This window comes from Vulpes vulpes, chromosome X (assembly GCF_048418805.1).
Source record: "Vulpes vulpes isolate BD-2025 chromosome X, VulVul3, whole genome shotgun sequence".
NCBI classification, from domain to species: domain Eukaryota; kingdom Metazoa; phylum Chordata; class Mammalia; order Carnivora; family Canidae; genus Vulpes; species Vulpes vulpes.
Window position 1 is genome coordinate 74,290,242 of NC_132796.1, and position 72,089 is coordinate 74,362,330.

Genomic DNA, 72,089 nt, shown 5'->3' on the forward strand with positions numbered 1-72,089 from the left:
TAGGACACAGTGGGGTATAGTTCAAACTAGCATAGGTTTTTTTTCTTTCTTTTTAGTCTTTTATTTTTGAGAGAGGGAGCATGCACACATGTACAAGTGAGGGGAGGAGGGGCAGAGGGAGAGAATCTGAATCAAGCTCTATGCCCAACAATAAGATCATAGCCTGAGCCAAAATCAAGAGTGGGATGCTTAACTGACTGAGCCATCCAGGCACCCCTTCACTTCATAGAAAATTATACTCTCTGTAAGATTAGGTGCAGATTAGGTAGAGAGGAGAACAGGGGTGGAGAGGCAGAATCAGTGCACAAATATAATAAGTGAGAGTCTCAATGACCATCTGCAAAATTTGATTAATAAAGAGTCACGTATATAAGTGTTGACGGACACACTATCCCAAAATACAGCACCTTGGCATACTGAGTGCTTTAAACTAAAGGGTTTTGAAAAAATGGCAGAAGCAGAAAGTTCATTTTGACCCCCTCTCCTCTGAAACAAGTCATAAAACCCTCATGTTAGAGCTGGCCTACCCTACAGCATGAAAGAAGGAGTATCTTTCTTTTTCTCCCCTCAAATATTTTATTTATTTATTCATGAGAGACACACAGAGAGAGGCAAAGACATAGACAGAGGGAGAAGCAGGCTCCCTACGGGGACCCCAATTTGGGACTCAATTCCAGGACTCTGGGATCACAACCTAAACCCAAGGCAGACGCTCAACTACTGAGCCACTTAGGTGCCCAGTATCTTTATTTTCAAAGACAAAGAGATACTGAGAGAATACTAACAAACAGGCCTTTGCTAAGTTTCCCCCAGTTTACTACACTTGCTTCATACTCATTATCATATTCCTCCATGACTGTCCACTGTTCCTCAAACCTAGCATAAAATACTTCAATTTCTTAGGGTCTTCATTTCCTTATAAAGGCTCCCATGTCTTGTAAAACTTATATTAAATACATTTGTATGCTTCTCTCCTGTTAGTCAGTCTTTGTCAGTTTAATTTTCAGACTCAATCAGGAACTTTAAGAGGGTTGAGGAAAAGTTTTTCCTCTTCTACAGTGTCCTGCTAACTCCTTTGGGATGTGGATATGACAAATCCTTAGATTTCTGAAGCATCCAGAGTACTGATAATCCTAGCATCTTGCTGTTCCCTACAAAGACTCATAATAGACTCAGGCCAGTCTGTTTGGACTTTTTTGTGTGTTTTATGTGTGCATGTTTGGTTTTGTTTCATAAGTTGCCTAGGGAGAGATTTGGGATTCAACATTGATAGGGGTCTAGAATGATAACTGTCATTCCTAAAAAAATGTGTCTTGGCCTTTTTAAGGCTCATGGGAGGGGTCTGGACAGTAGGAAGGAATGTGAACTGTCACCTGCCAAGAGACTGTCTAGGCCATTCCCTAAAGGAAGGTTTCAAATTAAGCTTTGGTACAGTAAGATTTCTGGTTCCATCTGTGCTCTACAGTGAGTAAACTGACTCTTCTGAGAATGGTGGGGTTTTATTGAGGATGAAAAAAAAACTATTCATCACACCTTAATTCTAGCTCCTTATACTATCTGTGTTGATTAGATTGTTACAATTTTTTTACTTTTAAACTCAAACATAATTTATTATGAGAAATTAGGAATACTTCAGGTATTTTTGATGATGACACAAGTTGAGGTGTGAGTTCCATTGTAAATACCTAGCTACTTGAATATAACTGAGGGAGGCATCTGAAAAGATTATAGCTACTTTGTTTTTTAAACAATTTATAGTACAAGGAATTCTGATACTTATTTTTGAAGAAAAAACTGATGCAAACCTTGCTTTGTTTAGTTCAGGAAGATTCATCTTTGTTCCTCCATTCAAAGAACACAAATGAATGACAAAAACAAATCCATTTTATTTCATATCTATTGAGTTAATTCAGACATGTCTAACCTTTAGGAGTGTCTGGTTTTTCTTAGAGATGTCCTTTACAGTTTAATGTCAGTTCTTTTTAGACCAGTAGTTCTCTGAGTCCCAAAACCACTATTATTAGCATCTCCTGGGAATTTGTTAGAAATGTAAAATTGGGGGCTCAACCCAAGACCCACTGAATCAACAACTCTGTGGGTAGCACCCAGTAATCTGTTTTAACAAGCCCTCCAGATGATTCTGATGCACAGGAAAGTTTGGGAACCACTAATTTAGATTGCTACACTTTTGTTTCTCTGGTAAACAAAGCAGCAGGCTTGATTCAGATGTCTTAAAACATTGCTTAGGATTCCAGGTGGATACACAATTCTATGCTGTGAACTGAATTTGCGGAGAAACCAAAGAACTGGTACAAAGATGTTTCAAATGCTTCGGGCAGAGAGGCCGTGTCCTACCCTGTAGTTCTACCCAGAGCTTGCAGGCTAAATGTGCAAAGGGAGGCGGCCTATTCTCAGGTAAGAGCGATTCTCTTCCAGGGGCTCTGGAAGTGCCACTGTTATGGACAACTGCTCTCACAGGCATGAACTAGTTTGGGCCTTAAGTGCTCCTCAGTTCCCCAAGTAGCTGCTCCTATACTAAACAGGCCTGGACACAGTAACTTCTTGCAAGATACATCTATGAAGGCAAGAGAAACAAAAGCAAAAATGAACTATTGGGACTTCATCAAGATAAGAAGCTTTTGCACAGCAAAAGAAGCAGTCAACAAAACTACAAGACAACCTACAGAATGGGAGAAGATATTTGCAAATGACGTATCAGATAAAGGGCTAGTTTCCAAAATCTATAAAGAACTTATTAAACTCAACACCAAAGAAACAAACAATCCAATCATGAAATGGGCAAAAGACATGAAGAGAAATCTCACAGAGGAAGACATGGACATGGCCAACATGCACATGAGAAAATGCTCTGCATCACTTGCCATCAGGGAAATACAAATCAAAACCACAATGAGATACCACCTCACACCAGTGAGAATGGGGAAAATTAACAAGGCAGGAAACAACAAATGTTGGAGAGGATGCAGAGAAAAGGGAACCCTCTTGCACTGTTGGTGGGAATGTGAACAGGTGAAGCCACTCTGGAAAACTGTGTGGAGTTTCCTCAAAGAGTTAAAAATAGACCTGCCCTACGATCCAGCAATTGCACTGTTGGGGATTTACCCCAAAGATTCAGATGCAATGATACACCGGGACACCTGCACCCCGATGTTTCTAGCAGCAATGTCCACAATAGCCAAACTGTGGAAGGGGCCTCGGTGTCCATCGAAAGAGGAATGGATAAAGAAGATGTGGTTTATGTATACAATGGAATATTACTCAGCAATTAGAAACGACAAATACCCACCATTTGCTTCAATGTGGATGGAACTGGAGGGTATTATGCTGAGTGAAATAAGTCAATCGGAGAAGGACAAACATTATATGGTCTCATTCATTTGGGGAATATAAGAAATAGTGAAAGGGAATAAAGGGGAAAGGAGAAAAAATGAGTGGGAAATATCAGTCAGGGAGACAGAACATGAGAGACTCCTAACTCTGGGAAACGAACAAGGGGTGGTGGAAAGGGAGGTGGGTGGGGGGTGGGGGGGACTGGGTGGCGGGCACTGAGGGTGGCACTTGGTGGGATGAGCACTGGGTGTTATGCTGTATGTTGGCAAATTGAACTCCAATAAAAAAAATAAACAGGCCTGGAAAATTATATAGTTTTGTCCTACTTATTTTATATTCAAGTATATGTCAAATCACCACATCAAAGACTGTCCCAGACTGCACCCTCAGGTGAGTTTGGTTGCCCCCAATAGGTTTACAGAACACTTGATGTATCAATCACTACTTTCTTATATTGTAATTGACTATTTCCAAATGCATATCGTAACTAGCAGGCTTTAAATGTCGAAAATAATGGCTAACTCCTTTCCTTATCCAAAACCTCTAGAGTATTACCCAGCTCAGATTGGGTGCTTGGTAATTTGTTAGTGGAAATCAACCCATCGAAAGTATGTTCTCATTCAGTTGGGGAATATAAATAATAGTGAAAGGGAATATAAAGGAAGGGAGAAGAAATGTTGGGAAATATCAGGAAGGGAGACAGAACATAAAGACTCCTAACTCGGGGAAACGAACTAGGGGTGGTGGAAGGGGGGAGGAGGGCGGGTGTTGGAGGGGAATGGGTGACGGGCACTGAGGTGGACACTTGACGGGATGAGCACTGGGTGTTTTTCTGTATGTTGGTAAATTGAACACCAATAAAAATTAATTAAAAAAATTAAAAAAAAAAAAAAAAAAAGAAAGTAGAATCTGAAACCAGTGACCCATTAGAATCATTCCATAAAATCATCCAGTATAGGTATGATTCATAGATGCTGGTGCCTAGCTTTTACCCTCCATTCATCTGTTCCCCGCCTTTCCCCATCTCAAAGTAACCAGAAAATTCACACGTCTCAACAACAGCACCTACACAACTCATTATACATTCCTCTCTGACAACGACGCAATGACGTCTCGCCACTGGTCCTTCAGTCTGTCAGTTCCCCCTACTCCTCATCCCCTCACACTTCGATTCCCCTCTCCTTTCGCAGCGGGAGGCAGGATGTGCTTATGCCTTCAGTCCAAAAGAAGTGCCTACAAACCTCAACCTCATCCGCTCTCCAGGCAGCGGCCGACAGCCCCTGCCTTGTGTCTTCAAAGAGCAGATTTGGCAGCTTTGACAACACCCCAGCTTGCCGTAGCCCTCACTAAGTCGGTCATAATAAGAGACACGCGCTGGATATTTCCCAGGCGCCCATGGGGCGACGTAAAAAGGGGTTCCCACAATCCTCTTCTTCTTCGTTTCCCCCTGTCAGTCTGGCCCCCCCCAAAAAACAAAACAAAACAAGCAAAAACACGGCATTAACCTTTTCGCGTCTGAGCCCATTGTCCAATCGAAGCCTTCTTGTGTGCCGAATGCTTTGTTGGGAGTTACAGGTTAACTTATCTGGTACAAGAAATAAAAGACCAGGCCTCTCCTCTTAATCATAGTCATCTATTGAACGTTTTCTCAACTTGGTTGTAAATTGACTTGTAAACTTACCATTTTTAAATAGGAGCTTAATTTACTTGTTCACAACCCAAATAGTTCATAATGATGCCTTTAAGCTTCCGGACCAACCCAAACTCTAACTTTGCATTTTATGACTGTTAACCTTGAACCTGTGCCCTTTGTATCCTACATTTTCCATCTCCTTTTCTTTTTTGTCAATGTAACCACCTATCTCAATGGTTAAGATCAGGTACTTTCTAAATCTGGCTTTCTGGGTTTGAATCTCCACACTCTACCACTATACAACTGTGGAATATTGGACAAGTGATTTAAGCATGCTGTTCCTTGTCTTATACATCTGTAGAATGGATATAATAGTAGTAATTGCCTCTAGAGTTGCAAGAATTTTAAAAGTTTACATGTGAGCTGCACCTAGAACATTGCCTGGCAAAAAGTTAAGCAGTATATTGAAATAGAAATGTTAATTATTGACTTTTTTGAATGATATCTTCTCAGTTAAGGCCTTCTAGCTAATAAATGATAATGGTTAACATTTGGGCATCAATGGACCAAGTATTATCTTAATTGCTTTAAAGCTATTTTTACAAACTTGATCCTTACAATTATTGTGGTAATTACAAATATCCTTCCCTTTCCTCCTCTTTGTTTTCCTAAAGCAGCTAAGAAAATTTGGGTCAGTGAGATAGCAGATATAACTTTCCCATGGTCACAGTTAGTAACAGAGCCAAAATTTAACTCAGATAAACTCAAATATATCTTGATCCTTCCCAAATATCACTGAGAAAATGGCATTGAATTTTTTAGTGCTCTGTTTTCCCTTAAGAGTTGTCTCAATATCTGTGCAGGTCAGGAAGGCTAGGTTCTCTTCAGAGGTAGAAGGGCAGCAGGCAATAAAGCAAGGAAGAGTCTCTCTCTTGAAGACTGGCAGCAAAAGAGATGAGCAAAATAGCAATAGTCATTACCAGCTCACTTATTGTGCCCCACTACGCTACACAGGCCCCATTACTGCCTAAGGCCACTGGAGAAAAGACACAGGATCCCCACCTCACCTGACCATCTTGTAAAACTTTGATATTATCAAAGATTTTGATTGTTTTAGGACAACACCAAGAGACTCTGTAATATACTATTCTGACTTCAGCCAAAGTGGTAGTAATTTCCACACTTGCGGTTCATAGAATCAGGTATTTCTGCCTCAGCCTAAAAGCACAGGAAAATCTCCTTTTCCCCCAAATTAAAAAAAAAAAAAGAATTCCCTCCTTTCTTTCAGAGCCTACAGTACCTAAGGGTCTTGTTATTCTTGCTGCACACCCACCCCCCACCATTTTCCAACTTACCCTCAGGTAGTTTATAATAGTTTCCAGAAGGAGTGGTGATGGTGAAGAAACCGGGGAAGGAGAAGGTAAACCAAGCACTGCCTTGTCCCCACCCTCTACCACTTCTGCAGATCCCTGCCCTAACCTTCTTCACTCCCTCTTGGCACTTCAGAACCCATTATTCTGCACACCTAGGAAACTCTGGGTTTGAATTGTAGAAGAATCAATTTCTTGTCTTTTTTCTCCCCAGTGCCCACAATAGCATACATGACTGGGCTTGGTCTTCTGATTAGAGAGGCTAAATTTAAAAATAAAAAGGAGAAATATAGCAGGGGAAGGAATTTTACTTAATTTTTAAAATTATTTCTAGCTATCAAACTATTAGAAAATGTCAGCGTAGGGGTAATACCTGCAAGAAGTTCCATTCTACAGGCCAGGAAAGATAGAGATCTTGGTGTAAAGCAAAAGTGTTGACAGAAGACAGACAAACAGACAAGGGTCTCTCTAAGGGTCAGTAGAAATAAAGAAAGTGTGTGTGGGGGGATGCCTGAGTGGCTCAGTAGTTGAGCGTCTGCCTTTGGCTCAGTTCATGATCCCAGGGAACTGGGATGGAGTCCCACATGGGGACCCCCCAGGGAGCCTGCTTCTTTCTGCCTATGTCTCTGCCTCTCTCTCTGTGTCTTTCATGAGTAAATAAATAAAATCTTTTTTTAAAAAAGAATTTTTCATATTCTGTAGTGAGAAAGAATTACAATGAAGCATGAATGATTGTACCTTTATTTCTGACTTGATAGAATGTGGTCTGTTCATGTCAGAAAGACAAAAGATATTGGGGGACGCCTGGGTAGCTCAGTTAGTTAAGCGTCATAATTTCTGGGTCCTGGGATTGAGCCCTGCAAGTGGCACTCTCCGCTCAGTGGGGAGTCTGTTTCTTCCTCCCTTTGCCCCTTCTGCCACTCATTCTCTCTCTCTTTCTCTATATCAAATAAATAAAATCTTTAAAAAATATTAGAAAAAATATTAGAAATAGGCTGGGCCTCATTTTCATTTGAATTAGGTCATAGGTTCAAGTTTAATTTGAAGGGCCCTGTCTAGTTGCATCTTAACTTCCCCACTGGCTCTCCCAGAAATGAATGCCAATAATCGGGGAAGGAAGGACTGTAGAGAGCCCTCTTAGCATAGTCCTTTGATAAACCTAAGAATGAGTTTTAGGGAATGTTGTTGGAAGTACAGCCTGAGGGAAGGTGATTCTTATGCAAGTAATTTATTGAGGAAGTGCTCTCTGGTAAAGGGAAATAAAGGAAGCAGGAAAGGGCATGGGGAAAACAACTAAGCCAATTGGAGACTAGCTTTATCCTGACCCCACAAGGAACACTGACATAGGATTTTCCCCACAGAATTGACCCACTTTGAGGCAAGGTGGCTGGCATTATGTACCCTCATCATCATTCACTCATTGCAGGTTATAGAGGTATGTAAGGAGAGGAAGTGTTGGCAGAGAACTGAAGCTCTTATTTAAAAAAAGAAATAAAGTAATGTGGGATGTTGGGGTACAGATCTCAGACACAGACAAGAGACCCTGCCTTTATAGCCCTTTTTTTAATTTTTAATTTTAATTTTAATTTTTTTTATAGCCCTTTTTTTAAATTGAAGTTCGATTTGCCAACATATAGTGTACCCCCAGTGCTCATCCCGTCAAGTGCCCTTTTTTTTAAAAAAAAGGATTTATTTATTCACGAGAGACACACAGAGAGAGGCAGAGACCTAGGCAGAGAGAGCCGCAGGCTCCCTGAGGGGAGCCTGATGAAGGGACTCAATCTCAGGACCCCAGGATCACCACCTGAGGGGAAGGCAGAGGCTCAACTACTGAGCCACCCAGGTGTCCCTGAAAAATTCTTATACTTATTAGAGCTATGTCACATTTATATAAAAATTTGGTTGGATTGTAATTCTCTTTGATAGATACTCTTGCTATAATAGCATGAACCTTAAATTTATTTATCAGCTCTTGGCTGTTTTATTTAACTGTAAACTGTTACTGAAGATGGCCAAAGAATGAGCCCAAGTTTGGATACCTGATAAAGATGCACTCACTAATCTACAAGTGTTAAAAATACAGACCAGATTACCAGTATGCAAATAACAGAAATATTTCCTTTTTTTCAAAAAATATCCTAATTTAATAATTCTGCTATGATTCTCGAGACATATCAGTCTCATCATTATAAATCTCGATATTGTAGAAGTGTACAGATATTAGTTAAGAGTAATGTTCATCTTGAAAAAATGTTCAGGTTAAAAACGACGAGATTTTAGGGGCACCTGGGTGGCTCAGTGGTTGAGCATCTGCCTTCGGTTCATGTAGTGATCCCGAGGTCCTGGAGTTGAGTCCCACATCAGGCTCCTTGCAGGGAGCCTGCTTTTCCCCCTGCCTATGTCTCTGCCTCTCTGTCTCTCATGAATAAATAAATAAAATATTTTTAAATGACCAGATTTTTAAAATTTACATTTGCAGAGATGCAAATTCCATAACATCTGGCATCTTGTTCATTTTATTTCTAATATATCTATATCTATATCTATATCTATATCTGTATCTATAGATATAGATATAGATATATCTATATATATCTCCTATTAAGTATCCCTTGTATAGCCACCAGTGCCAATCTCAGTTGATTAAATCCACTCTACTGGGTTAAAAAAAAAGTGCCAAGACAGTAATTTTCACTGGAATTATCTTCACAATTAACTTCCACCTAAATTAGGACCCAAATGTGTGTGAAAACCATTATCTGTGTATATTTGAATACATTCCTTTCGGTGTGACTTCTCATAATTAATTCCCTTTTATTATTTTTATTTATATACATATATAATTTATTATTTTAATTATTTTTCATTTGTTATTTAGCAAGATATATTGATCATGTCTTCACTCTAAAAAGTTTAAATTATGGAGGATCTTTTAAATGGTTGCCTTTGATTTGGTAACTGAAATAAACATCCCATTTTGTAAGAAGAAAATCACTAATTAAAAATTTCTACTGATCTGAGAAATGTTTGTCGTTTCTGAAAAGCAATTTCTACATAAATAAATGTAGAAAATAAATCTCAATATTTATAGGTCTTGTATAATATTTTAGTTGTGTGCAAGATTTGCAATATAGCATAGGAAAGAATGCTACACTTAACTTGCTTAACTAACATATATTGAGGAGGAGATGTGACAATTATATAGGAGAAAATTATATCTTGTTTTCTTTTAAAAAATAAGAAGACAATTATATGTGAGCAACTATGTAAATATTATTATTATAGTCCCTTTGTGGGTATTTCTCAAAATATTTCTGACCATTAAATCTTAAGGGTTTCCATGATTGCATATGATTAATATTACATCATCCATTTCTTTTTTTTTTTTTAATTTTTTTTTTAATTTTTATTTATTTATGATAGTCACAGAGAGATAGAGAGAGAGGCAGAGACACAGGCAGAGGGAGAAGCAGGCTCCATGCACCGGGCGCCCGACGTGGGATTCCATCCCGGGTCTCCAGGATCGCGCCCTGGGCCAAAGGCAGGCGCCAAACCGCTGCGCCACCCAGGGATCCCCATCCATTTCTTTTTTTAATAAAAATTGAATAAATTTATTTTTATTGGTGTTCAATTTGTCAACATACAGAATAACACCCAGTGCTCATCCCGTCAAGTGCCCAGCTCAGTGCCTGCCACCCAGTCACCCCCACCCCCCACCCACCTTCCCTTCCACCACCCCTAGTTCGTTTCCCAGGGTTAGGAGTCTTTCATGTTCTGTCTCCCTTTTTGATATTTCCCACTTATTTTTTCTCCTTTCTTCTTTATTCCCTTTCATTATTTTTTATATTCCCCAAATGAATGAGACAATTTAAGACCTCGTTGTGCAATGGTAGCGCATCTGACTCCATTTCTTTTTTTTTTTTTTATATATTTATTTATTTATTTTAGAGAAAGTGAGAATGTGGGGTTGAGGGGAAAAGGAAAGGGAGGAAGAGGGAAAGAATCTCAAGGAGACTCCACACTGAGCACAGAGCTTGATTTGGGGTTCAATCTCACGGCCCTGAGATCATGATCTGAGCCAAAACTAAGAGTTGGCCACTTAACCAACTGAGAGCCACCCAGGTACTCTTCACATCATCCGTCTTTAATCAAAATGTTTTCTAAGTCTATGATCTATCTTTCCAAATTCGCCAGTTTTACCACAGAAATGATAATGAATTTCATTTTCACACTGTTTTATTTAAAATTCCCACCTTGGGGGGCCTGGATGCACAGCTATTCATATTCTAAAAGCCTAGGCCAAATATTACTACTTCTGCAAAGCCCTTCCCTATCTCCTTTCTCCCAAATAGAATTCATCCTTTCATTAAATGTGCATTCATAAGTCCTTATAGATTCCTCTTTCAGATCTTATATTCTAAGGTATTACATGTTACATCAGTTAGGAATTATGTTTGGCTGTCATTGAGAAACCCATTATTTTTCTATACCATAAAAGAAATCCAAAGGTAGGCAGTTCAATGTTGTTATGGTGGCTGCTTTTATCTTTCTTCTCTATTTTCCAAGCTCAAGCTGTCCCTTCATAGCTTGAGGTTTCCTCAATGTAACAAAATGGTTGCTCTATTGCCAGCCATCAAATCCATGTCCTAGGCAAAGATGAGTAAGAAGGTAATGCAAATTGGCCTCCCACCTCAGCAGCCTCAAGACCACCATCACTTTTCCTCTCCAACCCCAGTGCATGCATATGCACACACACATACACATGGACAAAATTATTAATCTTTATCAAAAGCCCTGAAAAATATCTTCAACCTCCATACCATTGGCCTATATGTAGTTACATTGGGCACCCCTGTCTGAAAGGAAGGCTGAGAAATTATATTTTTTCCCCATTTTGAGTACATCGCTACCCCCAACAAATCAAGTTTTGTCACTTAGAATGAGGAGATAGGTTATATGATAAACAACTAGCAATCTCTGTAACATTTTCCCACTTTTTAAAAACTGTATCTGTTTATTTACCTAGATTGTAAAATCTTGAAAGGTTTAGAGTATGTCACATTCATTTTGTATTCCTGGGGCCTAGCACAGTACAAGACACTCAGTGGTTTACTGTTTTTTCCTTCACCTACAATATGAAGGGTTATTCTGTGTAATCTTCCTAGATAGAAAAGATTCCATGTTTTACCAGAATAATTTTTTGTGCTTTATGTTGACTTTATTATGTCCTCAATTATTTAAGAAAACAAAGCTTCCTTACTTATGTAAGGGCCAAGATTCTTGATAATCATGTTACATTCTATATTTATCTTTAAATATTTTATTGTTCCCTTCATATGAATAGCCAAATATTCTTTCTTAGCACCAACTATTCTAAGTGTTCAAATCTCCTGATAACTTTTGGTTTTTTTCTTCCTAAAATTGAATCTGAAATAAAATAACTTTCAGGATATCTTTTGCACCTATAATTATCTTTGACATTTTCCAGAGGGTCCCTGGACAATCAAAAACATGTTCTTTCACCTTATAAAAAGAGAGGTGCTAGAAACTGTTATCTTTATTCAGTGTTACTATTGATGAGTTGCATGGGAAGAGTTGTCCAATCAGAAGAAATGCTCAGAATTCCCCAAGTTAAATTTAAATGGAGAAAATGTTATTAATATAAAAATTTCAGAAATTATATTCTCTATGGGAAGTACCTAGAGATTTCTCAATGCCCCTAGTCTCCATAATGTTTCTATTTATCAGAGTCCTGGTAGTGTTTTGCCTGAGAATATTAGGCAACAGCAATATAGTGTTATGTTATAATTTCAGTTATTATTATAAATGTTTACTTGGCCACATCTTACTTCCCATGAATTTAGCACTTTAAGGCCAGTGGTTTTCTTTAAAGATTTTATTTCGTTGAAAGAGAGAGAGCTGAGAGAGAGCATGAGGGGCAGGGGGTGGTGGTGGTGGTGCAGGCAGCAGGAGAAGGAGAAGCAGGCTCCCAGATGAGCAGAGAGACCAAATACATGGGGCATGATCTCAGAACCCAGGATCCTGATGTGAGCTGAAGGCAGAAGCTTAATCGATTGAGCTGCCCTAGGTGCCCCGGAAGGCCAGTGGTTTTTAATTAAAGATTCACATCAGACAATTATGGAGTTCCATTAAAATATAGATTTTTGTACCTACTCCAGACTTACTGAATCTCTTTGATATTTGATATTTTTCATATTCTACCAATATGTATTCTTCTGTATGTTTGGTATATTCATAGTATAGAAGGTACATTATATTTCTGTATTATTATATGTTATATCTTGTTTTTTCTTTTTTTAAAGATTCATTTTAATGAGCAAGAGAGCACAAGTGGGAGGAGCAGAGGGAGAGGGAGAGAGAATCTGAAGCAGAGTCCAAGCAAAGTATGAAGCTGGACAAAAGGGCTCTATCCCACAACCCTGAGATTACAACCTCAGAAGAAACCAAGAGTCTGATGTTTAATAACCTGTGCCACCCAGACATCTCAAGTTTTTTCCTTTATAAAAGTTGTTTTCATTAATTTTTTTGTAAATCAGAGGTAATATTCACTATCTTTGCTGAAAATAGGCTCAGTAATTAACCTTCTAGATATTTTGTCTAAACTTTGAGAATTGGCTTTATTACTGGGATTGTTTCTGATATCATATATTTGGGCCCACTGATTTTGTCCTCCAGCAAAAAGGATCAGCAAATAATTTGATTCAAGAAAGGAAAAGAAGTTAGGGGTCTCTGATTTGAGAATTGAAACCCTAACTACTTTCGAGGAATTCTCGATTTCTTTTTTCTCTCCTCAGCCTTCTTAATTTCATGTTTTATAAGAGGTCCAGAAAGCAGAGAAAATGCTACATGCTGTGGTTCAGAGCATAGCAAGCAGTTCAGACAATGCCACTGTAACAGGCTCAATGTTAGTCCCCTAATGATGTTTCCACTTCCTCATCCCTGGAACATGTAACTATTATTTAATATGGCAAAATAGTGAATGTAACTATATATGGCAAAAACAAAAAAAAAATGTGAATAAATTAAGGATTCTGAGAGAAGGACCTTATCCTGGATTACCTGAGTGGGCCCTATGTCCAAAGACAAGTGTCCTTATAAATCAGAGCCTGGGTAATTTGGAGAACAACCTCATACCTGGTTACAGGCTCTTTGGATTGGGGCTGAGATCTATTATTCCCTTGGTTTAACATGGGCACATGGCTCCTGGCTGAAACGTGGACCACAAACTGATGAATAATACACTGAGGCATTGTTTTATCAGTAAGTTGTGTTGGTGATCTTTGGGGAGCTAATTTTATATATATAATAAGTATATTATATACAATAGACATAATATATATTTTAACATAACTTTTATATATAAAATTTTATATATCTAGATGTAGATATAGCTACATACACACATCAATCACATGAAAAAATTAACAGAGGTTAGATCATTGGGTCAAGTCTAATATATTTCTATCCAATAGTAACCAAAATGACGAAGACTGTTTACCACCTCTTGCAGCCCATCACCATTCTGGGAGGTAAATTATGCATCAGAAGAAGGCAGATCATCCCAATGTTTCTTTCCAGGCTCAGACCCTCAGAGAAGGTAGGGAACTACTATATCCATGTTTTCAGAGAAATAGAAATTAGGAAAGATCTTGGTGGAGAATGGAAGGGAGGGATAAATTGGGGAAATGCATTCAGAATAGGTATACTCAAGGGACAAACCAAACAAAGTGGGGCAAGGAAAAAGGATGTACAAAAGTCATCAACTCCTAGTGGTAAAGAGCTTGGTAAAAATGTATTAGTACAAAAAAAATGTATTAGTACATTATTACCTTATATTTAAGTGAACATACATACAGTGCACATACCCTGTTTACTGCTCTCAGTATCTAATTAGTGTTTCTCAACTGAGAAATATATTGGAGGGATCTCTCTTAAAGGAAAACAGTCTCTTAGGCTCAAGCATTTATGTAAATTCTTTTAATAATATTTCTTAAACGTAAACAAACATGAGACTAAATAGAAACTCTGCTGTTCATAAGGCTCTGTACAAACTTAACATCAAAGTAAATTTACAAATTGCACAAATGCACAAATGCACAAATATTAATTTAATGTGGTACATGTTTGCTGAGACAAAACTACCCTTAGAAACCTGAACATACTACTGACTGGCCAGCATGTGTTCTTGGTTTTCAACATACTTGCTTGTATGTGAGTCTCGTGAGGATCTTGGCTTCCCATCACTTTCCCTTTCCAAACTATTAGACAATCTTCATCTGTACTAAGCCATGAAGTAGGAGGTACACCTAATTTATTTTTTTACCAGCTCATGACAACTAAAGTAGTATTGTTGCCAACTTGATTTTTTTTTTAATTTTTATTTATTTATGATAGTCACAGAGAGAGAGAGAGAGAGAGAGAGAGAGAGAGAGAGAGGCAGAGACACAGGCAGAGGGAGAAGCAGGCTCCATGCACCGGGAGCCTGATGTGGGATTCGATCCCGTGTCTCCAGGATCGCGCCCTGGGGCCAAAGGCAGGTGCCAAACCACTGCGCCACCCAGGGATCCCCGCCAACTTGATTTTTTTTTTTTCAACTTGATTTTTAAAACAGGTTCAAATACATGTCCTAATTATGTGGCAGCTGTTAGTTACCATTGTCATCTAGATACTCCAGGATATGCTTAAAATTAAATGTCAAAGTAAAACATACCTGTAAAAAAGCTTGCAGATGCTGTCATTAGACTCCAGTTTGAACAACACTGTCCTGTTACAGTATGTGTAAATATATATATGTATATATATATATTTAAATATTTTGTTAGCTTCTTACTAATAGTTTCTGGTGCAATTACCTGAGTACCTACATTATTATGTAGCACTTGACTTTTGTTTTGGGGACTAAGCCATTGCCCATTCAGGCTCACTGGGAATGGTGCATTGGGGACCACAAATCAAACCATCATCAACCTTACATCCATGATTTTTAAGTTAAATGAAAGAAGACAGGCACACTCAACAGTCAGGTCATCGAATAACTAAAGTGAGATAATATATAAATTTTAAAGGAGTGGTTGAGTTGTTTTCATTATAAGTTGCATTGGTAGGACATATCACAGAGATTAAGACTGGGGCTTGTGTGTGCCCACTGTCCATTTCTCCCAACCTCCTTTCTCCTTCCCTTCCTCCTAGGTTCTTTCACTTTTCCTTTTTTCTGCACCTACTTTAGTTTTATGTTTCTCTCAAAGTTTAATGTGGTGTGTTTTTCCATAAAGCTAAATGTATTTAATTTTTAATTAAGAGATTATTCCCTTATTTTATATGAAAATGTGCTTCATTTCATAAGTTGTAGCAGTTTAAAAAATTGTCTTCATTTGGCAAGGTAAGAAATTGGAAATCTTGTGTTTTACTCCAAATATAAAAAAAAATGTTTATACGTGAAAGGTCTGCAACCACTTGTCTGTAAAACAGAGAAAAGAGAAAGAGGAGGAAAGAATGGTGGTATTTGACACGTAGGAAGTTGACTTAAGTTGAACAAGTTAAAAGCGCTATGATATACTTTCCACTGGAGCACTGGCAGGAATACATAAGACTAATTTGGGAGTCAGGGAAGGCTTCACAGAGGAGGTAACATTTGAGCTGGGGCTTTAAGAATTAGCAGGGGAAAACCAGCAGGGCATTCTAAGCAGAATGCATAATGCAAGCAAGAGCACAGCGCACAAAAGAGCACTACGTGTCCAGCAGCTCTGAGTACCCTGGTGGCTGTTGTGTAGAGTTCTCAGGGTTAGAAGATCAAGGGTAAAGCAGGGACTATTTTTTCCTACTTGGCCCATTTCCCCTACAGCTCATTGCACAGTGCTGGGCACACACACTGCAGGGCTCATTTAATTGGGACAGGGTGGTCTAGTACACTGGGAACCAGGGCATCTGGACTCTTTCTCATGCACTCGCAGTGTGACCTTAGCCAAGTCCCTTTTCTCAGGGCTGCCGCTTCCTGCTTATTAATCAGCCCTGGGTGAGAAAACAGAGGTGGTTGGCCTGAAGCGCAGGGCCTTTCCAGCGCCAGAAATCCCACGCTCACGCGTGGAGGGCGGTTGGGCGGAGGTTCAGTTCCTCCTCCGCTCCAGCAGGGGGCATAGGGAGCAGCTTCCCACCGCCTTTTTCCTCCCGGCGGGCGTCGGCGGACTGCAGCAGTCGCAAGTGGCGAGCGCAGTGGGCGGGCCGGGCGCGGCGGCGGCGGTGGCGCTGCGGTCAGCGGCGCTGCGCTGCGCTGACTGGGCTGGGCCGGGAAGCGGCGGCGACGGAGACGGCTGCCGAGGCCACTGAGGCGCTGACTGGGTGGCCAGTGGGCTGCTGTGGCCTCTAGCAGCCTCTTAGCGCGGTCGGCATTCACCGGGCGGCATCTGGCCGTGGAGCTCAGCCTGCTGGTAAGCTGCGGTGGGCACACCCCGGCTCAGCAGAGGCGGACAGGTTAGAGTGGGGGAAGGGGCAGGCACAGAAGCAGCCCGGGCCAGGGAGGGAGCCCAAAGCCAGGCCATCTCCAGCCATGTCCGACGAGACGTCGGCCACCACTTCGTACGAGAAGTTTCTAACCCCCGAGGAGCCCTTCCCGCTCCTGGGACCCCCTCGCGGGTTGGGCACCTGCCCGAGCGAGGAGCCAGGCTGCCTGGACATCAGCGACTTCGGCTGCCAGCTGTCCTCTTGTCATCGCACGGATCCACTCCACCGTTTCCACACCAACAGGTACGAACCGCTGCTGAGGGCAGGGGCTAATTGCCCACACCCCTGACTCAAACTGGAGAACGCTGGCTCACTCCCGAACCTGGCGCTCCTCCTCGGGTCTGCGCTTCCATTCGTCCCCTCCCCCATCTTCTTGCGACCAGCGCTCCTTCCCTGTTCCCTCTCCCTATTTTCACCCTAGCCCTCCCGATTTTCCTTTGGTCCGGCATTTTACTTGCTCTCTTTTCCCCATTCATCATCTGATCATAGCGATTCCTCCCTTTCCCCTCCCAACCCCATCTGTGCCCAGAGAATCCCAAATCTCCACCCTCAATTTTAAGATGCATCCCTACCCCATCCACCCGAAAAAGTTTAACCCCTTCCATCTCCCATACGCTCTAGAGTAGACTTTGGATGGCTCAAAACCAATCTATGGATCTTTTGAAAGATGGCACTTTTAAAGGTAGAATCTTCCTTTTCCCGTTTTTAAATCTGCCTCCCGGCCCAATTTACACTCCCCACCCCATTTTTTTTTTTTTTTTTTTTTTTTTGGTGAAGGTATAGGAAACAAGACCTCTTTATGAACTCTTTGCTTTACCATTTTAGGCCCTGCCAAAATGTATAACCTTAAATCTCGAAGATTCCTTCATGTAGCATATCCCTTGGTTTGCTCCCCCAGTGGAAGGACGAAGCTAAGCTTAGAATGGGCTTATACAAATTTACTCAGAGGGCACATCTCCTAACTGATTTTATTGGAATCTAGAGTGTTCTGGAGAATTCTCTCATGTAAGCATTTAAGTGTTAATACCAAATGTGAAGATTGCGAAGATGGTGTACACGTAGCCCCAACCTGTGCACAGAAGCCCCAAAGTGGATATTTGATAGATACATACCAAGGTTTGGGAGGGTGTATGGAGAACAAGGGAGGAGATGGGTTCAGCTATGGAAAGAAAATATTGGAATTGAATTAAGGAGTCTAGTTCTGATTTCTAGTTCACGATATCAGCATGAACAAATCCTTCCATCTTATAATGTCTTTTGCATGCCCTCCACCACCTCTTAAGTCACTCTACAGATTTACTGAGCTTCTACCAGATGCAAAGAATGTATAAAACATGATTCTTACCTGAAAGAAAGAGTCTGGAAATGACATGTTAAACAGTCATGCAGAACATCAGTATAACACATTGGAAAAGGAAGTAGTAGTAAATTTATTACCACTTTTCCAATCGTCATTGCAAAAATGAGGAAACTGAGGCCCAGAGAGGAAAGACTGAGTTCAAGGTCATAAAACAGTAGGCAAAGCCAAGATTACTTCATTGGAGTCAGTGATGAAACTTGGAACAGAACTAATGGCACAAATGTTTTAAACGGTTGTTATAGTTTCTTAGACTGACTCACAGAAGCTTATTTAACCCATGATGTGATTATAAAATGAGTGTAATGGATTTATGATATCAAGTGTGTTTAGGATTGTTTGCATTGGAAAACAATATAAAAGAATACTTTTGCACGTATTTGGTATTTAAGGTTTGCAACATTGGAGCAAGTCCTATACACAGGAAAGTTGAATGATTTCAGAATTAGCCTGCACTGATGATGATGGCAAGGGAGTGGGGAAGGAGGCTGAGGGTAAGCACTGCCAAAACTGTTGGGGTGATGAGTGAAGCAAGGAGAAGAATACATTTCTTACAGCTCATTTTGTTCTTTTTCTTCCTCTCCATTTTTTTCTTGTGTTTTCCTACTCCTTTTCTTAGAGACAGAGGTAAGGTCAAGGTTTTCCAGAATGGAGCAGTTAATATAGACAGGGATGGGATCCCTGGGTGGCTCAGCGGTTTAGTGCCTGCCTTTGGCCCAGGGCGCAATCCTGGAGTGCCGGGATCGAGTCCCATGTCGGGCTCCTGGCATGGAGCCTGCTTCTCTCCTCCTGTGTCTCTGCCCCCCCCCCATAAATAAATAAATAAATAAATAAATAAATAAATAAATCTTAAAAAAATTAAAAAAATAGGGAGGTTCCTGTTCATCCCCAGTTTTCCCAAGTCAAACATTTTGCCTGCTTTTTAAAAACCTCTCTCTCCTGCCCTACTTTTCTCAAGGCTTGGGATGACTGTAGGAGATCTAATGTATTTTGCTTTGTACCCTTTTCAACAGAGATTAGGGCAAGCAGAAGTTGCAGTATTTACATTGGATGATGTTTCTGCCCTAGGCCACCTAGGCTTTTTAAATGTTCTCTCATTCTGGAAGGTTCTGCCTTCCTAGCCCTCCTCAAGATGGCATTGAGAGGACCATATACTCCCCTCTCTCCAATAAATAAAGTCTTTTTAAAAAAACAAAATTTTTTAGAGATTTTTTAATTTATTCATTTGAGAGAAAGAGAGCATGAGTATGAGGGGCAGAGGGAGAGGGAGAAGCAGACTCCCCTCTGAACAGGGAGCCCTGGCATAACCTGAGCCGAAGGCAGACGCTTAACTGACTGAACCACCCAGGTGCCCTGAAAATAAATTTCAATAAACCAAGAAACTTGATTATTTTTTAATGATTTATTTATTTATTAGAGCATGCACATGAGAAGGGGAAGGGGCAGAAGGAGAGGGAGAGAAAGAATCTCAAGCAGGCTCAGTACTGAAACTGATACGGGACTCGATCTTACCACCCTGAGGTCATGACCTGAGGTGAAACCAAGAGTCAGACACTTAACTGACTGAGACACCCTAATTATTTTTTAACTTAAATGTTAATATGGAATATATGTGGTGTTTAAGGCATTTTTCTTTGGTTTTGGGACAGGATATTTATGATATAATTGTGAGTTTTTTCTTAGCATTTGTCCATGGCAACCTCCACCATTATCAAAAAGGGAAGTCATCTACCAAATTGAAAAAAAATTACTATGATACTGGTAAGTTCTGTAATTAAATTGTTTTTTTAAAAGATTTTTTATTTATTTATTCATAGAGACACAGAGAGAGAATGAGAGGCAGAGACACAGGCAGAGGGAGAAGCAGGCTCCATGCAGAGAGCCTGACGTGGGACTTGATCCAGGGTCTCCAGGATCACGCCCTGAGCTGTAAGCGGCGCTAAACCGCTGCGCCACCAGGGCTGCCCTGTAATTAAATTGTGAGATGAAGGAGGTTAATATGAACTACTTGATGTGTTATTCTTTTCATCTTTAATAGTAATACATCAGTACTTTGAACAATTGTGAAAAGCATGTGGGAGGACAGTGCCTCACTTTTGTACACCCTATTGGCAGGATAGGAAATGAACTATTGTATAAAGCAGTTACTCAGTTATTTGATTTTAGAGCCCTGTTTCAATCACCTTAACCAGAAGAGCCTCAAGACTACTGTGTATCTTTTGTACTACCCACAGGCTTCCTATCAATATAGAATTAACAGTTGCAGAAGAGCTGTGATTTGCAGGTGGGGGAACCATGCTCCATGAAGTAACAGATTATAAAGGCAGGAGGAATTTGGTTTAGGGATTTGTTGAGACAAACTGAGAATAGGGATCAGACTTGGGAGAATTATCCAGGCTAGAAATACGGATTTGAGAGCATTTGGAATAGAAAGAACAGTAGAACAGTAATGTGTTAGGAGTAGAACTGTGGCTTAGAAAGGTTGAGAGAAGAAGAAACTTTTCAATAAATTTAGCAGGGAAAGGAAGGAGAGGAGATGTGGTAATCTGAAAAAAAAGTTGAATGTTTCATTGTTGTTTGTTTGCCTTGTTTAGTTTTTCTTTTCTAAGAATAGAGATTTTTAGCTCCTTAGAAGCAGCCCACAGGAAAGGGAGAAACTGAAAGTAAGAGGAGAGTGTGGGATGACAGGAGATGACTGGGATGAACTCAGAACACGAATGGAATAATTAGTCTTAGAAATGACATGGCATTTTTTTTTCTTCCAAGACTACAGAGAGGGTAGGAGGGATGGGTAATGATATGAAGACAATTGAGATCTCGAGGAGAGTTGGGCATTTGAGTAGCGTGGGGTGGGGGGTTGTGTCATCTGCTCTAACTTGGGACCTTGATGGCCTACTGTGCTCCAGAGTTGTAGTAGAGGTTGGGGGTGGCTATATGGGGGTTTTGACAGATAAGCTTTGTAGATAAATTTTCTCAGCTTTAGTTTTTTTTTTTAAACTGAAATTTGGGCAGCAAGCCTAGTTATTGAATTAAACTCCATTTCATTCGGATTCTTTTTTTTTTTTAAGATTTTATTTATTCTTTTGAGGGGGAACATGAGAGAAAGAGCACAGGTGGTGGGAGGAGGGGTAGAGGGAGAAGGAGAAAGAGAAGCAGGCTCCCTACTGAGCAGCGAGCCCAATATGGGGCTCAATCCCAGGACCTTGAGATCATGACTTGAGCCAAAGGCAGACACTTAACCGAGAGAGCCACCCAGGTGCCCTCATTAGGAGTCTTCTCAATATTTTTCTTTTAAGGTAGAAAGTCTACTTTGTGAATAATTTTATGGTTATAACTAGAATCTTAGTGTTAGGTAGCTTTCTCCTGCTGGAATAAGATATAAGAACTTTGCAGATTTGAATAGTTCAGCACTAAGCACATGCACACAGTGGTCATTCATGACATGTTTGAAACCAACAGAATAGTCTAAAAGAATCACACTTAAATTTTTATTATAAAAGCTCACTTTAGAAAATTGGCATATACAAAACTCTAAAGATCACTCATGATCCCTTTCAGTAAAGATAACTGTCAGCATTTTGATGTTGTTACTTGTAATATTCTTTTTTTATTTAAAGATTTTATTTATTTATTCATGAGAGACACAAAAAGAAAGGTAGAGACATAGGCAGAGGGAGAAGCAAGCTCCCTGTGAGGAGCCCAATGAGGAACTCGATCCCAGGACCCTGGGATTAGGACCTGAGTGATAGGCAGATGCTTAATCACTGAGCCACCCAGGTGCCCTTAATATTCTTTTTATGTTCATATATAATTCAAAAAATCAGGATCAGGTTATATATGATTTGTGACCAGGTTTTTATACTTACATTGTGAGCGTTTTTGTTTTCAAAAAATAGGCTGAAAATACAATATTTTTAAAAAAGATTTTATTTATTTATTTGGATGAGAGAGTGTGTGAGCAGGGGGAGGGGCAGAGGGAGAGAGAACCACAAGCACACTCTGCAGGGAGTATACAGAGCCCTACATGGGGCTCCATCTCACAATCCTTAGATCATGGCTTGAGCTGAAATCAAGAGTTGAGGGCTCAACTGAGCTGACCAGGTGTTTCCTGAAAATATAATTATTAATGATTATAAAACACCATTATTTAGATATATTATTTATTCCCCATATTTGGGGGACATTTCTTTTTCCTTTGTTGGTTATTATAAATGAGACTATTTGGACATGTTTGGTCTTAAATCTTTTTCCCAATTTCAATTTGAGGAAGTGATCAATTCCTAGAAGGGCAATTACTGAGTCCAAAGTAGTGAACTTTTTGAAGCTTTTGATGTATATACAGTACCAAGTACCAGTCTTCCTGTTTTTCAGAAAGATTATGCCAATTTAACACTAACACTACTAATAGCAGTGGATAAACGTACTACTGCCTACTTTGTTTTTGTTCACATTGCCTTAAGGTAATAATAAAAATAATATTTGGAAATTAGAAGATAATAGAATTAAAAAATATATATCTCTTGGAGTGGGGCACCTGCTAATGGTTCAGCACTTGCCTTTTGCTCAGGTCCTGATCCCGGGATCCTGGGATCAAGATCCACATCAGGCTCACCACAGAGGAGCTTCTCCCTCTGCCTATATCTCTGCCTTTCTTTCTGTGTCTCTCATGAATAAATAAATCTTTAAAAAAATTCTAGTAGTAAAAATGTTTCTATTTTGTAAATGATTGGTTTCGAATATGAACCTTTTTTAAGTCACTGTAAAAAAAAGAGCAAAAGCTCCTAAGAATAGCCAGAATCCTATTAAATCTCTTATAAAGACATGGACCTGGAAAACTGAGAAAGATACTGATTTTGCCCTACATTAAGAGCACAAAACTTGGGGGGGGGGGCTCTTGGGTGGCTCAGTCATTTGAGCGTCTGCCTTTGGTTCAGGTCATGATCCCAGGGTCCTGGGATTGAGCCTCACATCAGGCTCCCTGCAGGGAACCTGCTTTTCCCTCTGTCTCTGCCTGCTGCTTGCTCCCTCTGCTTGTGTTCTCTCTCTCCGTCAAATAAATAAAATCTTTAAAACACACACACACAAAACCAAGCAAATAACTGTCCTGTCAGTGATTTAAACATTAGATTATCAAATCTAGCATAGTTTTCTGAAAAGGAAAGTCATAATTACAGAAAGAAACACATTTCTACTGAATTTTTGCAAGCTCAAAATATTTTTTATTGAAAACAATTACCTAACAGCTTTTCCTACCACATAACATGGTACTTGGTACATAGAAGATACTAACTAAATGGTTGTTGAGTGGCTGAATGAATAAAGGTTGAAAAAAGCCACTAGCATTTCTCTTTTGCCACTAGCATTTTGAAGACAAAAAAGAAAAAAATAATTTGCCCAGAATACAGTATAGGTAATGGTTTACTAGATCTAAGAGAGTGTTTGTCATTTTTTAGCTTTTATATTGCCTTATTGTACATCCTGAACAATTTGGTTAGTTCTAAGTTTGATTTTTTAAAAAATGAGGATACTGCCTGCCTAGGAAGCATATGGTGAAACTAGGTAATATTACAAGGTATTCTAAGATGTTAGATGAATTTGAGATTTTTGCCTATTTATAAAAACTTTTTGATATCTGTGTTTATAGTTATTGAACCATAATAGTTTAGAGAGTGTCATGTGTGTGTTTTGAACCTTTAAAATATTCTACCTTTAGCTCAAAGGAAAAATGACATAAAATTGTCGGATTGCCCAAATTTTGCAAACCAAGAACTTTGAAATTAAGATTAGTAATACAAAATAAGGGAGGGAGAGTTAAAAAATGAAAAACACAGTTCAAGAAAAAAATAGATTTAATGAAAGATGAGAAACAACCTAATAATAGATAAGTAACAGGCTTTTCTTCAGGAAGCCATTATTTCGGTATTTTATTAGTATCCAATGTATTAAATCATTATCTAAGGATTAATTATGTAGCCTACTGCCTAAGCAATGAAGATTATCTTGTTAATGTATGAAGCTAGTGGAAATTTACAAAAGAAAGATATGTAGATTTAAAGACAAAAGTAACGCTGCAACAGATACCACAGGCAAAATGTTAATATTATTAATACACTAAGAACTTATAAAATCAGTAAGGAAAACATTAACACATAGAAAAACACTAGAGCAAAATAGCAAATATTTTAAAATTTGATCTTGCTAGTAATTGAAGAAATGAAAATCGACGTAAAAATAGTTTTTCCTACCAGATAGGTGAAACTTTAAAAATGAAAATTCCAGTGCTGGGGCGCCAGGGAGACTCAGCAGCTCAGCGTCAGCCTTTGGCTCAGGCCATGATCCCAAATCCCATATCCCTGGTCCAGGGATCGAGCCCCACATCAGACTCCCTGCGAGGAATCTGCTTCTCCCTCTGCCTCTCTCTCTCTGCGTCTCTCATGAATAAATAAATAAAATCTTAAAAGAAAGAAAATTCCAGTGCTGTTAAGGTTGTGGTGAAATGAGCATGCTTTATATACTGTTTCAGGGAGTGTAAATTAATGCAGCCTTTCAGAAAGGCACTTGACTAAGTATGATATGACCTTTAGAAGTGTTGATATTCTTTGACTCAGTACTTTCCTTTCAAGAAATCTATCCTGAGAGATTATATGTTTTTTTTTGTATTTTTTTGTATATTTTTTTTATTGGAGTTCAATTTGCCAACATATAGTATAATACTCAGTGCTCATCCCGTGAAGTGTCCCCCTCAGTGCCTGTCACCCAGTCACCCCATCCCCCCATCCACCTTCCCTTCCACTACCTCTTGTTCGTTTCCCAGAGTTAGGAGTCTGTCACCCTCTCTGATATTTCCCACTCATTTTCTCTCCTTAACCCTATAATCCCTTTCACTATTTTTTATTATATATGTTGATAAATAATTATAAACAAAACGGTTCATCTCAGTATTATTTGTAATACCAAAAAAAATGGAAACAGCCTAAGTATTATTGAAGGAATAAGGTTAAATAAATTATGAGACTTTTTAATCAGTGGAATATTATATAGGCATTAAAATGTTTTCAAGTAATATACATAGGGAAATGCTTAATATATGATAAGTGAAGAATGGATACTAAAAACTATATATGTGTGTGTATATATGTGCAGAATGATGATTCTGTAAAAAATATATATGTACTAAAATATTATGGATTAGTTATTATTGAGTGATGGAACTCTTGGTCATTTTAATATTCTTTATTACTCCTTTCTTATTCCAACATCTTTGCAATGATCTTTTATAGCACTGGTAAGTAAAAGTTATTTAAACACTTCTTGAACTTCTGTGTAGTTTTTGTGCTTTTCTCTGCCCTGCAATGGCTACCCTCTTCTTTTAATAATAATAATAGCTACCATGTATTGAGCACTTTTTATGTCTGCTAAGAGTTCTGTATGCATTCTTGTATAATCTTCATAATAACTCCTCCTTAAAATGAGAACACAGGCTGAAGAGGGTGTGTTTTGCTTAAGATCAAGCAGCAGTCAAATTACAGAGCAAGAATTTGAACTCAATCTGACTTCAAAATATATTTATAACCACTATCCTATGTTTTATTTATAGATGAAGGTTTTACTTTATTCTTAATTTAGATACAATTTTCTTTTAAAATATTTTATTATAAAAATTTTCAGACAAATATAAAAGGAAAGGGAATAGTGTAATGAACTTCATATATCCATCATCCAGCTTCAACAATTATTCACATATGGCAATATGCTTTATATCACTACTCATTACTCAAACCCTTATTATTTTCAGAAAAATCCCAGATATATATCATTCATAAATGTTTTAGTATACATCTTTAAAAGGTAAGGGCTCTTTTGAAAATAATCACAGTATCATTGTCATACCTAAACATATACTTCTATTCTTCATAAATATCTTGAATGTATCTCCTATTAATATCTTAAGATTGTGGGGATTCTGGAGTTCCTGTTATGATTTTTTTTGTGTTGTGTTTTTAAGGTGGAACTTAACTTCTTGTGGAACAAGTGTTGCCAGCTCAGAATGCAGTGAGGAGCTATTTTCCTCAGTTTCTGTTGGAGATCAAGATGATTGCTATTCCCTGTTAGATGATCAAGACTTCACTTCTTTTGATTTATTCCCTGAGGGGAGTGTCTGCAGTGATGTCTCTTCTTCTATTAGCACATACTGGGATTGGTCAGATAGTGAGTTTGAATGGCAGGTAGGTTTTTTTTTCTTGTATTACCATCATTACTCCATAAATAGAAGAAATTTTGATATTTTCATCTCTGACAATATAAAGAATTAGATGGAACATGTATCCTTTATTTTTACTAATGTACCATTTAGGCCTCTGATGTTATAGATATCCTTCTGTGGATTTTCATATAATTTAATACTTGTATAATGTTCTCATTATTATATATCATCAGTATTTTTCTATGCATGAATCCAAGCAAGTATATTCTTCCTAATTATAGGAAATAGCCTTTGTGTCTTTATAGGCACCATATCCTTGCATCCAGGTCACGTTCTATATATCTAATATCACAAACCACTATTATAAAAACATAATTTTTGGTTCTCATCAGAAATATAATTTCCCATTTTGCATTATCTTCATATGTAGGGATGTTTTTTGCCCTATAGTGGTTTTTTTGTGGCACATATAGCATGTAAAATGGCTTTGTGGAAAATTTTTTGGAAATTCTGCCTTATAATGAGTGCAGTCTATCAGAAAATGTAAATCATGTTATCGCAAGATCCATTTTCTGATTGTAAAAGACAGTAACATTTGAAGAAGCTTTCCTTGCATATAGGAGATGTTATATTCAGCAGATACTTGAATGCCTGCTATCTTGAAAAGCCATCCAAATTTTTGAAGTTGTATTCCAAGAGAGGAATCAAATATTATTTTATTTCAAACATTTTCTTATTGAAGTGTGAAAACAGACTGGCATGAAATTAAAAGTAATTCTCTAGGTCCCACTCTGCTGTGGTTACCACTGTTGAGAGCTTGTGCAGATACAAGTATGTTTGCACAATGTGAAAAACACAAATGGGATCATACTTGAGCCACTGTTTGGCCCTTTGCTTTTTTTCAACTAACATCTCATTCTTTTTGAAGGCTGAATCATAATTTATTTAATCTGTTCCCTAATAATGGATATTTAGATTGGTTTAAGTTTCTTGTTATAAAAGTGCTACACTGAAAATTAAGAGTTTTTAAAGAGAAAAAATAATCTAAAACTCTATTTTTATATTTTATATTACAGATGTTTCTGTTTTATATACAGTTGTAAATATGATTTAGATAGGGATCATAAAAATTTTTTAGCCTTTAAAATATTGAGATAAAATTCACCATTTTAATAATTCTAAGTATATAATTCAGTGATTTTTATATTCACATTGGTGTACAGCCATCACCACTATCTAATTCAGGGACATTTCTCTAAAAAGAATTCCGTACCTGTTAGCAGATACTCCCAATTGCCCCCTGCCCCCATCACCTGGCATCCACTAATCTACTTTCTCTATGGATGTGCCTTCCTGGATGGACATTTCATATAATATGTGACCTTTGTGTCTGGCTTCTTTCACTTGGCATGTTTTCAGGGTTCATCCATGTTATAGTGTGTCACAGTACTTCATTTCTGTCTTAGCTCAGACTGCTATAACAAATACCATAAACTGAATGGCTTAAACAACAGACATTTCTTTCACACAGTTCTAGCGGCTCAAAAGTCCAAGGTCAGAATGCCATAATGGTTGGGTTCTGGTGTGGGTCCTATTTCTGACTTGTATATGGCTTCCTTTTGCTTTATCTTCACATGGAGAGGGGAGAGAGAGCTGTGATCTCCTCATCCTCTTGTACTTATAGTCACATCCCATCATGTATCCTCTATCCTCATGTAAACATAATTATCACCCAAAGCCCTACCTCCAAATATTGAATTGGGGATTAGGGCTTCAAGATAAGGACTTGGTGGTGGTGGTGAAAGGAGGGGGCACACATTCAGTCCATACCAATTCCTTTTCATTGCTGAATAGATAGGGCCAAATCACATTTTGTTTGTTTATTCATCTGCTGATGAGTGTTTTCCCCTTTGGGGCTATTAGGAATAATACTGCTGTTAACATTCAGATATAAGTTTTTATATGGATGTATCTTTTTTATTACTGAGTATAATTGACATACTATGTATATTTGTAATTCTCTTGGATATACACTTTGGAGTGGAATTGCTGGGTCATATGATAACTTTATGTTTAACTTTTTGAAGAACTGCCAAAATGTTTTCCAAAATGGTTGCACCACTTTGTATTTCCACCAACAATATATGAAACTTCCAATTTCTCCATATCCTTGCCAAAACTTGCTATTGTCTTTTTGATTATAACCATCCTACTGTGTGTACAACAATATTTCATTTTGGTTTTGATTTGCATTTCCCTAATGACAAATGATGTCAAGCATCTTTTCATGTGCTTATTGGCCATTGGTATTCTTTTTTTTTGAAAAATGTCTATTCAAATCCTTTGTCCATTTTTAAATTGTTTTGTCTTTTATTGTTGAATTGTAAGAGTTCTTTATATGTTATGGCTACTAGACCCTTATACATGATTTGCAAAAGATCTTTCCCTTCCTGTGGGTTGTGTTTTTACTTGATACTCCTTTGACACACAAAAGGTTTTAATTTTAATAAAGTTCAATTTATTTTTTTCTTTGAATTCTGTGCTTATGATGTCATATTTTAAAAAACATTGCTTAATCCAAGGTCATGCAGATTTTCACCTGTTTCTTAGAGTTTTAGTTTTTATATTTAGATCTTTGATCCATTTTGAGTTACTTTTTTGTATGTGGTGTAAGATAGGGGTCCAAATTCATTCTTTTGCATGTAGACATTTCAGTTGTCCCAACACCATTTGGTGATAAGGCTATATTCTTTGCTTATTGAATGGTCTTGGTACCCTTGTGGAAATGAATTGGTCATAGATGTATAGGTTTAGTTCTGGGCTGTTGATTCTATTCCATTAATATGTATGTCTATCCTTATGCTGGTACCACGCTGTTTTAACTGCTCTAGCTTTGTGGTAAAGTTTGAAATCAGGAAGTGTTAGGTCTCCCAGTTTGTTTTTCTTTATTAAGATTGTTTTGGCTGTGGGGGATCCCTTCTGCAATTCCACATAAATTTTAGGATAGAGTTGTCCATTTCTGCAAAAAGGGCAATTGGCATTTTGATGGGGATTGCATTGAATCTGTTGTTATTTTTAGTGTCCAAGCCTTGTACTTCCTTGGTTCAATTTATTCCTACATATTCTATTCCTTTGATGCTGTTGTAAGTGGAATTGTTTTCTTAATTTCATTTTTGCATTGTTCATTGCTAGTGTATAGAAATAAAACTGGTTTTTGTATATTGATTTTATATCCTACCACTTGACTGAACTCATTTGTTAACTTAAATGATTATTTTTCTCTGTGTAGATTTTGTAGAGTTCCTTTGTTTAAGATCTTGTCATTTGTGAATAGAGATAGGTTTTCTTCTTCCTTTCTAGTCTGGGTAGCTCTTTTTTCCTTGTTTAATTGCCCTGGCTAGATCGCCAGGGCAGTGTTGAATAGAAGTTGCAAAAACAGGCATCCTTGTCTTTTCTGATCTTAAGAGAGAAGCATTCGATCTTTCACTATTGAGCATAGTGGTAGCTGTAGGTTTTTCTTTTCTTTTCTTTTTTTTTTTTGCTGTAGGTTTTTCATAAATGCCTTTATCATATTGAGGAATTTCCCTTCTAGTTTGTTTGGTGTTTTTATCTAAAAAACTATTTAGGTTTTGCAAAATGCTTTCTCTGAACTTACTGAGTTGATCATATAGTTTCTTTCCTTCATTCTATTAGTATGATGTATTCCATTGATTTTTGTATGTTGACTCACCCTTGCATCCCTGAATAAATCCTAATTGGTCATGGTATATATGCCTTTTAATATGCTGCTGGATTTCATTTGTTAGTATGTTTTTGAGGATTTTTGCATCTGCCTTCATGAGGGATATTAGTTTGTAGTTTTCTTGTGGTATCTTGTATTGCTTTAGCCTCATAGAATGGGTTAGGAAGTATTCCCTTTTCTTCTGGATAACAAACTGTAATACACTTTTCTCATTTAACATATAAACTTTTTCATGGTATTCATAATGACTCTTAATGACTATATAATATTCCTGGTACTAGATGTGCCAGAACTTGTGAGACCATTCCCTTTTTACATCTGTTCAAAATTTTTTTCTATTATTGGTAACATGGCAGTGAAAATCTTTGTGTGGGTACCCTTTTATTCTGTGCCTCATTTTTAAAGTGCATACTTTGTATTTAAAATCGGACTCCTGTAAGGATACTTAATAAAGTATAATTGGATGGAGTTCTGATAATTCTAAGAATTATTTTTTCTGATTATTTAACTTAGAGTTCATAGCCATAATGTTGCAAAGTGGCAGGCGTTTTTTAAATTTTAGTTTCTGAATTCTTCACTCATTTCATAAGAAGTTAGAGTGGAAAACTATTCCCAACTACTCACTATTAATGTATAGGACTGACTATAACAATTGAACAAAAATAAGGCCTGCCTTAGTAATGTGTTTCCCAACTTCTGAAATTGGAGTGTAGTTCCTCTGCCACCATGTATATTTAAATATTATTTAAATAATATTATTATTTATTATTTGATCTATTATTTAAATATTCTGAAAGATTTAACATGCTCTCTTGTCTCTATGGGGCCTTGTGTAATGATGAGCAGTAAATTATCCAAGAAGATAATTACAAATTAGCTGTTAGGATTAATATATAGATTAAAATTGTTAACTAAAAAATTCTGATTACCTCTGTTGTGATTAAAAACTACATCCATTTAAATCTTTTAACATGTTTCAGTTACTACTAAAGTAAATATAAAGGATTTATAGATTCTCTGGGAAGAGAAATACTAACTACTTGATAATTGCAGGGTTTTAACCTTATAGTGAAGTAGCACCAAAGCATTTTGCTTTTCTGATAGTTTTCTTTGCTTGCAGTCCTTTTATTATTAAAGATATATTTGACTAGTCTTAGAGCTTGAGAAATTACTGTTGAGCAGGGAACCATAGAAAATATAAAGAGTTAATTCAGCTGTCACACTTGAAACCTAAAGGTGCAATTTGAAATTACACATCAGCTGTTCCAGAAATGAGCTTATAAAATTTTGCTGCATACTGCAGAAAATATGGCAGAGATTTAATTGTCCCTACTTGTCACAATAAATGATTATAATATATACTAAATATTATTGTCCATGAAAAATATGGGATAAGAATTATTAAGCATTTTCAGTTTGAGATATAAAATGGAAAATTGCTGATCTAATGAAATATACAGGAGCCCATACAGTTGATTCTAATGTATATCTGCAATTATAATCCCGTATCTCCAATTGACTACTTGACATTTCCACTTCGATGACCTTATTATTTAATGTACCTATTATCTGATGCTGAATCCTTGATCAGTAATGTAACTTCCAATTACAGTGTTTCCATGGGAAAAAAAATAGACTCCATTTTGTGACATGTCTTACAGTGTAGTGAAAAATGACTATTGTTATTTTGAAGGACATTTGCATTTCTTTCATTATCACTACAAACTCTTCATATACCAATTGCATTCTTCTCTCATTCCAAACTACCTGCAAGGCAAGACAGCCCAGCATAGTTGAGAACACTGGACTTGTATCCTGCTTTGGATACTGACACTAGCTATATGACATCAGGATGTCTCCTTAGACATGATTTTTCCTTATTTATAAAATGAGTGTGTTGGACTAGAAGATCTGTAACATTGCCTTAGGTCTCTTGCTATTTATTTTTTTTTTTAATTTTTTTTTAATTTAATTTATTTATGATAGGCACACAGTGAGAGAGAGAGAGAGAGGCAGAGACACAGGCAGAGGGAGAAGCAGGCTCCATGCACCGGGAGCCTGACGTGGGATTCGATCCCGGGTCTCCAGGATCGCGCCCTGGGCCAAAGGCAGGCGCCAAACCGCTGCGCCACCCAGGGATCCCGGTCTCTTGCTATTTAAAAAAAAAAAAAATCGAGCTCTTTAAGTGCACTAACCTTGGAGGGTTGTATGACTGTAAAATGTGGCCAGTTTTCTTCTGGTTTCAATGGAGTCACCTGACTATTATCCATTCAGTTATCAAATAGCCTTGTTAGGGACACCTGGCTGGCTCAGTCAGAAGAGCATGTGACTCTTGATCTGAGGGTTTTGAGTTTGGGCACCATGTTGGGTGTAGAGATAACTTAAAAATAAAATCTTAAAAAACCAGCCTTGTACATTGTTTTTCATTTGAAATTTTCCCTATTTATTCCCGTTTTTCTTTGCATTGTTGTTTATCATAGTCCAAATCTAGATCAAATAAGAACTTCCTGTCTGATTCCAGTCTTTCTTCACTCTGTTTTGTCCCCATACTGCTTTTTAACTCATCTTCCCTCAAGACTAGTTCCATCAAGTTACTTCTACTTAGAAAATGTTACTGGCCTACATCTGCATATCATATAACAGCTTGTTCATCCATTGAGCTTTCAAATCCCTAGCATTGACTTTCTGTTTTAATTATATTGGTCTCCTTATCCTCATCCTATTTTCTTTAAATCTGTGGTTTTACCAAGTTATTCTCCTTACTTGAATGCCTTCTCCTTTTCCCCATTCTGTAATTCTGAGACTACCTTTTGAAACTTCACCCACTTTAGCAGCATGTGGCATTCTCTGATGGCTTTTGCTACCATTTAAAGGATACAAAATTATGGAAAGAGATGGAAAACACATGTTTATTAAGTGTTGCCTTGTGCCAGGCCTATAACCTCATTTAAATTTGTCAACAATCCTTTGAGATAGGTGGCTAAATTAACCATAACTCTGGGGCTCAAAGAAGAAAACTAACTTCCATAAGATCACTTGGCTAGTGAGCAGTAGAACTGGGATTTAACTCTGGCATCTTTTTACTTCTCCCTGAAGAAAATGTCCAAAGAACCACTGTTGCTTTATTTGCCATCCCCCAACCCCAGCAAACGCATAAACAGAATCAAAGGCACAAATTAAATGCTTAACATATAGTCTGTTACCTAGCAGATGTTCACTAAAGATTTAGATAAACATTTTTCTTAAATTTTGAGAGTCTACATATTTTGATAGTTTTTTTTTACCTAATACATCAAAGGAGCTTGAAGTAGAGGAGGCCTTTCATCTGATACGGACTGTTTCATTTTGTTTTAGGAACCCCAGGGAGATCTTTAAGTAGTGTTGTGATTTGAAATCTTTCAAAGGGAAAGTAGCAAAATATTTTCATTTTTGGCATTAAAGCCTGAAAGATGACCTTCATCTATTCAGCAATCATTCTCTCTTGACACTGACTATATAACATCAGGGCTAAGGGTGAATGAACAATTCCAGCAGTGTTAATGAGATTTTAATGGAAGTCATACAAATTGTTGGTAGTCATTTATGTACTTGGACTTATCAGTGACTATTAAAATGAAAATGTGGTTTTTAACATTAGTAGCTAACTTAAGAGAATTTCATTCTAAGCATCATGGTCACCTTGCATAGTGATCAACCCTATTTCTGTGTCTTCGTTAGTCTCTTCTATGCAGTCGACTTCCCATTGCCTGTCACCTTATAGCTCTTCTAAGTTTTAATCCTGCAGCTTTAACTCACTGCTAGATATTTCTGTTGATGATCTGTCATTTCAAATCTAGCATTTGTAAAAAAAAACAAAACAAAACAAATCTAGCATTTGTCATTTGCTATTTTGTATAATTGAATGTTTGTGTTATAATATTATCTTCCCCAGTAGGAGTTTTTGTATAAGGACCATGACTTAAAATCCTTTGAATCCCCTGTACCTATTAGAGTGATACAGGTATGGTAGGAGGCCAGGTGTATGAGTGTAATAATCTTCATGGCTAAAGTAGCTTTTATCTTTTGGTAACTTCAAAAGCCTAGTAATCATCCAGAGTTGAGATGCAATTGCAAAGGACAACAACAAAAAGGTGGTATTTTGTACCTTGTAAAAATGAAAGCATTTATCTTTTAAAATTATCTACTACTTGTAGAAGAAATTATTTTTTTGGATGAATGACTTAAATTTACTTGTTTATTTTAAAAAGTTTATTTATTTAAGTATATCTCTACACGCAACATGGGGCTCAAACTTAATGACCCTGAGATCAAGTGTTGCATGCTCCTCCAACTGAGCCAGCCAGGTGTCTCTAAACACATTTATTTAAAATTAAATCCATTCTGGCTTGTGGAGGTGACAAATATGTTTATTACCCTGATTGTGGTGATAGTTTCATGGGCATATGCATATGTCCAAAGTTCTCAAATTATATATATTAGATATGTACTATTCTTTGTATCCCTTTGGACTCAATTGTTAAAAAAATAAATCCATTCTAACTGGCTTATAATAGACAATATAAAAATTACAGCACTTATTTTTGGTGTTCATCTCACTTTAAACTGATTTTCTGTGTATTAGTCTTGCTCACTTTTCTCCTTTGTCTATCCATTGTCTCAGTATTTTTTCTAATTTTTCTGTCATAAAACTCTGATCTTTAAAGTGTTTTTGCTCTATATTAACAGCATATTTTAAATTATTTTAATTGCCTTGAGGTTGTTTTTTTTTTTTGAGGTTTTTTTTTTATTTTTTTATTTTTTTATTTTTTTAATTTTTATTTATTTATGATAGTCACAGAGATAGAGAGAGAGAGGCAGAGACACAGGCAGAGGGAGAAGCAGGCTCCATGCACCGGGAGCCCGACGTGGGATTCGATCCCGGGTCTCCGGGATCGCGCCCTGGGCCAAAGGCAGGCGCCAAACTGTTGCGCCACCCAGGGATCCCATGCCTTGAGGTTGTTAATACTGAATTGAGCACAAGGACCATGGCTTATTTGTCTTTATATTGGCAGTATTTCCAGTGTAGTGTTGAGCAAAATGCCAAGTCATGGCAGATCCTTCCCATCTCCTGAGATGGAGTCCAATGTTCCTTATTCATCATGCTGTATAACCCCTAGCCTACATTCACATTGTGAAATAAAAACCCTAATGATGATTGACTCTTAAGTTAGCATTTTATTAACAAGTCTTGATTATGAATTTAAGCTTTTGGGAAATATCTCATTCAACAAGTGACTGTATAGAAAGAATATGTTGATGTTGCTGCTTTGTCTAAAATAGGAGTGAATCAGAATTAATGTCTCATTATTCTGTATTTGTCATTAAAACGTAATTTTTAATCAATATGTAATATGTTGTGCTATTTAAAGTGTATTTTTGAAAAATTTTGCTTTTCCTGCCCCCTTCTTATTTTTATAAAGTTACCAGGCAGTGACATTGCTAGTGGAAGTGATGTACTTTCTGATGTCATACCCAGTATTCCGAGTTCACCTTGCCTGCTTCCTAAAAAGAAAAATAAGCACCGGAATTTAGATGAACTTCCTTGGAGTGCAATGACAAATGATGAGCAGGTAGGGATCTTGACATTTTTTTAAAAGATTTTATTTGTTTAATCATGAGAGACACACACACACACACAGAGGCAGAGACACAGGCAGAGGGAGAAGCAGGCTCCATGCAGGGAGCCCGACGTGGAACTTGATCCCAGGTCCTCAGGATCACGCCCTGGGCTGAAGGCAGCACTAATCTGCTGAGCCACATGGGCTGCCTGGATCTTGACATTCTTAATTGAAAGCATATATGTAGAGATTACTTGAAGCTCAGTGTATTACCTATTTAAAGCGACTAGGTAAATGTGGATTGCCTAGTAAAATCTGAGTGAGGGCTTTAACTGTTTTTGCAGGGAACAAATATCATAAGTGCTTTTGATGTTTGAAACACATTATAAATGACATTAAAATATCAGAAGTTTTGGCATTGATCTTGTTTATTATAATTTTTCATCACATAGGTGGAATATATTGAGTATCTGAGTCGTAAAGTCAGTACGGAGATGGGTCTTCGGGAGCAACTTGATATTATAAAAATAATTGATCCTTCGGCTCAGATTTCCCCTACGGACAGTGAGTTTATTATTGAACTTAACTGTCTCACAGATGAAAAACTGAAGCAGGTATGTAAAGAAAATACAGATTGTACAGCTATTAACAAAACCATTATTTTATAAAATGTAGACTTGGATCATTGTATGTTAAAATACACAAATAATAAAGGTCTAAATCACTGCTGTGAGATGTAATATTAGAAAAAATGATGGCAATATTTGAGAGCACATAGTTGTAAGGTTTTAGGTACATCTCACCTGGCAATACCTTTCTGGGATCATGTGGATCTAGGACCTGCTGTTTAGTTGTGTAGGCTTTGAAACTTAATTTTACCACTTAAGGGATGGTTATGCTATTTATTTATTTTAACTCACCTTTAAAAAGAGTGATTGACAGAATCAAAACACTGATTATTGAGAGCTATCTATACTTGAGTGAACATCTGAATTGGGAGATTTGAGTAATCTTATGGAGTAATTGAGCCTGTGTAGGGTAAAATGTAATTTTCATTCAGCTGTTTTGCAATACACATTTCTTTATCTCCATTTTTCTTCGGTACATAGGTGAATGAATACTTGTTCTATTTTCGTTTTTTAAAAGCTTTTTTTTTTTTTGCATTTATCATCGCTTGTAAAAATGTTTTTATTCAATATTTCTCTCAACAGACATACTATAATTTTTACATTCCAGCTCATTTTCTATTAGTATTGAAATTGATGCCCTGCATTTGAAGACAGGTACCATGGGCCCCTAGCTAAGATTTAGGAAACACCCTAATCTTAGATATAATCAGGAGCTTACTTAAATCATATTGAGACCTTTAAAAAATGCCTAATCTGATTTGTTCTATTGTTAATTTCTCTGAGTGTTATTTTCTTTTTTTTAAAGGATTTATTTTTTAGAGCAAGCGAGCAGTGGGAGGGACAGAGGGAAAGAGAGAAACTTCAGCAAATTCCATGCTCAGTGCAGAGCCCAGCACAGGGCTTGATTTCATGACCCTGAGATCAGGACCTGAGCTGAAATCAAGAGCTGAACACGTAACTGACTATGCCACCCAGCACCCTGAGTGTTATTTTCTTAGAATCCTAAATTCTGGAGGCTAGTAGCCTTCCATTTGCTGATTATTTTATATGCTTTAAAAATATAGCTCCATAATATATATCCTAGAATTTTGAACAATGTCAATTTTTCTAGTACTTGTTTGTATATTTAGAGATTTATTTCTTCCTTATAGTCTACTTATGTACATCTGTAGCACTTTTTTATTTGATTTATTTAACAATGTTAAGTGTCTGTTATGTATTAAATATTAGGATACAAAAGAGTTTAAAAAATGATCCTTGTCTTCACAGCATCTACAACTCAAGAAAGAGCCAAAGAAATCAATGTAGGTTATAATCCAAGATCATAAATCTGTATTATAATACAGATACAATCATATTATAATACAATAAGTGTTATTTTTATTTTTTTATAATTACTGTCTTTTACTCGATTTGTTAAACATCTGTTACAATCCAAGTTCTTTTTTTTGGGGTACACTCATCAAAAGCAAGAACATAGATACAGTACTATTAAATAATCTATAGGCTGTATTCAGGTTACACTCGATTTTCAACCAATGTCTTGTTTTATCTCAAGATCCAATCCAATCTTTTTTTTAAAGTTTTTATTTAAATTCCAGTTAGTTAACATACAGTGTAATATTAGTTTCAGATGTACAATTTAGTGATTCAGCACTTAGGTATAATAGTCAGTACTCATCACAAGTGCACTGTTTAATCCCCATCACCTATTCAACTCATCCCCTCACCCTCCTTCCCTCTGGTAACCATCAGTGTGTTCTCCGTATTTAAGAGTCTGTTTCTTGGTTTCTCTTCACTCTTTTCCCCCTATGCTCATTTGTTTGGCTTTTTAAATTCCACATATGAGTGAAATCATATGATATTTGTCATTCTCTGACTAACTTATTTCACCCAGGATTAATACTGTCTAGCTCCATCCACATTGCTGCAGATGGCAAGATTTCATTCTTTTTTTATGGCTGAGTAATATTCCACTATGTGTGTGTATACACACACACACACACACACACACCATCTTCTTTATGCATTCATAAGTTGATTGACATTTGGGCTCTTTCCATAATTTCCTGTTGTTGATAATGCTGGTACAAACCTAGGGAAGCGTGTGTCCCTTTGAATTAGTTTTGTATTCTTCAGGTAAATACCTAGTAGTGCAATTTCTGGATCATGGGATAGTACTATTTTTCACTTTTTGAGAAGCCTTCTTACTGTTATCTGGAGTGGCTGCACCAGTTTCCATTCCCACCAACAGTGCAGGAGGGTTCCTCTTCCTCCCCATCCTTGTCAATACTTGGTGTTTCTTGTGTTGTTGATTTTAGCTGTTCTGATGGGTATGAGGGGTATCTCATTATAGTTTTGATTTGTATTTCCCTGCTGATGAGCACATCTGTAGCACTTTTGATAATGTTTTACATTATGTACAATATTCTTTTCTCCAGTATTTTCAGGTAGAATGTCAAGGAACAACACTAACCAGTGTTTGTCTGTGTGTTCCAAGGTCAGAAACTATATCAAGGAGCATAGCCCTCGCCAAAGGCCTGCAAGAGAGGCCTGGAAGAGAAGCAACTTTAGTTGTGCAAGCACCAGTGGAGTGAGCGGTGCCAGTGCCAGCGCCAGCAGCAGCAGTGCCAGCATGGTCAGTTCTGCAAGCAGCAGTGGGTCCAGTGTTGGAAACTCTGCTTCAAACTCCAGTGCCAACATGAGTCGAGCACACAGTGACAGCAACTTGTCTGCAAGTGCAGCAGAACGGATTCGGGATTCAAAAGTAAAATGTCTAATCAATACAAAACTTTACCTTTCAATATTAACATTAGTACTTCTTCATATAAATTTCTTGAAGAGTTAAAATTATCTTGCTTTCTAGATGCCTGTGGGTTTTGGCTTTAATTGAACAAGCAGGATACTCTGCTTGAGTAAAGCCCTTCAGGCTGAGTGCTTTGAAATACTGTTTTGACCCACACCCATATCACATTCATCTGATTTATCTGATTTTTGTGTCTGTTTTAAGTAAGATAAATTGATGGAAATAGTGAGTCTCAAGATTGCAATATTGACTGTAACTCACTACTGAGCAGGTCTCACTATGTTGCTGATGTTGCTGTCTATTAGCTCCTAACAATGTTCTGCATGTCGTGTGTGTGTGTTAAATGTTTTCTTAATGTTTTAATCTTGAATGTTTATTAGATCTTTTAAAAATATAATAACACCTTCTCTAATTTCTGTCTATTTACAGTTGAAGAATTCTTTGTGATAATATTGGGCACATAAAAAAATAGGGAGGTGTAGTGTATTTAGAATGTTTTTGTGATGCTTTAGGTAAGTTCAGTTCCTTGCAGTGGTGACAGTTTGGAGCCAACTTAAAGATAAAAAGGGTATCTCATAACTCTTTGGGAACCCAGTGGTGACTAGAAGATACACAGTGATTCCTTCCCTGGCTTGTACCAAAGTAGAAACATAGCCATCTTTGTTGGTTGCCAGGGTATTCCTCTAGATATTCTTCATTCTTTTTTTCTTGCATCAGTTCACCAGTAACAAGGAAGAGCACCCACTGGGTTTCTTTTTATTTTTTATTTTTTATTTTTTTTTATTTTTTTATTTTTTATTTTTTATTTATGATAGAGAGAGAGAGAGAGAGAGGCAGAGACACAGGCAGAGGGAGAAGCAGGCTCCATGCACCGGGAGCCCGACGTGGGACTCGATCCCGGGTCTCCAGGATCGCGCCCTGGGCCAAAGGCAGGCGCCAAACCGCTGCGCCACCCAGGGATCCCCCCCACTGGGTTTCTAATGGGCTTTTAAGATTGTATTTGCCTAATATGGAGAAGACGTGATTCTTTCCCGCCATTGTAAAATTGCTAGAGCTTTTGAATGAAAGATACCTTAAAAGCATAAGCATTAGAGATTTTGGCAATGTTCTCTGTGTTGGCATTCAGTATTGTTTATTACGTGTTCACTCTGCAGTGACACCCATGTACCTTAATTTGGTTAAAAAAGGCTTTGGAATGATTGATTATCTATAACTAATCAAAATGATCAAATTTCAGTCCTTCCTAAGATTCTCTGGTCAAATACCATAAAAATAGAATCTTGAGGCATCATTTCCCTCAGTTCATTCCAGTGGCTCACTTATTGGAACCAGGATCATACTGCAAAGGAATTTGAACATCTCCAAATATTCTGAAAATACAGAATTTGATCCCTAAAAAATTCTGAGATGGGTATGTCAGAACTGAACCTTACTGATTTAGAAATTTTTATTTTGACAGAAGCGATCCAAGCAACGGAAGTTACAGCAGAAGGCTTTGCGCAAGAGGCAGCTGAAAGAGCAGAGGCAGGCTCGAAAGGAGAGGCTCAGTGGGCTCTTCCTTAATGAAGAAGTGCTGTCCTTGAAAGTGACTGAGGAAGACCATGAAGCAGATGTAGATGTTTTGATGTAATAAGGATGGATTTATTGGCATTCTTTTTAGGCGTTAAAGTGTTCTATCCTTTTATTTGTTTACATGCATTTTGACCAAACTTTTGGTTAGGGCTGTGCTGATGTACCATTAATATTTAAGTCCAGTGGTTCTCAGCAGGTGGTCCCCAGACCAGCAGCTTCAGCATCACCTGAGAAGTTGTTAGAAATGCATACTACCAGGCCCCATTCCAGATGCAGTGAATCAGAAACCCCGGGGGAGGGACCCAGCATTGTGTTTTAACAACCACCAGATTATTTTGCTGCACGCAGCTCTAGTTTTAAGAACCACTAATTTAGTAAATGTTTTGACTGTTTAGGGTGGTTAAGTGGGCTTTTTCAAGAACTAGTACGTTTACAGTTCGGAAGATTTCAAGCTGCTGCTGACAAGTAGTTTATTATGTCAGTATAGGTATATCTGTAGCGATCATAATTCAGCTTCCTTCTTAATGTTACAGTTCCTCAGTTTGCTTTTTCTAAAGGCCATAGCATAATTTTTAATTCTTAGTGGACATCTTTTTTTGAGGTTGTGGGGGGTGGGGTGTGGATTGCTGTTTACAATAGTGCCTTCATTAGCTTTAGTTCTGTTTTCATTTGTTAACTCAAATGTGTAAAAATAGGCACTAATGTCTTTCCTGTTAGATTTGTTTTTCACTTTCTGTAAATTCAGAATCCTTTTGTAAGTGATTACTACTGAGGAAATAATGTTACTAGTAGCTGAACTTTAGACTTGATGCTATGTTGATTAATACTCAAATGGAGGAAGCAATTAAGCAAAACATCCAATTCTGCTTTTCCGCTGCTTCCTGAAATTTTAGGGTGTGAATCTGTCTCAAAGGCAGGAACTGTATCTTAAGTTCTTTTGTAGGTCATTTTTTCCAGCACAGCTCTGATTTTTAAATATTTGGTATAACAGCTTCTGGCATGTAAACCGGTAAATGTTCAAAGTTAACTAAAGAAAACCCTTACAGTTCTCCGAAACTTCTCTATAAAGCACTAGAAATACACAGAACAGTGAGATAATAGGAAAAAAAATCCTGAGCTTGTTGGCTCTTAATAGAAGTCTAATTGTAGATGTGAAATCATGGAGTTTCTTTAAATGTTTTCATAGAGTTATCATGAACACTAGAAGTAGTGTGATTCCTTTTCTTCTACCACATTTCTTTAAACACTCATATGGGTTAAAGAAGATGGAACCTGGTACTACTGACAATCAAGCTGCTTTCTGATTTTCATGATTTTCTTTTTATTGTGGATAACTTTTGGGAGGTAATCATAATTAGGAGGAGGAGTTGTGATCAATATTTTTTTAAACTCTAGAGTCAGAGGATGATAGGATTTTTACTTTTTTAAACTATCATATCAAATAACTCATTAAGAAAGAGATTGACTTAAATCGTTAATTCTCAGTTGATAAAAAACCTTTGCTTGCAGTTGTGTTTTGAAAACCTGATTTTACTTTACTTCCTTGAAGGTTAAAGAATTGAAACTGAGGATGAAAAGTGATGTATTTTGCAGCTTTGCTGAGGTCTGTGGTATGGTTATGAGATTTTAAAGACTACTAAATTTATACTTTAAAATTTTACTAAGATGAAAGTATGTATATATGGTTATCAGTTGGAGTACTCCCTCTGACTTTCCTTTTACCCTTTCTTAGATGCTCCTAACCAGCTTAGAGGGCCCAAAGAAAGCTTGGGGTAGGACCCCAAAATACTTTGAGGAAAGTGGAAAGGGTCAACCTCATTGTGTTTTCCCTTCCAAGTATAGGATGAGTAAAAGGAGAGAAGAGCAAATACAGCTGAATTTTCTGCCTGCTCTTAGCAAAAGCAAAATCTAGAGAATGATTTATCTGTTCTCTTTACCTACTCTTCCAGGAAAACAGGCCGCTTTTGGAGACCATAGAGCAGCATTTATCTGTTAAATACTTGGAAACAATTGACCAGTAAAAGAAAATCCTTACATGGTCATGATATAATAAGATCAATTTTTCTACTCTCCCAACAGTCACATAGTCTTATTACCTTAGATTTAACTTAAGTCGCTATGAAACAAGTTTACCAAAGCACCACAAAGCCAATTTTAAAAGTTTATAAGGATTTGAGTTTTTATAGTAAAGTATGCCATGAAATTTTATGTAAATCTGGATGCACTGTCTTTACTATAAATTAGAGATTGCCCATAAAGTTGGTTTAGAGGAGATTGAAAATAATTCTTTTAATTAAAAGAAAAAATTAAAACAACTTGGGTTTGCTTATGATGTGGGAGAGGGAGATTATCAAGTCTTTCTCCATCTCTCCTAACATTAGAAAAAAAACCCAGCAGTAAAAGACAAAAAGTTTTGTTTTTGTTAATGGGCTATACTGTGTTTTTTTTCTTTTTTAATATCTCATGTAGATAATTCAAGTTTGAATTCTTTCTTGGAATAAGTAATAATTTATTTAGTCTGGTATATCTGAGTTTAAGACCAATCCAACTCACTATTTTTTCTTTTTAAAGATAAATCTAACCTATTAATAAAAATGTGAGACTCATTTGCTCCAGTGTAGAGCATCTGTAGAGAACTGACACTGGAGCAAATAAGTTTCTTCCCCTTTAAACACAAGCCTCGTTAACTTAGGGCATGATAAATTTCCCTCAGATTCTTTGTAAAACATTTTATTAGAGATCTTGTATGTATGTTTAATTATATATCAATAAAACTGGAAAAAAGAGCTCTTGTAGAAGTCTGTCAGTCCCTAACATAGGTATGAACCTTGAATTAAATAAGATGGCATGTCTTTTTCTACAGTTTTACAACTGAATTAAAGTAGTATACTGTTAGGTGGTATATAAAGGGTAGTTCATTCTGCCCGAAAAAGAACTTAGAATAAAATGACACTTTTTCTCATGAGACTTGTCTTTTTTGTTTTTAAAGATTTTATTTATTCATGAGAGACGCAGAGAGAGAAAGGCAGAGACACAGGCAGAGGGAGAATCAGGCTCCATGCAGGGAGCCTGATGTGAAACTTGATCCCAGGACTCCTGGATAACACCCTGAGCAGAAGGCAGACGCTTAACCAGTGAGCGACCCAGGCGTCCCTCATGAGACTTGTATCTTTTGTTAGGCTGGGGCAGTTTTGTCCATTTCCTTAGCCCTTTGGATTAACTAGATAGATATTGCTGAATTAATCCCAGAAACTGACTTGTAATTTAATGACTCTATGGATTGGGTGGACATCTCATTTTATTTAACTCTTACAAGTGTTAATTCCCTCTTAAAGGAAAAATTCCTAGAAACTACTGTATAAAGGTATCCAGATTCTGATGAGCTTTAAAATTAGTGAAGTTTTCAAATATCTTCATATTTAAAGCCAAAAATGTTATTAGTACATGACAAATAGAGAAGTCCTGTTTCCAGATTCTCTAGCAGAGATTTTCGTTCATGGGTTACTTTTTAATAGCCTCATGTGCCTTAAAGGTAAATTCTATACTTTTTCTCAATATCAGGCTTTTTCAAACTCAAAAAAAAAATCTAAACATTGTAATTTGTTTTCTAAAATGTCCTTGCTGTTGGATATCAGTAAGCAAAATCATTAAATTGAACCAGTCAGTGACAATAGAGCGTATTAACAAAACACTAATCTTTCAGATATTAAATTTCATTACCACGACTTTATTTGTGGCCCACCTTGGTCACTGAAGAACATTGAAAGTTATCTAAAGTATAGCTTAATGTACTCTCTCATTTTTTTCCCCTGAAAATGGTCATAAGCCAGAATGCTTTTTTTAAAACCAGATAATTCTTAGTGTCTGGAGAGATAATATTCAAGACAAAAGCACTTCAAGAACAGAGATAATATAGCAGCTTGATTCCCTTGTTATAACTTTAGGGATTCTTTGCATTCATTTGTGTAATAGCTGGAATGCTCCCCTCCCCTTTAACAAATTACCTATTAGCTCTTCTGTCTTCAAGAAATGTTTGCTTAGAATCGGGAGGGGATTACTGAAAGTCAGTTTATAGTTTGAGACAGTTGATAGGAGAATTCCCAGTCCTATTCAAATATGGTATTGATGGTGAGCACACTGCCATTCAACATTTCTAAACTTAGAGGTAAATCTAATCCTTAAAAGGACTATTAGTTAGAAAATAAGTATTTGTATACACATGTATCGTGGTAACTTTAGATTCATTTTAAGTCTGACAAAGTAAGATAAATTCTATCTTTACAATGGAATTATGCTAAGTGGGTGAGAAACTTCTGAAAGATATTTAGACCTAGGCATCTCTGTCAGTATAGTATCTGGAACATAGCTCCTTCGAATTCTAGCTTAAATCTCATTTCTGTGAAAAATAATTGATTTATTCCTAAGGCTCAGAAGGAACTCCAAAGAGTCCTCTAATTAACCGGCTATTTATAGAGTACAGAAGTTGCATGCTATTGCTGCATATCAGAGTTGACTCACTAAAATTTTATTTTCATATTTTTTCTAATATTAAAATTATTTCTTTTCAGCCCCCCTCACAATTTTATTTTAAATTAAGGTTATTAATGTTTTAACCTAGATCACATGGTGGTAAGTTAATTTTTAATTTGGCATTCATACTGAACTCTGAAAACCTGGTTTAGTCTTCTCTGATTTTAATATATAGTATTTTTTTCTTTATTGTCAAGTTTGTTACATCTTTGTGGTCAGTGGAATCTGTGGAAATCTGTGGGTTTTTTTTTTGTGGTGAGGGGTAGGGGTAGAAAAGAGAATTGCTCCAATTATACATATGCATTTTGACTATATAAAGGTAGTTGTAGAATTAATATGTATAAATGACAAGTTAACACTTACCTATTCTGACTTGTTCTAAGGAACAGTAAGTAGCCTGAAGCCATGGCTTGTTTTCTGGAGCTGCTTGCTCTTCAATAGTAGCTGACCAATTAGATTTAAGTTTGGACTTTGGGGTTAGGTTATCTAGCTGAGGCTTTTAGGAATGCAGCAGACTATTTCTCTTCGTATAGTGGATCAATTTAATTTCCTCTTTGAGAACTCTAATTTAGGTATAGGTATTATCCATTTTGAATCTTTGTGTTGGGAGTTTAATAGGACTGTTGTCAAAAGCTATTAAAGATAATTACAAGTATATGTAAAACATTTGACAGATGGTTAAAAATTTCATTTTTTTTTAGTTTCAAAGGTTAATTATGTAGCATCAATATCATAACCAAAGCAAGTAGGAAGTTGGCTGGTTTGGAGAATCTTCAAGTAGTCTTAAATACTGTAACGTATCAGATTGTTAACCAGGATTTTTTCCTGTATTTCTGCTAAATGTATTACTATATTAATGCACTTTTGTATATATAACTGTCTTCTGTACATTCTGTACTTACTACAGTGTATATAAAAGCTGTTTTTCCTGAAAACTATAAGGAAATACAATAGCTGTAACACAAGTCGTTTCTATTTTGAGTTCCTTCTTGTACTTGAAAGTAGTAGTTCTGTAGTTAAATCTAAATGTGTATGTATGGTTGTAATTAAAATGGGAAATGTGGCAGAATTGTCTTTTGAAGCTGAATATCAGACTGAACAGTGTTGTTTTGGGTATTAAAAACTCTTGTAATATTTTAATTGTTTTTTTTTGATGTACCATGGGCTTTTTCAAACCCCACTGCTGCTTACCACTTTATACTTCAGAATCCACTCCTCTACATGTTCCATCCCAGAACATTTATCAACAGAAAAGAATTAGGTCTCCTCTCTTTTGCTCACAGTTTGGTTAAGGATCCATAAACTTTTGTTTTGTGAAAGCCAGAATTTCCCAAATGTCCTTGGCAAATCATTTTTCTGGAGAGATCAGATTTCTAGGGAGAGTAGCATTCATTGTATGTGAAAATTAGGTCTGTCTTTTGTTTACAAAAATGAGATCTATTTTCCTTATATATTAATCTAGAGTCTTTTTAGGTTGTAATTCTAGGAAAAATGTGAGCAGTTTTCTGTAGTTTCAGAAGCAATTCAACTTTCAGCAGCAACTCTATCTCTTGCCACTAGAGGGAGGTCTGTGGTTGCTCTCCTGAAAACGTCTTAGCTGCTTTTCTTTTAATTTCAGAGGTTGAAATCAACCTTATTTCAAAATTCCTTTTGTGATATTAAATACTTTCATTTATTAGTGGAAGGTAAATTAATTGAGCTTGTTTAATAAAGCAAATCTTATGCTTTTCTGTAATCTTCAATTTTTAATAAATGTGAGTTAGCTATTAAGTGAAGTGTGTGTGTGTGTGTGTGTGTGTGTGTGTGTGTGTGTGTGTGTTTCTTCTCTTAGGTACTTTAGAACTGCACTGTCCACTGTGGTAGCCACTAGCCACATGTGGCTATTTAAATGAATTAAATAAAATTTGAAATTTAGTTCCTTGGTCCCATTAGCAATACTTCGAGTGCCCAGTAGCCACATACAACAAGAGGAACACCACCATCACAGGAAATTCCACTGAACAATCTAGAGATTTGATGTTTTATGTAGTGGCCACTATCCTCATCTTACCAGTGAACAGTAACCAGTGATTCCAAATTGCTGCCCACAGTTAACTATTGTAGGTGATTGGTGTGAGAGGGAGAACAAGCTGTGTTTCACTTTTTCTTTTAATAAAGCCACTACCAAAGTTGGGTCTTTGGTGGTTTAATGGAGAAACTTCTCAAATATTGAGTATTTCATTGGACTATGAATAAGATTTCTTAAAGACTCCATTTTTCAAAACTGCTTAGTGTGTTTCTTTACTCTTGTGATGTGGGAGCCTTAATAGAGTCACTGTTACTTGAGACTGACAATCCTCTGCCCTTTCCCAATTAGTTTGAATCTCCTGGTTAAGTGGTGTTTTTATATTACATTATCTGTGTTTCTTAGTAATAGGTTGATAGATACTAGATTTAGGTACAATGTTATTTCCCTTTGTAATGGTTAAATAACATTTTTAACACTTCAGTTTGTTCATCTGGTTGCCAGGATCTCATATGCTTGTTTTTCTTTTAAAAACAGCAGATAACTGAATTTATGTATTTTCACGTTTGTCTTATAAAAATCATCAAGTAAGACCGTAAAATGAATCCCCACATCTACTTCCGCTCTTCCCTCATGGCCATTCTTGTTTCTTTTAGCTTCCACCTCCAGACACCTTAGCTGAACTCCTAATGATACCCTGGATGGTAATTTCATTTTTAATTGTTTCAGTGTCAGGTTTTTAAAAGGACACTCTTCTTTTATATATAAATATGAGCATATACCTCCACAAATAAAAAAATTCCTTAATATCAAGTAACTGGTTTACTTGCTTGAAATCAAAACCATAACCATTAGTCTTTTTTCTTTCTTTCTTTTTTTTTAAAAAGATTTTATTTATTTATTCATAGAGACACAGAGAGAGAATGAGAGGCAGAGACACTGGCAGAGGGAGAAGCAGGCTCCATCCAGAGAGCCCGACGCAGGACTCCATCCAGGGTCTCCAGGATCACGCCCTGGGCTGCAGGCGGTGCTAAACCGCTGTGCCACCAGGGCTGCCCAGTCTTTTTTCTTTCAAAATCATTCTGCATTTTGTTAGCACTGAGGTAGAAGAATTATTTTTATTATTGCTTGGGTAAGCCCTGATAGTATGTCTTGAGCACATTTTTTATTAAAAGTGAGATATCTATTGCTTTTAGATAAAAACAAAACCCAGCTGTTTTCCTTACTGTTTTGTTTCTTAATGAAGCCATTAAATAATTTGGGTAGCAGGAAGGAAGGAGGGAAATAACTGTGAAAGATGAATTGAACAGGGGCATCTAGGTGGGTCAGTGGTTGAGCATCTGCCTTTGGCTCAGGTCATGACCCTAGCATCCTAAGATCGAGTTCCACGTGCCTCTCCCCACAAGGAGCCTGCTTCTCCCTCTGCCTGTGTCTCTGCCTCTCTCTGTGTCTCTCATTAAATAAATAAAATCTTAATAAAATAGATGAACAGTTATTTTTCTGTCTCACCTACCTATGAGTTCAAGAATGCTCTTTGTTAGCCAAAATTGTCACACATGGTAAAGATCTGAATACCCACTATTTATAAAGAGTTTTGCAAGGATGCTCTGGGGGACATAAGGAAAAATAGAGATTCTTATAATCCTTAGAAATTTTTTCAGGAACTCTTTTTAAAGCTGTGACAGGCTATTGGTTTTGGTTTTGCATTTTAACTTACTGTAGTTTAGATTTTCCGAATTGTAGAATATCAGAGCTTGAAGGGATTTGGGGGATTATTTAGCTTGGTGATTCTTAAACTTGAGTGTGCATCAGAATCCCCTGGAAGACTTGTTGGAACACAGATGGCCAGACGCCACTCCCAGAGTTTCTGACTCAGTAGGTCTTGACTGGGCCGAGAATTTTTATGATTTCCTTGGTGATGCTGCTGGTCCAGTGAACACAGAGAAGCTTTGATGTAGCTCAGTCCCTTTTTCTCTTGCCTCTATTTTTGCAAATGAGGAAATATACACTAAATGGAAAGTGACTTCTTAACCCCAAACTGGTTTGTGACATGGCCAAATCAGAATCCAAATCTTGAGGTGCCTTATTCACACTGGGAAAGTCCAGTGCTTTTCCTGTTGTGCAATTGTTTCCTTCGTAGTAGTTGCCTCCAAATGCTTCCTTCCAAGTCTTTTTTTTTTTTCTTCCAAGTCTTTTCTGAACATTGGGGTTTTCTGATAAAGATTTATATCTTTACCCAGATCAGGAGTTTCTTTTCTTTTTTCGTTTTTGAAGATTTTATTTATTTATTTGAGAGAGAGAGCGAGAGAGAGCGCGAGCGAGTGCACAAGCAGGGGGAGGGAGAGGGAGAAGTGACCCCTCACTGAGCAGGGAGTCCAATGCGGAGCTTGATTCCAGGACCCTGTGATCATGACCCAAGCTGAAGGCAGATGCTTAACTGACTGAGTCACCCAGGCGCCCCTTAAGAGTTTATAAATTGATGTCATGATTAAAATTGTTGGCAATTTCTTTTTATATGCCAATGTATTTTTCTGAGGAGGGCTCCATATCTTTTATCAAGTTCTCAAATGAATTTTCTTCCCCTTAATGGCTAAGATTCTGTCCTTTGAAGGCAATTTTAGTTTTTGAAAATAATCAAGGGTCATTTGGGAGGCTATCTGGTGGTTTATGTGTGTGAGTATCCTGAAAATTGCTATACTTGGTCAATGAGGTATGATTTTAAAAGTAATAAGACTTTTTTTCTCATGGCCTAAAAACTAGGGCTTTGATGTATATTAAAGAGTTCTAGAAATATTTTGGGCAATGACAGCATCATTGGTTTAGGTGTATGGCGATGACACGGAATGGAGATATTAGCTTGGATGTATTAGCTCTGGTTTGTTGATTAAAATAGTCATCTCTTCATAATCATAACTTGTATTCTAGAGAAAAATCTTCCACTAACGTTTTAGAAAGACCGTGTTAATTTCACAGGCTTGTTCACAGACAGACTTGTTCATCAAATAACAGAATGAGATGGTAATCTAAAAACTTGAAAGACATATAGCCTTTTGGACATATAGACTTTTGGTCCTATAGCTGAATGATAACAAATTAAGGACTAGAATTCAAGTCTCTTGAGCTGTAGACTAGTGCTCTTTCCACTGTATCCCACTGTTTTGTATCATGCTACTACTTTTCACAGTGTTTCAGGAAAAACACCTTAAGATTTTAGTATAGAACAGTGAGTTAAAGTGTGGATCACACACCAGCAAAATCAGCATCACCTGAGAACTAAGAGGTGCAAATTCTCAGGCCCCACCCCAGACCTATGGGATCAGAAACTCTGGCAGTCTGTGTTTTAACAAGCTCTCTCAGGATTCTGATGCACACTCAAGTTTGAGAACCATTAGTTTGGAGTAATGATTCTCTGGCCGAACATCAGAATTATCTGGGGGAACTTTTAGACGGTGCTGGGACGCCTGGGAAGCTCAGTGATTGAGTGTCTGCCTTCGGCTCAGGGCATGATCCTGGGTGGGGGTATCGAGTCCCACATCAGGCTCCCTGTGAGGAGTCTGCTTCTCCATCTTTCTATGTCTCTGCCTCTCTCTCTGTGTCTCTCATGAATAAATAAATAAGTAAATCTTAAAAAGAAAATAATGGGGGGATCCCTGGGTGGCGCAGCGGTTTGGCGCCTGCCTTTGGCCCAGGGCACGATCCTGGAAACCCGGGATTGAATCCCACATCAGGCTCCCGGTGCATGGAGCCTGCTTCTCCCTCCGCCTGTGTCTCTGCCTCTCTCTCTCTCTCTGTGACTATCATAAATAAATAAAAAAAAAATTAAAAAAAAAGAAAAAAGAAAATAATGGTGCTTAATCATTACTACCTTCCTTACCCAGACAAATCAATCTCAAAGGTGAGGCCTGGGTATCTATAGTTTTATAATAAACATTGTATTTTGGAATAATTTTAGGTTTAAAGAAAAATTGTAAAGACAGTGTAGAGAGTTCCTCTGTATCTGTCACTTAGTCCTCTAATATTAACATCTTACATAACTATGGTACATTTGTCAAAACTAAGAAATTGATATCAATACATTACTGTTAACTACAGATTTATTCAGATTTCCTTATTCTTTATTCAGATTTCACTAATTTTACCACTAATACCATTTTTCTTTTTTTTTAAGATTTTATTCATTCATGAGAGACAGAGAGAGAAAGAGCGAGAGAGAGAGGCAGAGACATAGGCAGAGGGAGAAGCAGGCTCCTGGTGGGAAGCCTGATTGGGACTCGATCCCAGGACTCCAAGATCACGACCCGAGCCAAAGGCAGATGCTCAACCACTGAGCCACCCAGGTGCCCCACTAATGTCCTTTCCCTATGCCAGAATCCAGGCCAAGATTCCTCATTGTATTTAATCATCATGTCTCCTTAGCCTCCTCTAGTCTGTGATATTGTCTCAGTCTCTCCTTGGTTTTCATGATCTTGACAAATATAAGAATTGGTCAGTTATTTTGTGGAATGTCATCCTCAATCTGGGTTTGCCCGATGTTTTTTCTCACAATTAGATTGCAGTTTTGAGATTTAGGGAGGGTTACCAGAAAGGTGTGGTGCCATTCTTATCACATCATCTTAAAGGTATATACTATCAACATGACTTAACCCTAGTTAACTTAACCCTAGTTAAGCTACCATTTTTCCCTTTCCAAACTCTGCTCTTTAGGAGCAAGTGGTGCAGTCCAGCTCATGCTCAAGGAGGAGAGAGAAAAGAGACTCTGCTTCCTGGAGAGAGAAGTATCTACATATGTTATTGGGATTTCTGTATGGAAGATTTGTATCTTCTCCATGTATTTATCTACCTGGTCATTGATATCAGTATGTATTCTTGGACATTTATTTTATACTTTGGCCTATAACCGTATACTAAGCTATTTAATTGCTCAAAATTTTCCAGATTTGGACATTGGGAACTCTTTTTTAAAAACATTTTATTAATTTATTCATGAGAGACACACACAGAGAGAGGCAGAGACACAGGCAGAGGGAGAAGCAGGCTCCATGCAGGGAGCCCCATGTGGGACTCAATCCCGGGTCTCCAGGATCACACCCTGGGCTGAAGGCGGCACTAAACCACTGAGCCACCTGGGCTACCCTCATTGGGAACTCTTGAAGGACACTCTAGTGTCCCTTTGACCTACCCATTTCCATTTGTATTTTGAACGCTTTATTTTCTGGCACTACACAATGCTTCAACCCTAGAATCAGCATTTCTTCAAGGAGCTGGACACTTCTTTTTAAAAGCTCCTCAGGTGATTCTAATGCAGAGTAAGTGTGGGAACCACTGATGTTGAGGTTGAACCATATTCTTCTGTAAATCTCCTGTCTTCAGGAGATTTTTTTGATCAGGCCAGATCCTATCTTGTATCCTCATAAAATGTAGTCCTTTTTGATTCATTTCTCCTCCTTTTCATGTTCAGTCTTTTCATCAAAGCTGTTTTCGTCTCAGCAACCAGAGCAGCACTTTTTAAACGTTAATGTACATAGGATCTTGTTAAAATGCAGATTCTGATGCAACAGGTCTAGGGTAGAGGCTTGAGTTTTTGTATTTCAAGCAGGTATCTAGTTGATATGAGTGCTCCTGATCCACGAACTACATTTTGAGTAGCAACCGTCAGAACAAAATGCAGACAACTTAGGACATTTCAAGAACCTCCACGGTCTGCCTGACCCCAGTCTGCTTTTCAGCTTAATCTTCTGTACATTTCTTCATTTACCTTATATTCAAACCAACCAGTCTACTCAGCATTTGTAGTAGTCACCTTCTGATGTGGCCCCCAGAGATTGTGGTGATTCACTTCTTTAATTCCTTTCCCCTGGATGTGGGATGGACCTAGAGACTTGTTTCTGATAGGATACAGCAAAAGTGATGGGATGTCACTTCTGTGATTACATTACAGAAGACTGTGACTTCTGACTCACTTGTACTCTTGTCCTCTCGGGTGCTCACTCTGATGAAGCAAGCTGCCAGGTTGTGAAATGCTCTGTGACAGGCCCACATGGCAAAGAACAGAGGGACTGAGGCCTTTGTATAACAGCCCAGGAGGAACTGAATTCTGCCAACAATCATGAGTGAGCTGGGAAGGAGCCTGCTCCTCCGTCTGCCTATGTCTCTTCCTCTCTCTGTGTCTCTCATGAATAAATAAATAAATAGAATCTTTTTAAAAATCGACCAAAATAATTCAGATTGAGTAAATACAGTATTATAAAATTTAAAAAATCATTTTGTAGCAAAGGAGTTTGACACCTAACTTTTCCTAAATTTTTTAAAGAAATATGTTTTTCAGCTAAAAATTTCAAATTCTCCATCTACCTTTCCCCATGTTAATGCATATGTTTCTTTAAAAATTTGATGTTATGGGGCACCTGAGTGGCTCAGTGGTTGAGTGTCTGCCTTTGGCTCAGGTCGTGATCCCAGGATCCTGGGATCAAGTCCCACATTGGGCTCCCCACAGGGAGCCTGCTTCTCCCTCTGCCTATGTCTCTGCCTCTCTCTGTGTGTCTCTCATGAATAAATAAATAAAATCTGGGCAGCCCCGGTGGCTCAGCGGTTTAGCGCCGCCTTCGGCCCAGGGCATGATCCTGGAGACCTGGGATCGAGTCCCGCGTCGGGCTTCCTGCAGGGAGCCTGCTTCTCACTCTGCCTGTGTCTCTGCCTCTCTCTGTCTCTGTGTCCCAAATAAATAAAAACCTTTAAAAAAAAATAAATAAATAAAATCTTTACCAAAAAATAAATAAAAATTTGATGTTATCCTCACTTTTAAAATTATATACCAGTTTTATCTATACCTGATCTTTTGTTTAAATTTTGTTGGCTATTTCCAAAAGCAAAACATATGAGTAAGTCTAAAATACTATAACAGTATAAGATTAGAATCATATCTACTTTGTAGTATTAAAAATATAAAAAACTCAAACAGATTAAAAATAGCGTATATCCAACTGTGGGCAAGGCAGTGGAGGGACCAGAACTCTGTAAAACTGTTTGGCAGTATCTACTACAGAGAACATATACATACCTAACTCTCAGCAATTTCAGTCTTAGATATATAGTCTATGGAAGGTGTATGTTTACCAAAAGATATACTGGAATATTTGCAGGAATATTATAATATCCCCCAAACTGGAAACTACCCAAATGACCAACAGGTGAATGGATAAACAAATTGGGGCATATTCACCTAACGAAATACCATGCAATCTTAATCATAAATGATCCGTAAGTACACCCAATGATATGGATGGATTTCACAAACATGATGTCAAGCAAAATAAACCAAATACAAAAAAGTACATTCTATATGTTGTAAAAAAAATACACGTGAAACTAATGTATGTTGCTAGGACTAGGATAGTGCTTACTCTTATGGGTCTGGAGTGTCTATAATGACTAGAAGGGTATTTGAAGGGGCCTTCTGGGGCACTGGTAATATTCTGTTTCTTGATAGGGTTGTGGGTCGGTTAAGTAATGTATTAAATTTGTAGAAATCCAGTGAGCCAGTCACCAATGTGCAATGTTTTGAGGTATATCTCAACAAAATGCTTAAAAATTAGCATTTAGGCTATCAGGAGATGACTGGAGTCAAATAGTCTATGGAGGGTTTTTTTTTTTTTTTTTTTTTTTTAGTCTATGGAGGTTGTATAGAATTTAAGTTTGAACTTCAATATTAAAAACAAACTTAAAAAAAAAATAAAAACAAACTTAGAGGCCATAACTTACAAATCTGTAAAGGGAAAAAAGGTGTCAGAAAAAAGAATCTAATTCAAAAGAAGGCAAGAAAGAAGACACAGAAAGTAGGAGAAATGGAAGGCACAATATGGCTGAAAAAAACTCAAATATATTTTTAAAAAGTACAACAAATGTAAAACAACTACTGTTAAAAGATGAACAAATGTATGACTAGGTTTTTTTTTTTTATCAAGTGTTCTGTGTAAGAAACACCTCTATGATATGAAAACCCATAAAAGTTGAAAGTCAAACAGTGGAGATAGATCAGGCAAACACTAACCAAAAGAAAGGTGGCATAATCATCTTAATATCAAACAAAATACACTGTAGGGCAAATATCATTATTACAAATAAAGAAGATTATAACTATATAATGATAAAAATTCCAAGCCATGAGAAGAATTATGCAATTCTTTTTTAAAAAAATATTTTATTTATTTATTCATGAGAGACACACAGAGAGAGGCGGAGACACAGGCAGATTGAGAAGCAGGCTCCATGCAGGGAGCCCGATGTGGGGACTCCATCCAGGGACGCCGGGATCATGCCCCGAGCTGAAGGCAGGGGCTCAATGGCTGAGCCACCCAGGTGTCCCAAATAATGCATTTCTAAACTTAAATATGCCCTAACAACATAGCTTCAAAATACGTAAGGCAAAATTTACAGTACTACAAGGAGAAATTGACAAATCCACATCATGTGGGAATTTTAAACAATTTTCACTGTATTTTTGAGATCAGGCAGATAAAAATTCAATAAGAATATAGATTTTAAAAACATAATTAACCTAATTGAATATATAGAACACTAGGTACAATTATCACAGAGTTCTCAGTAAGTCAACAATATTTATATGAAATTTGACCACATGCCAGGCCTAAAAACCTATCTGAACACATTTAAAAAAATATCTTACAGGCCATTTTTTCCGACCACAATGCAGAGAAATTAGAAGTCATTTTATTTTTTTATTTTTTTTTTTAAATTTTTATTTATTTATGATAGTCTCAGAGAGAGAGAGAGAGAGAGAGGCAGAGACATAGGCAGAGGGAGAAGCAGGCCCCATGCACCGGGAGCCTGATGTGGGATTCGATCCCGGGTCTCCAGGATCGCGCCCTGGGCCAAAGACAAGCGCCAAACCGCTGCGCCACCCAGGGATCCCCTAGAAGTCATTTTAAAAAGTAATTACAAAATAAAATAAAATAAAATAAAATAAAATAAAATAAAATAAAATAAAAGTAATTACAAAAAAACCCCATGTCTTTGGAAGACTGAAATGCACTTCAAAGCAACTCATAGGTCAATGAAGAAAAACTGAAATTAAAAAATACTCACACACTGAATGATAATGAAAATACTATGTAACAAAACTTATGGTATGCAGGTAATTATTACTCATGGAAATTTATAGCTTCATATGCTTATATTACAAAAGAAGGATAGCTTAAAAATCAATTCAAGTGTATAAGTTAAGAATTCAGAGACGGGATCCCTGGGCGGCGCAGCGGTTTGGCGCCTGCCTTTGGCCCAGGGCGCGATCCTGGAGACCGGGATCGAATCCCACGTCGGGCTCCCGGTGCATGGAGCCTGCTCCTCCCTCTGCCTGTGTCTCTGTCTCTCTCTCTCTCTCTGTATGACTATCATAAATAAAAAAATAAAAAAAAAAAGAGAAAAAAAAAAGAATTCAGAGAGAATCTTTTTGTCTTTTTTTCATTATTTTGTTTCTGAAATTCCACATATGAGTAAAATCATATGGTATTTGTCTTTCTCAGACGTATTTTTTATTTTTATTTATTTATTTTTAAAGATTTTATTTATTTATTCATGAGAGACAGAGAGAGAGAGAGAGACAGAGAGAGAGGCAGAGACACAGGCAGCGGGAGAAGCAGGCCTCACGCAGGGAGCCCGATGTGGGACTCAATCCCGGGACCCCGGGATCACGCCCTGGGCCGAAGGCAGGCGCTAAACCGCTGAGCCACCCAGGGATCCCCAGACTTACTTTACTTAGCATTATATCCTCTAGGTCCATCAATGTTGTTGCAAATGGCTGGATCTCATTCTTTCTTTATGGTAGAGTAATACCAATTTTTCTTTATCCATTCATCTATCAATGGACACTTGGGTTGCTTCAATATCTTGGTTATTGTAAATAATGCTGCAATAAACATAAGGGTGCATATATCTTTTTGGATTCATTTATTTGTTTCCTTTGGGCAAATATACAGTAGTGGAATTACTGGGTCATATGGTAATTCTATTTTTAATTTTTTGAGGAACTACCATACTGTTTTCCATAGTGCCTACATCATTTGCATTCCTACTAACAGTGCATGAGAGTTCCTTTTTCTCAACATCCTTGCCAACACTTATTTCTCATTTTTGATTTTACCCATTCTGACAGATATTAATGTGATTATCTCATTGTGGTTTTGGTTTGCATTTCCCTGATGGCTAGTGATGTTGAGCATCTTTCATGTGCATTTAGGTCATCTGTTATGTCTTCTTTGGAAAAACATCTATTCAGGTTCTCTGCCCATTTTTTATTAGAAATTTTTTTGTTGTACAATTTCCTTATATATTTTGGGTATTAACCCCTTATTGGAGATATCATTTGCAAATATCTTCTCCCATTCAGTAATTGCCTTTTTGTTTTGTTGATGGTTTTGTGCAAAACTTTTCAGGGAGGTGGGCAGGGGGATGGGTGAAATATATAAAGGCTATCAAGAGAACACTTATCTTGATGAGCACTGAGTAATGTAAAGAATTGCTGAATCGTTATATTGTATACCTGAAACTAACATATGTCAACTTCAATAAAATAAGAGAAAAAGACAAAAAAAGAATTCAGAGCTAGAACAACAAAATAAAACTAAAAAGAATAGAAGGCAAGTAATAATAAAAATAGCAGAAATGAATGAACTAGAAAACAAAGATATACTAGATAGAATCATCTATGACATTGTCCCTGAAATCTTTCTTTAGCTTACAACTTATACTCAATCTATCTGAGAACTCTGTTGGCTCTACCTTCAGAATTTGACCACTTTGCACCACCACCGTTGCTACTATTGAGGTCTATGGTGCCATTACATCACTTGTTTAAACTATGATGCAGATCTGACACCTGTGAAAGCAAAAAGGGAAGGAAGGAGGATTGGGGAGGAAGTCTCAGATCACAGTGCAGCTTTGAAAAAATCTTGGCCAGCTGAATGGAGAACTCTGCAAAGATGATTTTAGGCTGGCCATAACATGCTCAGTCATAGGCTGAAAACTGCCTGGGAACACATGGCTTCAATTCAAAAACAGCAGGTTGTAAAGGAACCTGTGCCTGGAACCTGTCAGATAATTGCACTCTTTGAGGCAGATTCTCTCTGGAAGGGAGATCTGAGGGGTGTGCTTTCATGTCTACCACAATATCCATTTCTGTTTGATGTTGTTAGGATGACACTTAGGACAAGGCTCAGCAAAGTTTGGCCCATTGGTCAAGCTGAACCTGCCACCTGCTTTTGTAAATAAGGTTTTATTGGAACTTAACCACATGTATTTATTTCTCGTTCATGGCTGCTTTTACACTGCAATGACAGAGATGAGTATTTATGATAAGACTAAACTGCCTATAAAGTCTAAAAAATAGCCCTTTACAGAAAATGTTTGCAGATCCATGACATAGTATATATTTAGTAATATGCAAGGCACAATGGAGTCTTTCAAATTTTATAAGTTAGCCATCTTTCAGGAAGAGTAAGACAGATATGCACAAATACTTGTGATGCTAGGGATGTCTTACAATTTCTATTCCTCATACTACATGTAAACAGTTTGGGTGTGTAGAAAGGTTTATTCTGGCTTCTCTGTGGAAACTTTATTATAGAAATGCAAAGATAAAAGCAGGAATACCTGTCAGGAAGCAGCTGGTATAGTCTAGGCAAGAAATAATGGTAGTTTGCATAGGATGATAGTGGTAGAAAGGCAAAGGTGCATTTCCTGAGATGAAAACTGGAGAGGGATTGAGTAGTGTGACAATCAACGTTTTGCTTTTGATGTTGAACTTGAGGTATCTAAGTGGAAATATCAAATAAAATTTTAGCTAAATGAAGCTAAAGTCCAGAAATGGTCTGGTTGATATGAATTTGGAAAATAGTATTTAGGTAATATTTCAAGCTAGGACTAGATGAAATCATATAGGGAGAGAATATAGATAGCTGTTTCTTACAACCAAGACTTGAGACACCAACATTTAGATGTTGAGGAGAGGAAGAGAAGCCAGAAGAGGAGTCTAGTATAGTGTTTCTACAAACAGGCAGTGGACGACCATGTGGAATGCTGCTGCAACTAAGATGAGGGAGGAAGATAGTACATTAAATTTGGCAACATGGAGATCACTGGTGACCTAAAAATAAGCAGATTTTTTTTTTTAATATTCAGGAGCAGAAGCTAGGATGGAATGGGTATAAGAGAATGGGAAGTAAGGAAATGAAGGTAGCTAGTATAGAGACAACTGTTTTGAGGCACATTACTGTGAAGAGGAGCAGAGAAATGGGGCGTTAGTTGGAGGAGATGTGGGGTCAAGGGAAATAATAGAGCCTGTCTGAAGGTTTTAAAGCAGAGTGGTGATGTCATTAGTGCTTTAGGAAGACTGGTCATCCTTATCTTCTGTTGCAGAATAAAACTTACAGGGAGAGATACAAATAAGTGACAATTATAGTCTCAACTAAGGTAATGGTAATGAGAATGGAAAGATGGGACAAATGCATTCACCACTGTGTAGAATTGTTACCTGGACTTATTTCTTCCGAGATTTATAGATATTAGCACCCTTATCTTGATGCATTTTTCTCAAATATGTAACTCACTTAAATAGATTTTTGTCTTTTCTCCTGTGATACTTGAATTAACAATAAATATTTAGAGATGGAATGAAACTAATAAAACTAGTCAGTTCTAATCACATACCACACAGGCCACTACATTGCCATTTGCTTTGTTATTTATACTCTGGAATCAGAGAGACCAGGTTACTCTCGTCTCCCCTACTTTTTTTTTTTTTAGCTGTGTGATGATGAGAAAATCATTACTATGAGGACTATTTGAGGTAATTTTTTTAAAAAAAGTTTTAAGCAGGATTTCTATTCTGAGAATGATGAAAACTAGAACATTCCTCCTGTTGAGGAAAATTATGAAGTGTGTGTGTAAAATATTCTTGCTTCAAAGCAATGAAGAATTTTGGAAGTCAAGATCTAAAGGGTCAAGAAAAATTAGAAACTCAAAGAGGTGAGTCTGGCATTTGGGGTCAGTTTTTCCTATAAGGCTTTTGTTGATTCCAGAAGAAGATACTGCTGAATGTCGGAGAAGCCAAGCAGTGCTTTAATAGCTTCAAGGGACAAGGGAATTAAAAACTGCAGTCCAGGGCCTGGCAACTCCACCCAAAACCTTAGTTGGCAATCCAAAAGGCTACATCCAGAATAACAGAAAACTAGAAATAGACTGACCTATGCAAGATTTGAAGCCCAGCTTCCAATAATCTCAGTCCCTGAAATTGGATTAAGATAATACAAGAAGGATCTCTTGTCAGGGAAACTTCATGCTAGGTCTCAAATTATCTTTTGTAATTGTTTACCACTCATTCAAAAATAACCACATATAAAAGAAAACAAAATATTGTGAACAAAAACCAAGAAAAGCAACAGAAAATAGAAACAGGCCCACAAGTACTTTATATAATGGAATTATATGAAGGCTTTATTTTTTTTAAAGATTTTATTTATTTATTAATGAGAGACATACAGAGAGAGGCAGAGACACAGGCAGAGGGAGAAGCAGGCTCCATGCAGGGAGCCCCATGTGGGACTCGATCCCGGGACCCAGGGGTCACACCCTGGGCCGAAGGCAGGTGCTAAACTACTGAGCCACCCAGGGATCCCTATATGAAGGCTTTAAATAACTATCCTTGGGGCACCTGGCTGGCTCAGTTGGTGGAGCATGCAATTCTTGATCTAGGAGTTGTAAGTTCAAGCCCTATACTGGGTGTAGAGATTACTTAAAAATAAAATCTTTGAAAAAAAAAATCCTTGGGACACCTGGGTGGCTCAGCAGTTAAGTGTTTGCCTTTGGCTCAGGGCGTGATTCCGGGGATCAAGTTCCACATTGGGCTCCCTGCAGGGAGCCTGCTTCTGTTTCTGCCTGTGTCTCTGCCTCTCTCTCTGTCATGAATAAATAAATAAAAATATTTAATAAAAAACTATCCTTAATATGTGGAAATAGATAAATGGCAAAATCCAGAATTTAGGATAAAGACGAGAAATTGAGCAAGAGACTTGAACAGGTGCTTCACTGGATCTCCACATGGTCAATGAGCATATTAAAAGGTGCTCTACTTCATTTGTAATTAGAAAAATGTAAATTAAAACGACAAGTTACTACCACGTACTCTTCCAAAGAGGTAAAATTAAGAAACTGGCAAAACCAAGTGTTTGTGAAGAATGTGGAGCAATAGGAACTGCTTGTGAAAGGATATTTTCATGTGAACACTTTGAAGAAGAGCTTGGCATTATCTACTACAGGTGAACATACGTGCCCTGTGACACAGAAACCTTACCTGTAGGTTTATATCAACAGATTTGTTTGCATATGTGTAGCAAGAATATTCAGAGCCACATTATTTGCAACAACCCCAATTGAACACAGTCTAAATCTCCATTAACAACGGGCACTGAGGGGGACACTTGACGGGATGAGCACTGGGTGTTATTCTGTATGTTGGTAAATTGAACACCAATAAAAAGTTAATTTATTAAAAAAACAGAATGGAAAAATGACAAAATAATAGTATATACTATACCATGTAGTATGCAGTGAACTACATGGATCAATCACACATTTACAATGTGGAACCAAAGAATCGGACTCAAAAAGAGCACCCTTTTGTTGAAGAGACTGTCCTCTTTCCAGTGGATAGTCTTTCCTGCTTTGTCGAATATTAGTTGACCATAGAGTTGAAGGCCCATTTCTGGGTTCTTTATTCTGTTCCATTGATCTATGTGTCTGTTTTTGTGCCAGTGCCACACTGTCTTGGTGATCACAGCTTTGTAGTACTACTTGAAATCTGGCATTGTGATGCCCCTGGCTCTGGTTTTCTTTTTCAGTGTTCCCCTAGCTTTTCGGGGTCTTTTCTGATTACAAACAAATCTTAAGATGATTTCTTCCAGCTCTGTGAAGAAAGTCCATGGTATTTTGATAGGGATTGCATTTAATGTGTAAATTGCCCTGGGTAGCATTAACATTTTCACAATATTACTTCTTCCAAGCCATGAGCATGGAATATTTTTCCATCTCTTTTTTTTTTAAAGATTTTATTTATTTATTTATTCTTGAGAGATAGAAGGAGAGACAGAGCCAGAGACACAGGCAGAGACAGAGCCAGAGACACAGGCAGAGGGAGAAGCAGGCTCCATGCACCAGGAGCCCGATGTGGGATTCGATCCTGGGTCTCCAGGATCGCGCCCTGGGCCAAAGGCAGGCGCCAAACCACTGCGCCACCCAGGGATCCCATTTTTCCATCTCTTTGTGTCTTCCTCATTTTCTTTCACAGTCTGATATAAAAAACGAGTTGTACTGGAAAAAGGAAGAAAAAATAGGAGGGGTACCCTCTGGTTCTATATACGGTAAATCCCTCGACTTCCCCTGGAGCTTTCCAGTGCTGCTTGGTCAAGAACTTGCTCTTCTCCCGTTCTTTTTATTTATTTATTTATATATTTTTAAAAGATTTTATTTTATTCATGAGAGACACAGAGAGAAAGAGAGAAAGAGAGAGAGAGAGAGAGAGAGAGAGAGAGAGAGAGAGAGAGGCAGAAACACAGGCAGAGGGAGAAGCAGGCTCCATGCATGGAGGATGATGCGGGACTCGATCCTGGTACTCCATGATCATGCCCTGGACTGAAGACAGGCACTAAACCGCTGAGCCACCCACAGATCCCCTTCCCCTGTTCTTCCAGCTGGTCTTCTGGGGGCGGGGCCTGCTGTGCTGATTCTCAGGTGTGTGCAACTGGGGGAGCAACCCCCCCGCGCCCCCTGCAGAGTGCCGGGCTCCGTGGGAGCTGTTTACCCGGTGAGGCCTCTGTTCCCTGGCGGCCCCGCCCCTCCCAGGCACACAGTGAGACAAGGAAGGAACAACAGTGGTGGCGGCCAGGTCTCCAGCCTTGGAGTCAGCTCCCCGCAGTAACTAACGCAGCTCCCAGTCCGCACTGGCCTAGATGCTCCAGGGGCGGTGCAGGTGCGCTGATCTGCACAGCTTGGGGGCGCCCAGTGGCAGGAGAGTCCTCGCTGTCCTGTGCGCTCCTCGCCTCCACCTGTCCCGGGGGGAGCACAGGATCCCCAGCTGTGTCCGCCCAGCGCCCTGGTATCCGGGGCCTGTGCTGCTGGAATCACGCTCCTCGGCCGTGGCTCCCGAAGGCAGCGGGGTGCAGCCCCCTCCGCCTGGAGCCCCCGCCTGACCGACTGGCTTCTCCCGGATGGCCCGGCGGTGCGCGCTCCAGGCCTTTACCGAGATCAGCCCACAGTCTGTGGTGCGCTTTATCCCTGGGGTGCACTTCCTCTGTTAGTGACCCAGGAAACTGGAGGCTCCACTGCTCCTCCTGCGATTTCGCCCGGTTTCTCTGCTAAGTGCTTTTCCGTCCGGGAAGAATCCGGTTCGGATTAGAAATGTGTGGGAAATATCAGAAAGGGAGACAGAACATAGAGACTCCTAGCTCTGGGAAACGAATTAGGGGTGGTGGAAGGGGAGGAGGGCGGGGGGTGGGGGTGAATGGCTACGGGCACTGAGGGGGGCACTTGAGGGGATGAGCACTGGGTGTTATTCTGTATGTTGGCAAAGTGAACACCAATAAAAAATACATTTATTATAAAAAAAAAATAAATAAAGTTCCCACTTCTCCGGGCCTGGGCTTCCCTATCCCAGAGGCTTTCGTGGCCTGGCTTTAGCCCGGCTCCTTGCAGGGCTCCTCTCCGACTGGATTCTTTTTTTTTTCCCCCCCGCCTTCCTACCTTGTTAGAACTGAAACCCTCATCTCTGTAGCGTTCCAGCTGTTCTCTCTTTAAATCTCAAGTCAAATTCGTAGGTTTTCAGGATGGTTTGAAAGTAATCTAGGTAAATTGGTGGGGCTGGGGTGATTTGAGGACCCCTTCTCCTCCACCATCTTCTCAGCTCCTATTTCCAATTTCTTTCAGAAGTGTTCTGTAGTTGAACAGAATAGAGAAACCAGAAACGAACAAGGAGTAGTGGAAGGGGAGGTGAGGGGGGATGGGATGACTGGGTGACGGCACTGAGGGGGCACTTTATGGGATGAGCGCTGGGTGTTATACTGTATGTTGGCAAATTGAACTCCAATAAAAAAATATACAAAAAAAGTTACCCATTGTATGGTTCTGTTTACGTGAAGTTTGAAACCAGGCAAAGGTAATCTCTGCTGTTACAAGTGAAGGTGATGGTAGCCTTTGGAGAAGGAGGACGTGGTAATAGGGAGAGGGCATGGAGGAGCACCTGGGCGCTGGTGAGGTGATATTTTCTTGACCTGTGTTGTGTGGTAGTTATACATTTATAGCGACTTTGTGAAAATACATTGAGCTATACATTTACTTCCTGTGCACTTTTCTGTATGTGTTATGCTTTATAATAAAAATTAAATCTCTGCATCATTTTCCATTTCTAACCTTTTACTCATTGTTCATTTTGCCTAGAATCTAGAATATATCCAATTCAGCTCTCACAACTTGCTCATCTTCTCTATGAAGCCTTTCCTAACTCCTCCACATAGAGTTGTAGACTCCTTTCTTTGGGTCCTTACTGTAACATAATACTTCTTTTTTATTTTATTTTATTTTATTTATTTTATTTTATTTTATTTTTTTAATTAATTAATTGATTTATTTATTTATGATAGTCACAGAGAGAGAGAGAGAGAGAGAGAGAGAGAGGCAGAGACACAGGCAGAGGAAGAAGCAGGCTCCTCGCCTAGAGCCTGATGCAGGACTCAATCCCACAATCCTGGGATCATGACCTGAGCCAAAGGCAGACGCTCAACCACTGATCCACCCAGGGGACCCTAACGTAATCCTAATAATATATTATTCTTATGTTTGTTGTCTCCTATTACAAAGTTGTAAACCCCTTAAGGGCAAATATTATTCATTTTTTAAATGACAAACTGAATGGAGCACCTAATATCACAGGCATTTAATACATATTTGTTGAGGGGTGTCTGGATGGTACAATCTGTTAAGCACCTGACTCATGGTTTCAGGTCGTGATCTCATGGGCCATGAGATCAAACCCTGCATGGGGCTCTATGCTTAGCACAGTCTTCTTGAGTTTCTCTCTCCCTCTCTCTCTGCTTCTCACACCCTCAGCAAGCTGTCACCCCCGCCCTCCACCCGCCACTGCTCGCATGCTTGCACTCCTTCTCTCTGAAATAAATAAATAAATAGCTTAAAAATACATATTTGTTACAAGTGTGAGTTGTAAATACTATCTTCCCCATTTTACACATATGGAAACCAGTACACAGAAAGGTAAAGTAATCTGCCCAAGGTCACACAGCTACTAGATTGATGGGCTAGCTTTGCACCCAGGTCTATCTTATCCTAAAGCTGGTGCTTCTGTTCTTTGCAGTAGAAGGTTTCCACTGCACTTAATTCACTTACTTAATCTTTACTACATCTTCATGACCTCAGTACTCATATTATCCCCTTTTTATAGATGAAGCAACTGAAGCTCAGAGGGGTGCAGTAACCTGTTCAAGATCATACCCCTGGGAAATAGTCAAGCTGTGATTCAAGTTGAGGTGTCCCCAATTCTTAAAGTACTTGCTCTTAACACTACATCATAATACATTTAGAGTACACAGTATTTCATAATCATTTAGATTGCTTCCTGTCAGAGAAGAGTACAAATATTTGCATTTCAGGGTTTGGTGTCCACAAAACTCCTATTCTAATATTATTTTTGCCTTTTTAAGGTGGTATCTTTTCCCAATAAGTATACAAATGGATTTTTTTTGTCTTCAAAATCTCCATGTTACAGATGGTGGTTAATAGAACCCTGGATCAGATCTGGGTTTTAATTTGGTTTCTAATTATTTCATCTCCCCTCCAAAACTCTATTTCTTCATCTCTAAAATGGGGCTAATGTTAGTACTTACCTCCTAAGGCTGTTGTATGGATTAGTGCCTGACAATAGAATTGTTATTGTATCATTATTACTGATGATGTTGCTCAAGTTCCTATTTTACAAAAAGGAAAAGAGAAGCTTAGGAGGGGTAAGTCATTTATCTGTTCCAGGTTGTATTCTCCAACAGGGTTTTACTTCAAGATAAAGTTCGCTCATGGAACATGACTGGATTTTGCTCTAGTTTGTCCTTTTAGGATAAAATGTTGAGCACTGTTTTCATCATTTCTTCCTACTCAGTAGCCAAACAGTTTTTTTTCTCACTGCTTTTTGGATCATGTATATTCTCATCCTTGCAACTGTGGCTTTGCAGCCTATCTGCTATTTCATATTCCCTCCAAAGCTTCCCATTCCTCCAATGACAGCACTCATTGCTCCCTTACCTGGTCCCTTGGCTATGAGCTGGCTGCTTGCTCCCTTCTGGCCATCAGTTAACTCAGGCACTGATCCTTCTGCTCTAGTTTCCTTACCTGGAAAGCTGATTTCCTTTCTTATCCATGGCCAAGTCCTTTAAGACCTTGGCCAAAGATTCCTATTTTCCAACTATCTCACTCATTTATTCAACAAGTATGATTTAAATGGCTACTCACTGGAGATACTGAAATGAGAGAGACAGCCAAGACCTGCTTTCTTTCCTGGAGCTTACATTCTAGGGAGTGAAGGAGAAAGGGAGTGGGGGGGGCAGGAAGGAGGGACAGAGGCAGAGAAACACAGGGAGAAAGGAAACAGGACCATTTCAGGTACTCAAGAGCACTCTGAAGAAGATAAAATCAGGCAATGTGATGCAGAGTGACTGGTGAATGGGTCACTTAGGACTGGGGAAGCCTAAGGAGGAAAAATGTAAGTTTTGTGTTAAAAGTCAAGATTAGGAGGCTGCCATGCATTCCTGGCAAAGGGACCTGCTCGGGCAAAGAGACAGCACTGCACAATACTACCTACAAAATAGGTGCTTTGCAGATTCCTGTTGAACAAATAAGGACAGATGCCTTTTACCATTGCTTTTTAAGTTAAAATGTGATGACTCTTTCTTTAGGCAAAGCAGTTCATGGTTTAAAAAAAAATCCTTTCCATATAAACACCTTAACTTTTCACAGTAGATTTAATACTCACCTAGACAAGAAAAGGGAGAACTACTGCTAAGGCCCTCTAATAGATCTGGCCAGCCACCAGCTACTTTTGCTAGCTGAGCCTTGTGGCTCTGCCAAAATCCAGCTGGATTCCTGGAGGCACAATCATATGCACAATGCATTTTACAGGGGCACCCACTACCTAGGGCTGACATACTCTTTAGGACAGGGGTTTCAGGCTAAACAAGAATGCTACCCAGTGGCACCCAGTGATTCCCTAAAAGCATTGTTTCCAGGGAGCTACATAGAAAATGAGTTCCTTTTTTGAGTTAGTTGCCAACAGGACATGGCAGCAGAATGGCTCCAATTCTCTTTATCTTCTCTGCCTTTATTTCCACCTTTCAGTAGCTCCCTCTCTTTCTAACAGTCTGTGGCAGGGTTGAAATCCAATCACAGGGCCATTCCTGCGTTTAGGATTTATTTCTTAGAATCAGGGCACCTGGGTGGCTCAGTAGTTGAGTGTCTGCTTTTGGCTCAGCTCATGATCCCGGGGTTCTGGGGATCCCATTGGGTTCCCCTCAGGGCGCTTGCTTCTCCCTCTGCCTATGTCTCTGCCTCTTTCTCTGTGTCTCTCATAAATAAATAAAATCTTTAAAAAATGTTATTTCCTAGAATCCCTGTTAATAAAGCATATAGTCCTAGGAAAGGAAACATGCCATCCCATTACTTTCTCTTAAGAGTACTATAACTCGATTAGCCCAATTATCCTAAGATTATGCAACCTGGGCACGGGACCAGGCTTCCCATGCCCAAGTTGGTAAGCTCTGGAGTGCAGAGCCAGAACAACCAGCAACACTTCTGCCACTACCTAAGCTCTGCCTTTCATGGCTGAGGGGGAAAATAAGAATAATAAGTAAAAAAGAGTGAGATAAGCAACTGTTTTCTTTGACATTACCGCCTTCTTATTCTATAGACTCCTTCATGTTCTCATTACCTTTCCTTCCATTCCCAAGCAAACGAGCAATGGAGAGAAGAAAAAGGGAAAAAAAGTCAGATTCCCCAGGCTCCTTGCCTGAAGATTATGATCCAGCAGGTCTAGGTAGGAGCTAGGAATCTATATTTTAACACTCCAAGTGACTCTGATTCTTGTCTTCCTCAGATCACACCGAGAACTCCTGATTTAAGGTCAGACAAATAACTGGGGGGCAATTAGGCCTGGGATCTGGATAAATCATCTGTAACAAAATACACCAAACTGGACACTCACTGGTCAGAGCAAGGATTTCAACAACTTAGCAACCATATTTGAGAAAGAGCACTGAAAGTCCTGCCCTGACAGGGAGGAAAGTAAGACAAAATGGCTGTCACTAGACAATGGCACATATGTAGAAGGGGGAGATATGTATGCAGGGATGGTTGTCAGTCTTACAGGGGCTTTTCCTGCTTGGGGATAAAGGAGCATAGGTATGTACCTGAGTAGGTGTAGCAACTAAAGTAGTGTTATAGAGCAGAAAAGACTAGAAGCATGCTGGGATCAGGTCTAAAGAGGGCAGGACTAGAGTGTGAACCTATGACCCTCTCATCCTCAAATTCTATGCTTTGAATCTCTCACAGGAACTCACATCTTTGCTGAAACTCTTGTCTCTTTCTGTCGTCTCTGAGGAAATCCTGTCCATTTCAAATGCAGCCATCTCTGTGAAGCCTTCCCTGATTTCATGTCCCCCATCTCTAACAGATGTCAGCCCTCCTGTTGCTATGAGATGGGGAATATGGGAGAACCAGGCCTCAGATGGGTCAGAGCAGTGAATTTAGAATTCCATCCTGTTTGGAAGGAAGGGGGTTGAGTGCAGGCAAGAATACCCCGCTGAACAGAAAAGAGGTCTTTTGTGTCTAGAGACCAAGGACAATAGGCCACTCTCTGAGCATATGCAGTTGGAAGACTGTTGTTATATGACACAGTAGCTGGAGAGCTGTGTGTCTGGGGACAGGTGGCAAGAATACCAGAAGGCAAAATCATGGGAGAAACTTGTTATAAAGGTAGTCTGATGGCTCGTACTCCCAGATATTATTGATTGATGCTTGCAATAGAGCCTCGGAATCTGCCTTTTAAACAAGTGCCTCCAATATTTCTGATACAAGTGGTCTGGGGAACACTGAGAAAAGGGTTCAAAGTAAGGTGATCTGAGTTATCATGGCTGCACATCACCTGGAAGTTTCAAAATTAACAATGGCCCAGCCTGACCCAAGAGCAATGAAATCAGAATCACTGGGGAGTGGGCCCAGGTAACAGATTTTAATACTCCTCAGGTGATTCTAATATGCAGCCAAGGTTGATAAACAGTAATCTGAGTGATAGCAGATTCTTTTCCCTGGGGCCAGAGAGACATGTAGAGCATTTGAGAGGCCGAAAATAAATACATTAAAATGACAAATATATTTCACTGTGATTTTGTACTTTAATACACCTCATATATTCAGGCTAATTTTTTAAGCATTACTTATTTTTTATTTTTTAAAATTTATTCATAAGACACACACACACACACACACACACACAGACGGAAAGGCAGAGGCACAGGCAGAGGGAGAAGCAGGCTCCATGCAGGGAGCCTGACCTGGGACTTGATTCCGGGTCTCCAGGATCAGGCCCTGGGCTGAAGGCAGTGCTAAACCGCTGAGCCACCAGGGCTGCCCTAAGCATTACTCTTTAATCCCCTTTCTATTTGAGGAACTCTGAGCAGAATTCAGTTAAATTCAAGAAATACATATTAGTTGGCAACCACTGATGCTCTCTGGACCCTGTAGTACTACAAAAATGATAGTAATAATGACACTTGTGTGCTAAGCTACATGCCGTAAAGCTCTCTACTCATATTTTCTCATTTAATCTTCATTTCAATCCTATGAGGTAGGTAATTTTATTGTTTCCATTTTACAGACACTGACACTGAGGCACAGAGGGGTTAAGCATTTAGCCCAGATCACACGGTTATAAACCAAAGAGCTGGAATTTGAACCCTGGAAACAAGACATCAGAATTTCACGGTTCAATGTAATAGCTACTAGCCATATGGGGCTATTGAGCACTGGAAATGAAATGTACCTAGTCCAAATTGAGAGGTGCTGTAAATTTGAAATACATACCTGGTTTCAAAGACGTAGTATGAAAGAAGAATATAAAATATCTCAATAATATGTCTATATTGCTACATGTTGAAATGCTAATATTTTATATGAATTAAAATATATGATTATAATTAATTTTACCTGTGTTTTTTATTTTTAAAATATGGCTCCTAGAGAATTAAAGATCACATATGTGGTTCACATATTTTCATTGCATGGATCTGCTCCAGTGGCTGCATGCTAAACCATGACTTTTCTTGAACCAGAGATTAAGCAGATGTTTCACACTGTCAGGAAGCATGTAGTTTGAGTAGGAAGGATATAAGAATCAAATATTTCTTTCTAAAAACATATTGTAATCAAATGCTTTGAAAGAGAATGAAGACTTTCTAGTGTGCTCTATGTCAAGGGGAACATTTAACCTGGTCCTTTGGAAGATTAGTAGTGAAGGTGAGAAAAGAGAAAACATGGGAAACAGGCTAATAGTTTAGTTTGGAGAATATAACAGCAAGGAGAGTAAAGGAGGCTGGATAATTAAGTGAAGACCAATTTTGACAGGCCTTGAATACCAAGCCAAGGAGTTGGGATTTCTTGTTGTTCATTCTAGGGAGACAGTAACAGGTTTCAAGGAAAGATGTCATAAAATGTTAGCCTTCCAGCTATATGAAGTGGAGCTGGGGTTGGAGTGGAGATGAGATCGGAGCCAGAGAAACTGTAGTTTCTGAGTTAGGTGGTTTGTGGCAATAATTCAGGGGAGAGGCAATGATCACCTGAACTTGATTGTTGGCAGTAGGAATTAGGAAGGAATGGGTTTAATTTGGATACTACTACTGAAGTAGAATTACTAGATTAGGCAGTAGGTTTGTGCAAGTCCTAGAGAATGAGCCAAGTATGATTCAATAAATGCAAACAAGTGGGGTTCCCCAGTTTTATGGACTGATAAAGCTGGTCAAATAGGTTGGGGCTCCTGGGTTCTAGGAATAACATCACTTAAATGACTAACCTTAGAGTCCAGGCTGGTCCAGGGACAAGTGAAGGCCAGTGGTAAGGAAGAAGAGAGGGAAGAAGAAAGGTAATGCTTGAATCTTTGGGACCTGGGGAACTCACTTCCCTCTTTGGTTTTAATTTTCCTATCTGAAAAGGGGAGATTGAACCAGATGGTCCTTAAGTGTCATTCCAAGACAAATATTCATTCTAAGATATATGTTGATAGTAAAGGATGTCAATAGGGCATAATAAAATTACCTTAGGTACCAGCCCTGTTTTGTTCTTGAGATCTGTTTCTGTTAGCTGTGTTTCCCCCCTTGAGTTTGTAATCAGCTCTCTCCAAAGTTTCCTATCATGACAAATGTATGTAAGCTAAATTTGATGAAAGAGAGGGAAAGAACAGAGAAATTGGAAAGATTTAAAGATCATTTAAATATTTTGTTACCCAAAAAGGTGCAATGACTGATACAAAGGGAAAAATATATAACTTAACTACAAGGAATTACCAAACCAAAGGTGATTAGCATCAGCTTAAAGCTTTCAGGCCTTTCCTTTTTATTGAATCTAAACAGAATAAATCTGTAAATAATAATAGTGCTCAATTTAAATTA

General features: G+C 38.2%; 1 protein-coding gene across 1 annotated transcript; it reads left to right on the plus strand.

The window, feature by feature from the left end:
* Positions 1–16,398: 16,398 nt before the first annotated feature.
* Positions 16,399–46,442, plus strand: FAM199X (family with sequence similarity 199, X-linked). Its single transcript, XM_025989011.2, has 6 exons — positions 16,399–17,115; positions 26,235–26,454; positions 35,634–35,783; positions 36,224–36,385; positions 38,901–39,167; positions 40,666–46,442. Exons 1-6 carry the CDS (start codon positions 16,919–16,921, stop codon positions 40,834–40,836), a joined length of 1,167 nt encoding a protein of 388 aa, XP_025844796.1. The 5' UTR covers positions 16,399–16,918; the 3' UTR covers positions 40,837–46,442.
* Positions 46,443–72,089: the final 25,647 nt, after the last annotated feature.

Coding starts and splice junctions, on each gene's coding strand:
- FAM199X (XM_025989011.2), top strand. CDS start 16,919: ATGTCCGACGAGACGTCGGCCACCACTTCGTACGAGAAGTTTCTAACC. Junction 35,784..36,223: donor CAATGACAAATGATGAGCAG/GTAGGGATCTTG, acceptor TTCATCACATAG/GTGGAATATATTGAGTATCT. Junction 39,168..40,665: donor AACGGATTCGGGATTCAAAA/GTAAAATGTCTA, acceptor TTATTTTGACAG/AAGCGATCCAAGCAACGGAA.